The following is a 72089-nucleotide window of genomic DNA, read 5'->3' on the forward strand; positions in this document are numbered from 1 at the left end:
CTGTTCTATTTAATCAAAATAATATGAACTTTAACAATATGTTCCACTAAGTCACAACTCCCTTTTTAAAAACACCAAAAAAAAACCCAACCCACCAACTGTCATCCTGGTACATTCAATTGACCAACACTAAATGGTGCTGGCAGAATTTCACCTTAGCAAGACTGCAGTACAGTAATAGAGATCAGATGGGAACATCTATATACACAGAACACACTTCTATCTACAAAAACACCACCAACACCTCCAGGCTCAAAATGCCAGTAGACACTAGGAACCAGTTGCCTCAATGACGAACTAGGTTTCTCAATGACTATATTGCTACCACATTCATTCATTTACTTTCATATAAATATCTATGAGACTTCCCAAGTACTCCTGAAGTAAATTAACAATAGTCTTACTATATTCCATTTCCCTTTCCAGCCTAGAGAAGATGCAAGGTGATAACACGTTGTAGCTACACATGCACGTAACTCAACACATGCAGAGCAAGCAAGAGCTAAAAGATGAGGTTTTACACTGATTGCAGAGAAAGGCATGTCTTCCTCCCATAACAGCTGAAGATTCATAGCCTTCCATCTCTTCTGCCGGTAGTTCCTCTAACCTGCTGTCTCTATGCAGAAGTAGGGCAACTCAAAAAACACCCCAATTCCTGAGACTCAGTCTCTTATAATGATCCTTCAGTAACTAATGCCTATTCTTTCTCCAAGCTTCCAAAATTCAAAAATGCTCCAGTCATTCACTCCATGCAATATGAGATATTTACAACCCTGACACCTACATCTGACCTAGTAATATAGAGTCAGAGAGAAACGGGCATTTACAGAACATGATTCACTCATCTTCCGAGATTTTTGGACATCTACTTTGATACGAGCTGCGCCCTGAGAAATACCTGTTTCTCTCCGCCAATCACAAACAAGAGTCTAAACAAAGTACTTCTATGCAGGTGCCTAAAGACAATAAGTTGAACCCCCTTAAATTCAGGTTTATAGAGCACTTCTTCAGAGACAAATGGTAGTTGGAGCAAAGATACAAAATTAATAACTTCTTAGCTGATACCAGAAGTCCACCTGCAAATAGCATTAAGAAGTCCCACATTAATTTCCCAACACAATTCACTTGTCACAGTTGCACAGTCTTTGGGCTCAACTCAGAGCCCAAGACAAGGATATCCCTTTGCTGTCCCACACACATGAATTTCCTTGTATTTCCAGTGAACTCAAGTCTCCAGTCCTCATTTTCAGGTCCTCTTCTGATTGACTTTGATCTGAGGATCAAACACAGTTCAGTGCTTCAATATCTGTTCTCACAGTACAAGCTTGAAAAACCAACACCCTTTTCTTTGCCCAAGAGAGTATCTATGAACGATTCATTTATGGGCATTTTGTATAAGGTCCAGGATTCCTCCCCCTCCCCAATCACCCACTGTATTACATTAGAACAGACAAAAAGGGAACTAAGCTCCATAGTCTAAATGGCTTTCACAGTCTCAGAAGGAAGGGGGTGATGGGGAGGTGAGGGAGGGAGAAGCAGCCCCTATAGCCAAAAGATCACACGCAGACAGTCATAACCAACTAACGATGAAAATTAACATTTTGCCTTTACAAACATTTAGGAAGAACTGTACAACGCTGATGCTGCACGTTGACTTAACAGATAATTAAATTCTTTTCAAATGGCAGAAAGTAGTAAGAGCAAGCAGGATTTTTCACTTCAGTCTTCCTACCATTACCATTTGTATTGCTCAGGTTCTGGTTTGTGCTGGGAGTATTTACAATACTTCACTCAGAGTAACTACTGTTCCTTAGAAAGGATTCTCAAAGAATCATTTTGCTGCCTCATGAGTTCAAGGCTCTAAAAACATGTTACCCCGAGGAAAACAGAAGTGAAGAATGACTTGGCGTAGTAGTACCAAACACTGGAAAGGAATAGCTTTTCTTGAGTTCGATGTACTTCAGAGAACAAAACAGAACAACATATGGCATCATCCTGCAACACCAGCATGCAGTGGTCTTTGCCAGGGACTCAGGAACACCCAACACATGTTGAGTCAAATGTTTTATATGTATTAATGCCTAACAGAAGCTCTTGGCATCCTCTGAGAGAAGCAAAAGCTCCCAAGGCTCCAGAGAATCCCCAGGTACTCGTGCATTCCCACACTCCATCAGACTGCTTGGTGGCAAGAGCGGTTCTCCAACACCAGCACACTTTAGAGCCTTGTAGCTTTCTCCTTCACCTTACACGCACGGCCTCAGAAGAAAAGGTAAAACTTCTTTCAAAGCATCTAAATTACTCCTCTTTTTTTTCTTACTCTATTTCATCTGTCCATTAAGAACAGACCAGTTGTCACCTTTGTGCTTTAAGACAGGAAATAGGTCTGATCCAACAGGCTAGAGCTAGGGTTTCAAGCATAGTGAATACTTGGGTCTGCAAGTTTATTTTAGCACCAGAAGACCTACTACGACTTCTAAGGATGTGCCAATACAGAAAACCATGGAAAAGGTACAGAACTGGGAAGGAGCGGTCATCCTTATATGGATGACCATCCTTATATGGGACATATGGCACTCAGCCTGTTATGCCACTTGCCCTTTTTAAGTCTGAGCTGATTGCACAATAAACACCAACTCCACATTCCATGGCTTATTTTAGATATACAACTCCTCTGTGGGCACATAAACACAAAGAAGCTAAACAGTCCATGAAAGACGCTGCAGCCAGGCTGGAAGAGTTACTAAACCCCATTTGGTCAGAGAAACTGTCTCTGCCTTGGAACCAGACAAACAGATTTGATTCTCCAAAAGGCATTTCATCAAGAAGTTGTATGGCACACAGTAATTACCTATGTTCTCAAAAGCAGCGAGACAGATGACCAGCTGCATACCTATCCTCCTCCTGGCCTAGGTCCCAAGCACTCTGGCATTTTCCACTGTTGCCTACATGAATTAGACAGAAGACAAAGGCAAACTGCATTAAGGTTTCTGCCAGTTGGGCAGCGCTCTGGGTTTTAAGGACTACAGCCTAGGATTCAGTTACAACACTTACTGTTTACAACATGCTACAAACACCCTGTTAGGAAACATAACAGCTCTCTAACTGCAGAACTGCTCTCTACTGTGAAATATGTCAGCAGGGCTTTGCCAGGGTACAGTGATGTTAAGTATTCTGCATGTCCTTGAAATCCAAATGTTCATGCCACCAAGTCTGACTAGCCTCTCACATACACTCCCTGGATGGAAAATTGAAGGTGACTAATTTCTAACTTTTTTTTTTTTGAGGGGGAGGAGGGTATGTTTTGAGATTTCAAATCAAAATAGTGTTCACTGTTATGCATCGTTACCTTCTGTCCTTATAACACAGGACACATGAATATCCAGAGGCAAATAAGGGCAGCTTCTCCTCAGTGATATTATGGGACCAAAACTTCAGTTTTCTTTCTTGAAGTTACCTGTTACCTGTGAAGCCTCATTCAGAAACATGCTTGCCTTTTTTTGAGGGAAGAACATTTACAATAACAAGCAGCTGCTGACTCAATTGCCCCATTACAGCTGCTCACATTTTCACAAGAGACTATACTATTTCAAGTATTCCTTTGCCTAGCAGAGTCTTTACTGACATCATGCAGGTACAGTGTAATTTATTTCAGATAAAGGAGATCAAGAGAGAACAAAAGTAAAGCTCCCTGGAAAAAGCACAGCGTGATTGCGTTTCCACTCTGTGGCAAAATGCAGCAACTTTAAGAACAAAATGGCACCAGAAACCATCTTAAAAAACACAAAGGTATAGGGGGGAGAGGGAGAAAAGGAAAAAAAAAATACTAAAAGACTAGCAGTTCTACAGCTGTACTTGTTACCCAAGCAAGTAAAAAGAATAAGGGACTACCTGCAAAAGAAGAGAAGTACAACAGGGAATACAAGGTGCAAAGGAAAGACTGCGAAGTAAATTTTTCCCAGACATTTCTTCAAAGAGCATGGCAAATTCAGGAACGGATTCCATAGTGATTGCGCAATGTAACCCGAAAGAGCCAACTGTTGTCCAAGGATATTTATGATGCTTTATACAGGGAGGCTATTATCCCTTGGAATGGACTACAGAAGAATCATTTTGCTACTTCACAGGTCCAAGGCTCTAAAAATCTGTGTTACGCTTAGGAGAGTAAAAGTGAAGTATGCAGAAGTGATCAAAGGAGAACAGGCTGGTTTTATAGCCTGCAGGGGAAACAACTGATCATATATTCTTCCTATGACAAACAACTGAGAAAGTAATTGAGAGCCTAGCAGAAACCAATGTTGTTACCTCAGCATTATTGATTTTGGGCAGACATCTTAATCTAACACATGACAAAACTTTGGTCATTGCAGTAAGATATAGCTTTCAAGGAAAAATGATATTTATAAAGGTAGTTTATGGTTCAGTTAGAGATTCTTATGAAGTCAAGCCCAGGCTATAAAGGAATGGAAAGAAAGGGACTTCTTAAAAACAAAATGGATAGAAAGTTCAATTAAAAAGTGAAAATATAATTCAAGTATACTAAAGCAGAAGGATTTTCTGCTCTTCAAAACACTAAAAGGAAGCAGTAAAAAGTGTAACTTTAAAATACTATACTAAGAAAGCCTTATTCTTACCAAAGGTATGACTAACACTGTAAAATTCAAAGTTCACCTGTAGGGGGCTCTTTAAAAAAATTCTTACTAAATTTAACAGAAATGTTCCATTTTTTTTTTATATTAAAAGGAGCTAAGGTTATTTAAAATACATATACACAACAAAATGAAGCCAGAACAGGCTAAGAAGTCTATATAGCCTTTGTTAACATTTAAACACAAAGAAATACAACAGCAAAGAAATAAAAACCAATAACACTAAAAAGCAGATTTATATAAAATTGTAACAATCATCTTAAGAATATGGGTAAAGAGAAAAAAGTGAGTTCAGTTCATGGCAAATACCAAGAGTATGTCTTCAATTAGTAAAAAAATAAGTGGGAAAATAGAGGGAGCATTGCACACCATTAAAAAATTATTTGCTACCTTCCCTCTGTTTCCTCCTACAAGCAACCTGCCCTTTGCGATGCCAGACATTGCTCTCTGCATCTCTCACCCTCCTCTGCTTCCTGGGGGCATCTGAACCATCCCCCAGTCTGTGCCTTTTCAGCCTGAAGGGGGTAATGCACCACACGTGGAGTTTCAGATGATGATGCTAATTGGGCTCTCTTTCCAGCAGATGTATTTTACCTGCTAAATCCAGTACCATCTTCTTCACATCTGCATCATGTTAGCAAGCCACATTTGACTCTTCTTTATTCTTCCCAACTGACCAACACTCTACTAGGAATAGCCTGGCATGGTTTTCACATGAAATGGCAATCTGAACTAAAGCTCTCTAGGAAACAGATCTAGTGAGATGATCATTGTTATTTAACATGCTTGGGGCAGACTATCTAAGAACACCCCAATCCTGCACCTCTCCTGCTGTCACGCTGCTCCTATTGCTTTTCTGCATTGGAAACCCTAGGACAAATGCCCTTAAGGGAAGGGAAAAACCACTGGGCTTCCAAAACTAGCCTTCATTTTTGGCATCTATTCACACATCTGGTATGAAACAATTCCAGTCTGCTGGCCTTTGATGCAGATTTCTTCAGATGTCAAAAAAAAAAAAAAAGAGACAAAAGGTAACGGTGTGGGAGAGGCTGGTTAATGAGGTGTCATGGCTATTGTTGTTTTTTTTCACTGCTTCTTTCATTTTATTACATGTATCAGAGTGATAAGGAGCAAAATTTCTCACATTTTGTTTGTGCAGTATACAGTTTAAGGCTTAAGTGGAGCAGCTTCTTAAGACTTACAGTAGGCTTCGTAAGTAAAGCAGAATGCTCCACTCAAGTTGTGCCTATTTCCATCACATAGGGAGCATTTGCAGGAGCAAATTAATACCAAGCTTAATTCCTCAGTAGCAAGCACTACGGTCCATCCAGTTGTTTCAAGTGTGAGGCTGGGCCACAACCTGGAAGGAGATCATTCAGAACAGTCTGTCACCTGTTTGGAGAAATTCAACATGCCTTCAAACCACATCCTTCAATAACAAACTCTCTTTGTCAGGAAAACTGCTTCTATCATTGGATCTGTCAAGCTGAGCCACTGAATGAGCTATTTCACTGGGTCTTCCCCAGTCAAGCTCAATTTGAGTTTTACAGTCCTTGATACTTGTGGGATATTTTCATAGAAGCCATTAACTTACTTTGCACTGGGAATTATGCTGCTTGGCAGGGGCTATCTCTCCTCACGATACCTGCATGTCCAAAGTTGAACCTAGTCTTGTAATGAGATGGCAAAAAGTAGTCATATATATTCAAAATGTTGGCCTGTAAGCCAGTAAGGCCTGAAAATATTTACCAATATGTCAAAATGCTTCTAGCTGAAAACCGTTTCTAAACCATTTGCTGTTTGCAAGTTTAATGGCTTAAGGCTTATGGGCTCATGAATCACCACCTTTCTTAGCAGCAGCATTTGAAATGTTGATACCTTAGCCTTGAAATAGATGTGAAGGTACCACAGCCTTTACAAGCTGTTATCGAAAGACATACTTTAAAAGCTCCCACAGAAGACTAAATGCGATAGAAGTAGCTGAGCAGGATGAAAGTAACCGAACCAACTTAAAGTCATTGTTCATGTCTGCGTTCCATTTTAGTGATTACCCTCCAGTTGGACAATGAATCATATTAAAGGAACCGTTGATACTTACAGTTTGTCTGATAAAAAATCCAGATGATTTTAGAAGCAATGATGAGTATTTGGGAAACTATTAGTCTTATTTCAAATTACTGAATTCAACTATCAGAAGAAAATTTTGGAGAGAAATTCCATTTATCACAGATTTTAAAAAAAGATAGTCCCATTCTTACAATTCCAAGATATTCAGTTGAGAAGACATATGAACATTCACAGAAAAAAAATTGCTGCAACAGATACATGTGGAATGAGTATTTCTAAGGTCAAGGAGGTTATGCCAGTAAATGGCAAACACTCCATTACAGAACTGTAAAATGAAATGTTAAGTGTACACTATGCTAGAGAGATAACAGGGATGGAACAGAGAAATACAATAGGAAAACCAACTGGAAGAAAAAGGAAATCTCAATTGTGAATAAAAAAATAATAATTCCATATACAGTCCTCTAAAATAGGACACCATCAGTCCTTGCAAAGCCATATACACTGTGGAGTGTAAAATGATAAAATATATACACGTTTTGTCTACAATGCCTGAGATAGACAGATGAATGAACACATAAATATAGTAAATAAGTTCTGTTTCAGTTTTAACCAGATATTATTAAAACCCTTTAAAAGAAACAAACAAACAAATAAATAATACAACAGAATGCTTATGAGTTTGTTTATACTTGAGTAGCTTAAAATGTACGGGAATTCACAGCCTCCTGTTTTTTCTGGGTAACTGGCCCCATCTATACATGCATTCATCCACCACATCAACGCAGGCAACCTGCAGATCTGCCTCTTCATTCCTATCTCCGTGCAGCCGGATTAAAACCTCAATCTGTTTCGAACACGTCTCTGAGACAGCTAAAATCAGGTCAGCTTCAGCTCTCCAACCTTTCTCCTCCATCAATATAGATAAAAATGAACATTTTGCCTATCACTCAACACATAACTCTTCAACTCTAATTTCTCTCCAGGTCCTCACATTCAACCACACAAAAACAGTCAGAAAGATTTTGACTTATTTACAAGATTATTTCTGTATGTACATCTTCACAACTAAAAACTTTTGTCCAAGTTCTTATCACCTTGATTACTGTAACTACTTTCTCTAGCTCTAATCTCATTCAAGTCTCATCCATCCAGAATGTCATCTCAATCAGCATTTTCAGCAATTAGTCAGACCATGTGAATGCCTGAATGTATTCTTCTTTGGTTCCTCATTGTATTTGGGCTTTTGCTCATTCAGCACTCATATTTGAGGTAAACTCCTTGTAAACAGCTCCAAATCTCATTTTCCGTCCTCCTGAATTCTTCTTAAAACTTATCTGCTCTGATATTTCCTGAGAAGCTTGACAATTAGGCTACTGCCAAGCACACAGATCCATACAATTCTCAAGAAGAACAATGTGTGGGGTAACCAAGATTTGAAGTAAGCACCATTTAAATTATGCCTGAAGCCACACCAGCAACATTGTAGCCTGAATGAATCAGACACAACATGCAATTCTACTGAATTCTTTCCAATGTCATAGGCCAATACAGCTTCAACAAATATACAGGGGTTATTTCGAGTGAGTTGTGCTGTTCAAACATGCCTATTCACTCTTCCTTCAAGGTATCTGTAGTATACAATGATGTTCCACCACAGGGTTAACGTGATTTTCAAGAGAGTCATCTATACCCACCCTGGTCTAGTTAAACCATTCTAGCAGCCGGTGAGGTTCAGTATGCGAGTTGACAATAGGTCTAGTAAAACCAATGTCAGCAGTGATAGGACGAGGGGAAACGGGTTCAAGTTACGTCAGGGGAGGTTTAGATTAGATATTAGGAGACATTTTTTCACTGAAAGGGTTATTAAACATTGGAATAGGCTGCCCAGGGAGGTGGTGGATTCACCATCCCTGGAGGTGTTTAAAAAAAAGGTAGATGGGGCACTTAGGGACATGGTTTAGAAGTGGCTCTTGTCAGGGTAGGCTAAAGGTTGGACTCAATGATCTTAAAGGTCCCTTCCAACCTCAACAATTCTATGATTCTATGATTCTATGGTTTAGTGCATATGTTGCAGGTAGGCTTTCAATCACAGTGTGGACAACCCCTGGCTGTCCACACTGGATAGTGGCTGAGTCACCCACAGTTTTTACTTCTTTATAGTGCAGCAGTAAGACAATCAATATGGTTATATGTTGCTCTTCACCAACACCTTGGAGCAGTCCACAAGAACACCACAAATGTCCTGGAAGGCACAGCCTGCCAGAACACATGGTAGAGTACAGGTATCTGACACATGGAAGAGTGAAGAGGGGAAGAAAAACAAAACCAAAAACATCAAATAAAAAAATTTAAATATGAGAATAGTGGAACTGAACAGCTTATTAGATTCATGGCAAGTCGTTTAGCATTTTACACTGGTGCCTCAGTTACTAGGCACTACTGGGCTGCCTAAAAATAGCTGCAGATGAAAGGCAGACACCCAGAAGTGAGATGACAGCCTTATCAGTAGGCTTAAGCTTTGCCAGTCCCATTTCTACGATAAGTCCACACAGCTAGATGACACCAAGGTGGACAGTGTGCACCATTCCCACATACAAAACCACTCCTGGAAGGAAGGTTTCAGTAGAAGAACAGACTATTGCAGATATCAATTACACAGTGACTGTAAAGCTGTGGATTATCAATATGAATAAAGTGAGGATTTGCACACCCTGAGGTCAGCCACTGACTAGCCAGTATGAAACCTGTCCGTCCTACTTCTTGTTTCACAAAAACGATCATGTTCTGGCTGCAGTCTGAAGATGCCGCCAAAACCCTTCTACCCTTTCAGGAACGCAGTTCCAGGGAGAAGGCACTTTCATGCACAGCAAATATGCCTACTGACTACAACACTGGGAACAATCCTGGTGTCCTGTGAAAACCGTGCAACTGGATTGACCTTACAGACAAAGGAGCAGTGGGGTTTGTATCCAAGCCCACTTCCCACGTGGTTTTTATCTCTACATAGCCTTCACCTTACTCAGCACAAGAAGCACGCAGAAATCTACCAAAATGTTTAAATACTCAAGTAACCTCAGCATACTGCAAGCATGTATCTAATTAATCTGATTAATCAATGTTTTCTGTTCAGTAATATATCACAGAGCTATGTAAAATGAAAACTGCAATGGCTCAAAGAAAAGCAGCTGGCTCCTTTCTATTTAGTTGGAAAACTTTAACTCTTTTGCCACTCTTAAGAAAGTGTTTTATCTCGACTTAAGATATCTGTAAATCAGCTTCATTACCTAAGGAAACAATACATTGTCCAACACAGTAAAACACCTTCTGACACTGACACCACAGGTAAGCTATTCCTGCATAAGAACTTGGAGGGAGTTTCAGAGACATGTTTAAGTACGGTAGCAATTCTGTTCACAAATTCTCTTGGAGATTTCAGAAACTTGAAGTTTCCAGAGAGCTTCAAGTGAGACAGCTCGTCGAGTTGAGAGGCCAACACAACACTGTAAGATTACAAATTGAAAATGTTCATTGGAAGATGACAAATTTGGAGTGTTTTGTTAAAAAGACAGCATATCCCACAGTTACTCTCTCCCTCCTGCTGCAGTTGTAGAAAATAATCACTAGATGGAGCTGCACAGTCACAAATCTGATTTATGGCCGCTAGAAGAGTTTGTTGTCTCCTATAGTTCTGTTTGGCCTAAAACTGACACATTCCAGACTTCCTGATAACTCATCTTCTGAAAGACAGGATGAAATGCTTTAATTTACAAAAGCAAAACATATACAGAGAAAGTGATGAGATGCTGAATGGAAAAAAAAAACCACCAAGAAATCAACAACCCTCACAGCTTTCAAAATCAAATAAATTTTAAACGTGAACCAAAAGATATTTTATCTCCTGAGACAGATCTGATGTCTTGCTTTGTTCTGTAAGTCAGAAAGCAGAGCAGACTCCTTAGTGCTTGACATGATTAGCTGCTGCAAAAGAAATACAAGAGCTCTGAGCTCAAGTCTTTGTAAATAAGGTCTAGCACATGCTAAAAATGCAGTGATAGGCAAACCCATTTCCCATAAATGCCCTGGTGATATACTTAATCCTGCACTTAAGATGTACTTACAAAAGAATCTTTTTCTCCTAACTGCATTGACACTAGACAGTTTTGCTAGCATAGGAACACGGTTGAAAAGTTACCATCCTAACCTACAGGCACACGATTCATCTGGCTTTCTAGAGATTAACTATGTGTCAAAAGGGAATTTTTACCTGCTTTCATTCTACAGCTGTTGAGGCCAAGTTTCCACCCACTTCATGCCTGCTTATTCCTGGTCTGTATGCAGTGTTGCTAATTTCATCATCTGTAGAGCAACAAAATGATAGATCTTCACATATTGCTTGGCTTTTGCAAAATCCAGATATTACCAACACTTCACAGAATGAAAACCAAGCCACCAGCCCATCTCCAAAAAGCAATGCAGGGTCCTTTCAGCATATATCTACGTAATGAAACAAAAGCATGGAAAAAGTTTTTTAGCCTGATTTCTAAGAAGAGATGGCACAGTCACTGTTGGTTTATATATCAATTCCCTCAGTGACAAGCCAGGCCACAGAAGAGATCCCTAAACAACCAGGTTGCCAAACAGCAGCAAGGGCATTGCTGCACCTTGCCTAGAAGGTACTACAGAAGGGGGCTGAAACAGCAGCAGAGAAAAGCAGGCCCCATTCCCCCTCTCATGGAGGATCTTCCTTGATCCTTTTCACCTGGAGACTTACAGTTCTTTTGGGCATAGGACTGAAGTCCCACAATCTCATGTGCTTTTCGATAAGGAACATGCTCGTATCTCAGCTGCAAAACACAAGATGCTAGGGAAGGAGAAAGCTCATTTCTAGGGCTAATTGGAGGCCCAAGTCTCTCATGAAGGCTCTTAAGAGCTCCACAGTCAGAGCTCGTTACCAGTTCACACAACATCCGCGTGTGTTTTAAAACAAAGACTATAACCGAAGGCCTACCAGAACCGGCCTCTGAGGAGGTGGCAGCACGAACCCCAAGTGCTGCTTTTGTCACTTTACAGTGAAAAGTGACAGAGTGTATCCCTCGAGAGGAAGGCGCGCATCTCCTCCGCCCGCCAAGCCCAAAGCCACCAAAATCAACCACAGCGCCAGCTCCAAGAGGACACGCGGTGCTGGCAGCCGCCGACACCCGCGCACCGCTCCGCCCCTCCGGGAGGAGGAGCGGCCCGGGGCCGTCCCGAGGCTCACCGCGCCGCCACCACATGCCGGCGTCTCCGCCTCGCCGTCCCGCCCCGCGCCCGCGTGTGACCAGCCCGGGCCGCGCCGCTGTCAGCCGCCGCACCGCACCGCGCCCCTCCCGGCTCCGAAATGCCCCTTTTCAGCGTGCCCAAAGAAGTGGCCGTCGGGACGGCGATGCTGGGGGTCGCCTTTGCCACGGGGATGCTCGCAGGTAAGCGGCGCCCGCCCCCCACGCACACGCTCACGGGGGCTGGGCGCTGCACCCTCCCCTTGTCCCCCCAGGGGCTGGGACGGGGACAGCGGCGCCCGGAGAGGACCCTCCCCCTTCTGAGGGCAGACGGGAGCCCCTGGTTGCTGGCGGGGCCGGGCGGCCGTTGGGGGAGCAGCCCCCTCGCCGCTCCCCTGAGCGGGGCTGCCCCGCCGGCCGGGATTTCGCTGAGCTGCGGCGGTAAATACGCTGATGCTATTAGAGGCCAAGCCGCTCCCTGTAATCCAGCTACTGCTGCGTGTAGCCGGGGCCAAGGTCCCAGCAAAGGCGAGGGCACCCTCCCAGCCCTGGGCACCCTGTTAGCCCTGCCCCTGCCTGCATTTCTTTGGCCAGCCAGAAAACGCGGTGGTTGGCGTCCTGGTCACTGTTTTCTTTTCTGGTGACAGTTTCTCTGCTATTCCCCGGGGTCAGAGGACCTACGAGCCCACGATGAGGCAGGGGAAGGTGGGTTTGTAACGCAGCTGCTGGCTTACTTACCCTTTGACTTCAGGCAAGTTGCTGAAATACTCTACGTCTCAGTGCGATTGTCTGTAAAACAGAGCCATTAACAGAAAATAAAATAAAAACCTCAAATAAAAGTGTTCTTTAATAGCGAACAACTATCAGGAGATGTGGAACTGAATTTTTTTTTTTTTTATTTCTTTAAAATATTTGCCCGATTTGGTAAAAGAAGCACAGGGCATCAAAGCTGAGATCAGTTCTGTATTTGACAAGCAATAGTCTTTAAACTTCAGCTTTCAGCACCTATTTTTTTTGCACACTGGTTTCATGCTAAACAAGATTGAGCATTGCCAGATTTACCGTGGCTAGAGAGCAGGACACTGTCCTTAGGAGAACACAAGGCTTGAGAAGATGCATTGGCTGAGGGTTCTAAAGACCAGCAGCCTCTATCCATCTGCAAAACAAGGTCCCCAAATGATGAAAAGAGTGAGCCTCATTCATGCTTCTCTCCTTACGCTTGCCGTTTGAGTTTTGATGGGGTTACTTGCTCTGTAAAACTGTGGCAGCTTGTAACCTTCACATAGGCCACTGAACAACACAGTAGGCAAGCCTTTCCCTTTCAGCCTTTGCAGACTTGGTGTGAACATCTTAGAGGTTAAAAAGTAGGGGAAAAAATATAGTCCACTAAGCTGTCCAGCTACATTGCATTTTCCTTTTTCACTGGATTTTTCAGAGCAAAGAACTCTTTAACCTTTAGTGATACTTAAGTGCTTGCTTTATTTAAGCAGGCAATAACTGAAAAATAAAGATGATCTTATTACTTCTTATTTTTTTGTAGGTAAAAGATACCCTTCTTTAGTTTTTGGGACACCCAAATCATCCAAGAGTATTATTGGGAAAAGCGGTCCTCTCTGGCAATACATACTGGATCACTCCTTGCGGGAACATCCAATTCTAAAGAAGCTGCGACTGGTCAGTATTTTATCCCCCAGTGCAGGTTTTCTGGGGAGTGCTGTTAATGTTCTACTAGGAACAGTATCGCCCACACCTTGTCCTGAACTGCTGGACTATTTGTGATATTCCTTCCTCCATCTTATTTGCATAGACATTAGAATTTGTTTTGAACTAGTAATATCCAGACTCTTCAATGTTTAGGGCTACCAAATGAGTATTTAATAGTATTGGCACATGTTTTAGACATGTCTTTTTATCCATGGCTCCCAAGCCCATGTGTTTGGGCTGCACTTGATTTTGATCTGAACAGATGACTTCTGTTCATTTCAGTTGGCATATAAAGAAACTGTAGGTCGGAGAGGTGATGCCCTCCAGCAGGCTCCAGTGCCAGAGCTCAGAACAGACCTCTTAACTCAGGATTGAGTCATTTTAAGTGAGAAAAACTACTCCTATATAAAAGCAATTAAATGTTAAGTATTGGAGCTGGTTGGCTAGAATGAGCCCTAGAGGAAGAAAAGAAATGGGAGGACCGTCCTTTCCGTTCAACTGCCACGGCACAGCCCAGCTTCTCCTGCTGCCCCCTCCTCAATGCCAGGGACCCTCCCACCCTGGCATGGGCACAGCTCCTCCAGCTCTGCACTCTGTGGCCAGAACCACATGGTCTGACCTTTGGCAACAGACTTTAACCTAGCAGTTCATCAAACCATCCTACGTGTCTTGGAGGAATAAGGGCATAAGTACAAAGGTGATAATAAAAAAAAAAAAGTGCATCTGTTTATGTAAATTCACAGAAATAAAGGTCTTTCACAGGCATAGTTCCTCTCTGATACTTCATCAGTTATAACTGTTGCTGAATTTGACACAGCCATGGTAACTGTGGGGCGTATTACTGCTTTGAACGATTAGTCACTGCTTATGACACACCCGCCACCCTCCTTAGTTACTGTTAAATTCAAACCAACTTCTGGCTCATACATGAAGCACAAAGCCATCTAAAATGAGAAGGGTCAGGCTGTCTGTTTTTCCTGGGGGTTCTCTGTTTTTTTTCCCTTCAGGATATTATTTTGGAAGCTTTGAATTTTATTAATTTTTTTTTGTGATGTGTTATTTTTTTTAACCCTTTCTAGCTCACTGCTGATCATCCCTGGGGTAAAATGATGGTATCCTGTGACCAGGCTCAGCTTATGGCAAATTTAGTCAAACTCATTAAAGCCAAGAAAGTTATTGAAATAGGTAAGAGTGTCACTTTGTCCGCTCTGTAGAGGAATAAAGCTCCTGACTGTGCTTCTTCAAATACAGCCATGTTTACATAAGATATCTAAACAAAGTAAGGCACTGCATACCTGTCTCGGCAGACAGGTGGGGAAACTACAGTGTTAGAAGTAGTGTCTGATTTGCACTTACTTTCCACTTTGTCTATTTGTGCATTCAGTAATTCTGGCATCAGCATCAATGTCTCGTCAACTCTGAGTCAATCTGAAAAAATAAGATCAACAGATCACTTGGGTCTCCAGCAGTTGCAGAACAGGGTGTATTCTTTCCTTCCTATATCAGTTTCTCACCAGAAGGAAATGTTTTGCTGCACAGACCCTGCATCCAATCCACTTTCCTTGATGCACCTACGTTAGCAGGATGTCCCAAAGCCAGACTGATACTGAGCAGCCAGGTATGGGTTCCCACCATCTTCATTCTTGCCCTGGCTGTTACGATGCCCTGGTATTCTGCTGCGGGTCCAGTCCCTTTGGCTCAGGATTTAACTACACTTTTAAATAAGGGTGCTCCTCAGAGATGCAAGACCAGATTCTGCCCTGTGTATCCAGGAGAATTCTGGAAAAAGACAACATTAAACTTTGCTAAAAGATTGATTTTAAACAAAAACAAAAAGTAAAAATTCCTCCCAACCCACCATTAAAATGCAGGGGAAAACCTTTTGCGTCCATTAAAAAATTACCATCCTTGACTCCTCTGGGATTTTTATTCCTGAAGAAAGCCCTGTAGTTTACTATTTTTTTAATTATTTTTTTTTTCCCCACAATATGGTAAGTGTTGATGACTCTTATGATTTTCCCAGGTGTTTTCACAGGTTATAATACCTTGAATATGGCCCTTGTACTGCCAGATAATGGCAGAGTTATTGCCTGTGATATAAATGAGGACTATGTCAAAATTGGAAAGCCACTGTGGAAAGAGGTAAGCCACTGTGGAAAGAGGTAAGCAGCATCTCTTCTGTTAAATGTTTGGGACAGCTGCATTTGCATGTCAGGGGATTTTGGTATCTTAGACTCACACATTCACACAGAAGCATTCTGTGTGAGGCTGAGACGGTTCGATTTGGAAAGACAAGTGCCATCTGGAACCTAGAAATAATAGGAAAAATATCTGAACACCAGTCAGTCCCTGAGTACAACCTACTAATAGGTTATTTCTTGATCACTTTCATCGACTTTTTGGGTTTTTTTTCATTCTAGGCAGGTGTAGAGCATAAAATTGACCTGCGGATTAAGCCAGCAATTCAAACACTTGGTAAGTAACCTAGAGTACTTTTTATTTCCCTTCCCTAGAAATAGAAGATGGATATAATGCTGACAAAATCTAAGACCAAATATGCTTGTAGATGTGATCCCTTTGCTAACAGTGAGACAACTTCTCTTATTTAAAAAAAAATATATCATCAGAAAACTTCACAACTTCGTAAGTTCACAGTTTTCCTACATGCTAGCAGAGAGGAAAAAAATGCTTGTCCTGTGTGGTGGGCTGTACTGGTCACTCACCTGTCCTGTTCATCGCCTTGTTTAATCTATGAAGTACTATTGTCAGCTGCTTCTGGGAAAGCTGATTAAAAGAGATTAATTAGACAAAGCCCAATTTCTCTTATCCATTGTCCATTCTAAGCAAGTATTTCTTTGTTATATACAGGAAGAGTTTTCTGAAAGGGCTGAGGTGCAAAAAAAAATAATACAGAAGCCAATATAAAACTTAGGGTATAACAGTTGAATTGTGTCCAGAGGAGTTCAAATTTAGGAAGTGTGAAGAGTATGCAAGACCATGAGAAAGGCAATGACTTTTCTCACTCAAGAAAAGCAAAGATGTGGGGCAGAGGGAACATTAATAAATATTCTGAAAATGCAAGAAGTTTGCTAGGAATAGAGGCGGCATAAGGAGATTTCCAGCAAAGGTATTTGATGGATCCACAGATCCATCCCTCACCTTGTGTTACTTCCAAATTTATCAACGCTTTCTAAAGAGGCAAATATTAGTAGTCTGCTAGGATGCACTGTCCTTGAAGTCTGATGGACAGCTTTATCTTTGCAGTGCTTCAGCCAAAAAGATCCTCTGTTGACAGAGGATAAGGGCAAGTGAGAGGGGTGGACAAGAACCTTAGGAAGGCAGCAGTCAGCCCCTCCACAACTGGCAATTTGGAGTTCTTGGTCAAGAAGTCCATTTAGGAGAACTTAAAACTGAATTCCACTTGCCTTGGCCCAGAGAGGGAATACTTACAGCATTTTTTTTTGCTGTGATAAAGATCTGTGATGGGGTTTGTTCATGACCTGTATTGTGGCACTTGATCATCTACAAGAGATTAGCATTTAAGATTTGTTCATAAATGTGAGAAAAATGCTAATCCACTTAAGAAAACAGTTCTCCTCAGTCAGCTCAAAAAATAGCTGAAGGTGTAGAGTGTGTCCAGTTTCAAACTGCTGGACTTGTTTTTACTGTACCTTTCAGCAGTCCCAGCTGTATCCTGCAGGTTTAGAACCACTCCATGAACTTCCAAGTAGGCAGAACTCAGTAACTGAGTGGTTTATGGCATACATCATGTCTAGATTGGTTTCTGTGGGATAAGCTTTTCTAGTAATTAGCTGTAGAGGAATAGGCTGCTTGGTCAAGGCACCAAAAATATTATTTAATGAGAACTCTAACAAAAATGTACGAGTTCCTCCTACACAGCATTAACCAGGGTGTAATGACTCACTTTGTTGCTCATCTAGATGAACTGTTGGCCAGTGGAGAAGCGGAAACCTTTGACTTTGCTTTCATTGATGCGGATAAAGAAAGCTGCAATGAGTACTATGAAAAATGTTTGCGCCTCATAAAGAAAGGGGGAATAATAGCTATAGATAATGTAAGTACTGCAGTTGTAGTGTCAGTAGCACAGGGAGTTACTGCTTTTGCCTCTGGGAAAGGAAAAAAAAAAGTCACCGTTAGATTCTAGTAATGTGATTTCTGACATGCAACTCAGTTGCCAATTGCAATGTGTTTGTTCCGTATTATACAAAGGAGCCTTTTAGAATTCAACATAAATTCCTAAAGTAAGCTATATGGAACACTAATATAAGCAAAGAGTAAAACCCTATAGAAGTAAGGAGTAATGTGTTAAATTTATGTTGGTACATAAACAGCCTGTGGTAACAGAAAGTTAAATTTTTTTGTAATTCAGTACAGAGAATGCTCTGTATTATTCTGATTTGTCTTGTAGTGCATTTTCTACTATGCACAGTACTTAGTCAAGATCAAAGGTAGCACTTGTAATCAATAACTACTAATAAGTTATCAATTGATAACTTTTTTACTTTTTTAACAAAGAATGATGTTAAACTTCAGGAACCTTCAGGGCTATGGTGGTAGCTAAATAGGGGCTTTTAAAAATACCGATGTTTAATCACATGTTTTTTTATTTTGGCTTCTAATTTGCAGTAGAAGTACAATTGGACAATTCTATCGACACCTAACCCCACTTTGCTTATGACAGCTCCATGTCAGAGACCACTAGAAATCTGAAATACAATAAATAATATAAATTTCTAGAAAATATGCAGGACCTTTTCCAAAGCTTTCTTTGTGGTCCAAGGAACATATTGGAACAAAGAGGTGCATGACATTTCTTTTTTCAATAGGTCCTTTGGAGTGGAAGGGTGCTAAAACCAAGAAAGGATGACTTGGAAACACAGAGCATCCACCATCTCAATGAGAAGCTTCTCAGAGACACACGAGTCAATATCAGCATGCTCCCAATGGGGGATGGAGTCACACTAGCGTTCAAGTTGTAACTGGAGGAAGCCCAACAGATGGGAAACAACAAGCAGCATCAAATCATCAGGAAAAATGCAGGCGGAGCAGTATAAAAAAAAATGGGTATTTAACCTATATGTCCACTGGATAGCATAGCCTGGGAAAGTAGACTTTAGGAGCAGCAGGATCCTAAGGGCAGCTCAGTTGAGAAAAGAGACTTATTTTGAGATCTACTATTGTTTTTACTACTTATTTTAATTGTAATAAAGCAAATAAACTTACGTGAAGTTGTCCTTGTAAGACAGTGGTTGAAAAAAATGTCCCTCTGTAGAACGATTGAGTTCCAAGTGAGTCGATACAACAAAGTCATTTTCTGTCATAGAAGAGGTTACTGAGTAACAGAATAATCAGTCCTACCATACCATCAAAAGGAAAAGAAGTGGAGTTTACTAATGTTAAAAGCCATAATAGAAAAATGGATTTTTAATGAAACGTATATGGCATCAAGGAGATCGCTACCCTTCACAAATTAATGATATTGAAAGTCACTGGTAATCCTTGAAAGGTACTACATAAGAAGCCTCAAATATACATAGTCGGGGTGGGGGTCTGTCTTTAAAAGAGTGTCAAAGGACAAACAGGATTTCTAATACAGAGCACTCCCTAAAACCTTTGTGTGTGAGGAGTGCGTTTCTTTAACCTTAGTGACAGTACAGGTAGATTTTTTTTGAAGTCAGAATGAGGAAGAGCAAAAGGGCAAGAAGAAAACCAGAACAGTTCTTCCTCCTTCCTCTCTCCCTCCCTTTTGCCCACCAAAGAAGCAATATGCTATGTGCTTGTTTCCTAGAAAGTTGTAAGCACAGAGCATTGGTGGCAAGTCTACAGAAGGAAAACGATGATTGTATGAGGATGCAATACAGCTGTTAACTGGCTATTCAAATAATTACTGCAAGCAGAGATTCCCTTCCCTAGGCAACATGTAACAAAATTATGCTTTTTCCATGCCCTAGTAAAGTATTTTCCTACAGTATTCTTAACTATTCTTAATAGTTAAATTAACTTTCTGTTATCATCCATTATGCTTGTTTCACCCTGACGCATTCTATAAAATTTTTGATAAAGAAACAGTAGTTGAAAAAGCTCACCTTACCTGGGATCAATGAAAGAGACTTAAGGGTGTGGGAGGCATATTCTGTTCCAGCTAGAAAATAAGAATCCAACTAATGGCTTCCTTCCATGGTGAAGTACAAATAGTAATAACTAATTTTTAGGGCTTTCTATTTCAGCCTGAAATTCTTATTACAGAGAAAACCTAATTAAACAAGAAACCAAAAATAATAGTATTTTACAGACAAAAGCTCCACTGTTTTGGGGGACTGATACGCTGGAAGGATATCATACGCATATTGAGGAAAAAAGTCACTTAGATTCATTGGCTTCCTGTAGGGAAACTGTATCAGAGCTAAGAGAATCTTTCTTCATTTGCTTAAATAATGCACTTGAATGACTGAAGGCTCTGGGAGCAAGAGATTTCAAGTCTCAAATTTGTTAGAACTGGCCACTTGGCCTGTACGTTTGAAATTTCAACTGGGTGGCTTGGGTTCTGATATGGGGCAGATGTCCAGGGCACAGGTCTTTACCTGTCTCAGACACTTGTGGAAATGGGGAGTAAAGAAGAAAGGAAGCATTGCCTGATGGTTTCAGAGTGGGGCTAGGGGTGAGGAGATCTCAATTCTATTTCTGTCACTTCCACTTAAAACCCTGATTCAGCAGAGCATGTCAGGATGTGCTTAAGTACTTTGCTGAATTGAGGACTGGCTGCTGTAAAGTAAAATCCATGCCTGGGAGAAGGCCAGGACAAGGTGCATATGGCCCTTAAATGAGATTTTAAATAGGGCATAAAGCTTGCCCAATTTCTTTTTCTGGGTACAGTTCTACCCTCAGACCTTCAAACCTCTGTGTGCCTCAATTTTCTTATCTGCATAAAAGAAATAACACCTTACCTAAGTCTTAATGACTATAATAGTCCTCAGATGGAGTGGCTAAAGGAATATGCAAGATCATTATACGTTTGCATGCAAAGCTTCTGGCCACATTCTACATTACAATTTTACTTTTTAAGTAGATAACAAAAATTTGTAAGAGTTACAAACACAAAATGGGACACTTTGATAGCTGGGGCAAATATTCCTGCTTTCAGAGGTTGCAGGCTGACAATCACAAGCAAGCTACAAGGTGTTAAGAATAAGTACCCCTGGCCTAAAAGTACCATGATGGCCTTTCCCAAACACGCATTAGTCACTGGAAGATTGATCGCAGACTCTGTAACTGTTTTGCTACTAATTTCCAAGAATCCTCTCAGTAAAGCCAAGCCAAAAAAAGGGAAAGCACCATATTTTTGCAAGAAACTGTCAAATAACAGTTCAGCGACATTCAAACCAGATAGAAACAATCATAGTTCACGAATTCAAAAACTCCTGTTCCTTGAATGGTCGGAACTGGCAAAGTCCACATCATCTATGCTAGAGGAAGACCTATCAAGTGCCTGAGGCTGAAGCTGCATGCAGCGGGCTAGCATTTTGCCTCTGCTTTGGACACTGCTCCATTTTAAATATGCAGAGTATAGTGTGAGCATTTAATCAAACCTGTCTCCATCCTGATCACGTAATTACCATTAGAAAGAATAGCAATGTGTCCCTAAACTATAGATTGATGAGCCATCTGTAAGCTGAAACAAAGAGCAGAAGGAAGCTTAATTGAATCAAATATTTAGAATAAATTACACTCTATCTTGTAGTTACTCAGAAGCTGGCCTTCTCTTCAGGCTTCTGTCCTGCGCGTCTGGAATTCATCATCACTAACTGCATTTAATCCTTCAACCTTACTATAAAGTGACTGCTGATAATATATAATTATGGTTTAATTCAAGTGGTGAATCAACTTTGGGGAATTTGTGGGGACAATGGGAACTTAGGCTTTCATTAAATGGCGAGAGCAAACCACATGATAATGCAGCGCAAGTCTTTGTCTCTCTCTAATGGTGAGATCTTGTATGGGAGCTTATGGGTCTGCTCACCCCTCCCAGGTAACACATCTGCCTGATCTACTGCTCGCACTGTAGAGGCTCAGGACTTTCCGCCTGTAAAGAGGAGGTGACCTGAGGGCACAGCTGTTACACAAACTGTACCACCCAGCTGTTGCAACACTGGCATCTCTAATAGTTGCAAGGGTTGACCCCAGAGAGGTGAACACAGCTGACAAATGTACAGCTGGGACTTGCTCAAAAGCAAATGCGGCTGAAGGATAGTGCATTAAAAAAAAAAAAAAATCCCTCTAGTGCAGTAACTCCCAGAAGCCACCATGAGAATGAAAGCATGTAATCCTAGCTGCTGGCTTGGTATCACAGCCCCTGCTCCGAAGATGTGACATTTGAAACAGTGTGGTGTGACATTTGGATGCGTGATGGGGAAAGGAACAGAAGACTGTTACAGAGCAGACTTTGCATGTCTACTAGCTAATTAAATGAGCAGATGACACTCACTCAGCAGTGCTGCCATGCGCCCCCTTTGTGCTGGCCCTCTCTGATACACCCATAAAAAAGATAGCAAGAGCTTGAAGTCATGTACAACATGGAAAACTCCTAGGACTCAGACTGAGTGCTTAGAAATCTAGGAAGAGGACTGCCCCAAAAAAACCAACTCATTGTCCAAGGACAGACACAGAGGTTCCTGAATGCTCAAGACTCACTTCTGCATTTTCAATGCTGCAGCTTCTGATCCCGCTGGGACGTGCAGGGGACAAAGCGGGGAGCATCATCTGTCTCTCCTGTCGCCGCAGGCCTAAAGAAAAACCGGGCTGCTGGGTGTAGCATAACTTAGAGGCATTTGTTCAAACCTCTGGCATTGCTGTCCCACCTTCTTTTAACAAACTCATGAAGTGCTTTTAGTTTGTTTGAATTTAGCCATGTTACACATGGACAGCACTATCTGTGAATTGCTGCTGATGGGAGACATTAGCAAGCTTTTTGTGATAAAGCCCTTGGATACAGGGAAAGGAACATGAATATAAACCTCATCCCCTCTTTTGAAGCACGAACAGCTCCCCACATTCCCCAGAAACCTTGCAGCTCAGACCTGCGGCACACACTATGTCTCAGCCACTGCAATCTTGATGATATTCAGGTGGCAACAGCAGCAAGTGCCATAACTTGCAGCTGGCTTCTTTTTTATATCGTTTTGATATCGCACAGTTAGCTGCATCCCTGCTTGTGTTCTCTTTATCACTTGAAGAAATCCATCCTAAATGGCCACAATAGGCGTAAAGAAGCTAAGAGGTCAGTGCTGATTTAAAAGACTGTTCTCCCTACTAGTGGAGATGAATACAACTCGGTTTTATCCAACCCATCTACTGAAACTGCACAGGCCTCCTCCACCCCTGCCACCACCCTTGCACTACCATGAGGAACATGACAGCGCTGAGCAGCTCCATCTGTTCTTCCAAACAAGAGGTACACCAGCGCATTCAGATAACCTACGAGCTCCCCACTCACAAGAGTTGTAGACCCATGTCTGGGTGGTTTGCAGCACATTTGATTTTACTGCTTATTTCATTTTCACAGGAGTAGCAGCACTATCATGGCTTTCCCACAATGAAAATGTGGAAAGCTGTAAATGAAGCAAGACAGGTCTTTTGTGGAGGGACTTCTGATGAGATCCAAAACAAGAAGTTCCAAGCAAGTAATGACAAAGACATTTCTTCCTTCTTTGCACACCCAAGAGCTGCAAATGAGCATTTCCTGCTACAGTGAGCACTGAAGTTTCTTCAGAGAAACTTAAAGGATTTTTGTTTCCTCACATGTCAGTTGCTCTGCTCTCTGGTCTGCCAAGCCGTGCCCCAGGGCAGTGGCATTTCACTGCTGCTGCTTCTGCTTCATGTTCTGCCTGGTGACTTGCACTGGGATGAAAAGCTGTACGTGAGTATAAAGCATTACCTCTGCATAATTCTAATCACACACAAATTGGTCTCATGCATTTGCAGCTACTCGTGGTTTCTCAGTCACCTGTTTTATAATAATAATTTTAAAAGCAATGTTTTGAAAAAGGAAATGAACAAACATAAAACCTGTAAAAGAGGGAAATTAATGTGGGATTTCAGACAAGTTATTTATCTTCCTTTTTGCCTCAGTGCAATACTGTGGGGATAAACACATAACTAGCTGCTTTAATATTTATTCCTATTATAGGAAAAGTAAACATTGCTGATAAGTCACTGCTTTCCAGGATTAGATTTCATATTTTAGAGACTGCTTTAAATTAATGCAGAAGCAAACATTATCTTTTCTTCTTATTCATATATTTCCCTAATGAGTTCCAAGCAAATTGTGCCTACTTATATTTTATGATTTTAAATAATTAAAACATTTTATGGAGGCAACTAAAATTCTCCCCAGAGTTAGCAGAAAGATTATTGATTGAACAGATCTCAAGCTACAAGGAAAAAATTATTATTTAGTTTAAAGGCTCATAATTTTATTCCTGTTCACCTACTGAAAAACCAAGAGACCCTGTGCATTTTTACAGCAACCTTTTGAGTTACACTTGGGTAAGGACTTTGGTTGTGTTCGTAAGCAGAAAGTAGTAACTTTTTGACACTGTGAAATTAGATTTGCAAAAGATAAGTTAATGAGAGCGCGTTATTGCTGCTGTCACAAGTAAATGCAATGCCTAACCACTGCATACACGTACTACAATGCAGTGTTCATTACCCAGGATAAAACCTGTGTACGTTCACAACACCAAGAACTTGAATTAAATCCACAAATCCAAAACATCAGCAAAAGAAGTCCCCTCTCAGGGGAGAACAGGTTCACAGGACACCCAGCCTCTACATGTTGTGTTCCATGGCAAGGCCACAGGAGTCCATAGGGTTATGTCCCAGAAAGGGACTCCAGCTAAGAGCATGAGAACAAAACAAACAAACAACCAAAAAAACCCAAAATAAACAAAAACATTTTAAAACAGCTGCAAAAGAAACCTGTAGAAAGGAAATGGATGTTTGCAAATCTAAATAGAAGTCAAAACCAGTAACACCTGGAAATAAAACTTAAGCTTATGGGTAAGGAGCCTCATACTTGCCCATGATGTAACTTGTGTCTTTTAACCTGTGTTTTGTTAGGAAGCAAACATCAGGAATTTACATTGAAAGGTAAACAAAGCACGCATTTCCTTGTACTAGCTATGAAAAAAAAGATTTAAAAAAGGGAGAAATCACAAAACTTAGGACAATACGTATAAAGATCCAAAATGCTGAATTTTTAAAGCATTATTGTTTACCCTGCAGGTCCTACCCTTTTCCCTGTAACAGCTAATGCTATAGGGAAACGTGCAGGCTGTGTTTCATGACACTGAATGCTTGTTTCATTTCTTTGTAAGGTATATATTTTTGCATTTGCCTCCTGCAAGTCGGCATTGCTGTTGCCTGCTACAGGTCAAAACCTGGAGGGCAGAAAGAGCAATCATAGCTGCAACCAGAAGTGTAAAGTTTTGTTGGACAGTGATGGAATCCAGGCGGAGCTGTGAGAGCTATACGGGGACAGGGCAGGGGCACCGAGACCTGCATTGCTCTATGCAAGGGGACCCACATCTGCCTCCACCTCCAGTGGGGTCCAGCTCTACAGACAGACATGAGAAAGGGTCCCTCAGGTGCCTTCACCCACAGCTTCCACCCAGCTACTGATGTCTCCTTAAGCCTCCCAGGTATTAGTGTGCCATTTCCACAGTGTCACCTTCAACGTCCTCTAGCCATCTAAATGTCAACTGCTGTAAAATGGTCTCCCAAGACACTTAATCCATCTTTTCAATGTAAAGTAATTAGCGCGGTCGTTCCAAAGCAGAAAGCCACAGTTAATTGTGCAACTACTGTGCCATCATGTATTATATCAAAGAGATTAATACAACCTGAAAGAAATGGCAGGGCCTTCCTTGGTTTCCTTTGAACAGCAGAGCTAGATTATATTCCAGTGAGCCTCAAAGACCTCCCCAGTGCAGAGGAGCATTAATTCACTATCAAAGTGTAATTACAAAACGATACTCACTAGGTCAAACTCCCGACAAAACAGTTTCTGTACAAAAAGCTGCAGTTTCTTCACAGTTGTGTAAAGCCAGCTTCTACATCACCTCTGGGTCTCAGGCACAGTCATTTCCTGGGAACTATTCCCAACAACAGGCAAAGAGGTCCCTCTCCTTGGGCCAGGGGGACAAGCAAGATGGAGCTAGTAAGGTCTCCTGCTGAGAGCCTGGGCCACAGTAGCAAAGCTGAGCTTGTCAGGCCCCACCAAGGTCTGCTGCACAGGATCAGACCGATAGGTCTAACAATCTGAGACTGATCCAAGTCATCACTGAAGACAAACTTGAAAGAGGCAAAAGCACAGACACCAGAGATCAAAACCCAGAGATCTGGGACCCCAAAATTCATTCTGATGTTACAGAAAAGACCCCAGGTGCCACCAAGCCCATCTTGCTCCCCTCTCTCATGCAGCTTTCGTTACGTACATGGTCATGCAGCACTTTGACAGGTGCTACCAAGTTTTCCTTTCTTGATTTTCAACATAGTCACTCACATACCAGATATTGAGTGATGCCCTTGAGATCAAGCTTAACTTCAAGTGTATATTTAAACTTCCAGCCATGGACTATGATAAACTCTTCATGAAAACTTCAGACCTACAGCTAGGGTCTTCCTGTTGACCTTAGAAAGCATATATAGTCACCTCCACAAACTACATTAAAGGCACATGATTAAGGCTGCAAAGCTAAGCACCCAGAAGGTTGCAAAAGACTAATTAAATTTGTACAAGCAATCTTAATTTTGACCATCTGTATTGCATAAAGGCATAATAAGATAACTTTAATTTTATGATCAAGCATTTCTGTATTCTACCTCTTATGTGCTCCTTCCTGACCTTATTAGGTCTCATTTTACTTCTTTTGCCTCCAGGCTAATAAACTGAGAACCTATAAGCAGGAAAATAGCTAGCTTTAGGCAGCCTGTGCCAGTAGAGGTTTCCTAGGTCTCAGAAGGGCCAAGCAGCCTTGTGTCATGGTCACATTTCTCCAGCAGAAGAGGTGGAGGAAATTAGGGAGCCAAACTCACTAGAAGAAGTTATAACTGCCTTTTCTATGTTTAATTATCTTTTCTTTCCACATTAGGTTTAGCTTACTTCATCTCCATAAAAAGAAATAGGACCGTAACAGCTACAGCCACACCAAATCGTTTCAACTAACTCCCAGTACTTTTCCTCCAAGGGATTCAAAGGCTACCAAGGATAAGGGAAGAAAAACAGAGGAAAGGCAAGAATGGTTTTTCCCATGCAACAGGAAAGTTATTCTGTGAAGGGGGAAGGAAAACGTTAAAATTAAAGCTTTATTTTCGTGGAAAGTTTACATTTTGGGTACTTCTCCACTTCTCTTTCCTTCTCTCCCTTACTGCTAAGCAGACTGAGGTCTTTATGCCTGAAACCCTGCCCCTCAGGTACCCATTTGCTGCTGTGCAGGCAGCTCAGCTCACACGGCCAAGGCAGGAACATACCCACTTGCAATGAATGCCAACACAGCCGCACTCTGCAGTGTGGCCAGCACGCAAGGGCCAGGTGTACCCCAACCCCACCAAACTAGACACACGTCTTACAGCGACACACCATATTTTTAATTCAAGAAATCCCAAACAGAAATATGAGAGCAATCTCATTTCAGGAAGAAGAAACTGGATTAGGCTAACAAAAACATCCTTCCAAGACAGTGGGCTCATGCTCCCTGCAGAGCATCGCTCTCTGTGCCCAGTACTGAGTGGTGCTTCACCAAGCACAGGGGCAACCAAGAGCAACCACATAACTCCCTGGCACTCCTCTTGGGATGGGAGTGTGCTGTGAGTTAGGAGGAACTGTGCTTCTGGAAGAGGCTGCTACAAATGGCTGTGGTGGGACTGCATGGTACACCTCCCTGCTACAGCTTCCCACAAAAGAAAAGGAAATGGTAGGAAATGGGACTTTGAGCCAGACCGTTTACACAGCCCACGAGAGGGAGACATTTTGAAGCAGAAAGTGGGTTAGTTGGGTCGTGCTGGCTTAGCAGAGAGACCTACCAAGACTCCAACATCTATGCACGCTCATGAATTCACCTTGTGATAGGCATGATAAAGTTAAGCCAGGTGAGTTTTGGACTATATGAGTGGGCTGTAAACAATTTCAACAGCATGCTGATATACCCTAAACACAAAGAGGACCTTTGCTAAAAAGCATTAGGTCTCACCTGAAAACCTACCAGTCTTGCACCAGGACTGAATGTTGTATGAGATTTCCCAAGGAACTTCAAAAAAAGTAAACCAATAATAAAATATTTCCTCAAATACCATGGGAGGAGATCAGCTTTCTGTTACAGAGGCTGCAATACAAGCCTACAGCCACACTAAATTACAGTACCCAGAAGAGGTATTAGTTAATCGCAGTTTACTTAAAAACATTTCATAAAACATTGATTCCTGAAACACCAGAAATGCCCATTCACGCTCACCTGGTGCTGTCTCTGCCAGTGAAGACTCTGCAGCTAGCAGCATGGAAGGCCACCACCTCTGCTTACCACATCCATGGGGATGTCCAGTAGAGCTGGTCCTGCTCAGCCCAACCCATGAGCCTCCCAGTTATGACAGTGAGCAGCCCGCATCCAAACACTACTGCAGCAAACACCACTGCATCCTCCTCTGCTACGGCCATGCTTTTGTCCAGGCTAAAGGACACATGTGGAGCACCACCAACAATAGGGCAAGGCAGGAATACACCCTACCCTGCTCTCCAAAGCACATGCTGCCAATTAGAGAAGTAAAAAGTGATACCAGGTGACTCTCATGATCAATTGTAACCCACTCAATCCACTCAACAAGGTAGCAAGGAAAAAATTCACTATAACTGTAAATTTGCCCTGGGCCCAGGCCTAGCCCACAGCTGGCAGTGCACCCCCTTCTCCCACCCCCCAGTAGCTGAGGGACTCAACATACCTGGCAAAGGGGTGTTTGCATGCTCTGCTTGGGCAGGGAAACAAGGCTCAAAAAACCAATGAGGGTCCCCAAAAAGACCAGGTGAGCAGTGCTGGCTGCACGGTTCACTGCCCGGCACCATAGATGCACTAGTCTTCTGGTTTGGTCCAGGAAAGACAAGTTTTGTATGTTCATGAACAAAATAACCCACCCTCAACCGAAATATTCTGCCCATCAGCTTTTTAACAGCCCCTCTGTGTGAAAGGGATAGTGGTGGGGTTGCTCGTCACAGCAGTGCTGACCACCCTGCAACCGCTTCTAGTGGGAGGCCACCACCACACAGCGCCAGCAAAAGGATACACGCGCTTCACCTCAGTGTCCCCAAGGGACAGGCCTGAGTAGACTTGTCAGGCACTCTTCCCTGTCCCTGTGATCTAATTGCTTGATTGGGACTTAAATTAATTTTAAAGATGGGGGAAGAGTTTTTGAGCTATCTACACTGTGGCAGTGCAAGGTCCCCGGCTGCAGCAGCACAGCCATGCTGCCGGCAAGCCACGTGGCCACCACAGGGTCAGTGGTGCCACGCTGTGGCATCTTGTGCCACCAGACACGGGAAGATCACAAGTCAGGCAGCATTTTGAATCCTTCCCCTTTGCCTTCTGGCTTTCAGCAGCTGGTGTGCCCTGTCCTCCTGTCAGCAAGTGCTTCTCAGAGCCGAGGGTGGGCAGAAAGTCCCTTTGGAAATCAAGGGATCTCAAGCCATTTGGAGGTTTCTAGAAAAGTGTTGCGAGCAAAGCAGCAGTCAAGAAGATAGCCTGCTTCGTTAATTAGTTTTGTTTGGGTAGAAGAGGGGTGCACGCAGGAACCGGCAGTCCCAGGTTGGGCGCGGGACCAAACACTCCCTCAGGAGCCGACAGGTGCTGCCCACTTGTTCCAGACACGGGGCTGAAGGACACCCGAGCGCCAGCCTGAACGGGGGTTTCCCCCCCTCTAATTCTGTCCCTTTAGCTCAGGATCAGGATTAAATTTACCGCAGTTGTTATTTTCCACCCGGTTTCTCCCGGCCGGCGGGCCCGGAGAGGTGCCTCACAGACCCGCGTCCTTCCCCACAGCGGGAGGCGCGGGGGCAGCGGCGGCCGCCAGATGGCGCCCTCGGCACGCGGCCGGCAGCGCGTGCCTTTCACGGAGGCAGGGGTGGCGCGCGCCTGGCCAAGGTGCGCGTGTCTAACCGCGCCGCCGCGGATCAATAGCGTTCTCCAAGGACTCCGCGCTCCCCGCCGTGCCAGGCCGGGCTCCAGCCGGAGGCAGGCTGCCGCACCCAGCCGGCTCCAGGGAGCGCACCCAGACAGATTAGCGAGGCGTTTGTAACGCCCATTTAGTGTTCCAATAGGAGCACAGGCACCGTAAACAAAAACGGTACTGTGTTGCTAACAATGTAAAATCGTCAAATAGAGTCGTTACTTTAGCACTAGGATCTTCCCCCCTGGATCCAGGGCAAAGAACATCCCAGGAAAACACCCACAACTTGGGAGATTTCTGATGCTCACATCCCTGTGAATCGGCGGTGGTTGTACTGCAACTATTGCCATGGCATCAGTTTCAGCAGAAAATTCTCATTTAAAAAAAAAAAAAAAAAACCACACAAAAACCCAAACCACATGCTGCAGTAAAGGTCAAATATTTGGAGCTGAAACAAAGTCTGACTGGTCGCCATCGTTAAAGGTCTGTCAGCACTTTTCCCAACTCCAGTAGGTAAGTCTAGATATGAACTAAATCTCACAGTGTATAACACCCCACATGTTATCTAATAGCATTTTTATGTTTTAATTGCTTATCTTTCAGAAATCACTGTGCAAGAAAAGCCTGCCTCTTTTTACATGAGCACTAGTATCAAACTCGCAGCTAAAGCGGATGATGCTGTACATTAGGCTCACAAAAATGAATCTAGTTGTTTATTGCTTTCCATTTAACCCAGCAGCATGTGGAAAGACAAACACAACGGGCAACTAAAAGGCAGGCCCAGGAACAATCATGAGAAGGGAACCATCGGTAACATACAATGAATGCACACTACAATAATTGATATAATCTGTGGTTTTATTCCAATTCCAGACCAGATCAGGAACAAAAATATTCCACTGCAAAGGGAGGCTGACAGACACGATAAAACCGCGTGCCACAAATGTAGCCCTTTCATGTCACATAAGAACCGAACGAGCATTTTTTTGGGGCTTTCCTTTCTGCCAGTTCACAGGAAGCACTTGTACCTGCCGTTAAGACACTACTGCCACAGGTGCAACCCAGTAGTTGTCATTTATTAGTGGCTTACCTTGCACTGATTGCCTGTCTTTGCTGTCAGGAACCATAAGGAAGCAAGGACCTTTGACATAAGCAGGGCTGAATCATCCACACATGGGCTGTCTCCTGGTTGCTCCGTTCTACTTCTACTGAAGTGCAGTCACCACAGATTTAAACGTGCCTCTGTGCCTGGTAACAGACTATTGCAGTAATGAGCCGAACACCACAACAGGACATTAGAGGGCAGCAAGCACACTCTTGTTACTACCTGGCTTTATCCCAGAGATAGCCAAGGGAAAGGTAAACACCTGTGCCCCGGTGCTTGGGGGTGAAATGTTTCCATACCCGTTCCAAAAACAGCTCCAAACAAGTTTCCTCGTTTTGAAGGACTGCAGTATGCAACAGGCAGATTTAAGAATGTACCACACCAAGTTGAACCATGTGAAGAGTGCAACATTAATTGAAATAATCTGAAGAATTTCTATGGCACAGCAAGAACATAAATGCTCGAGTCACTCACAGTCACTTATAAAATCCAGGGCATCATAATCTCACATGAAAGGATTTTTATTTATGAAAGTGTGATTAAGTCTCCTTGTAATATGCAGACAGACAACCCCTACTCCAGCCACACCAGGCAGGAATGCGGTGCTACAGTTCACACAAACAAGATGCACAGCCATGCTCAGGTCATTGGTTATCTCAACTGTCTTTATTTTATTCAGAATGACACCCGAGGAAAGGCTGGCTATCACTGAAAGTTGTGATTAAGGCTTTTTACATGTTCTAACAAAATGGAGTTATTTGAACTACCAACGTTCCTTACCACAAAACTCCAATTACACCACCAGCTTCTGTAACACGCTTGAAAAGCACGATTGAAAGCCATCTTTATAAGCCTCACTTGAGAGATGTCAAGAGATAGACACTTCCTTTTTATGCTCAAAATAGTGATTTATGACAGCATATTTTAGGAAAACTCTTATTTTCACAGTCGTCTTTACTACTGCAGAACCCTTTTATCTCTCCAGTTGCCCATCAGCATTATAACAAATAAAACTACTTAAAAGTTTAAAGGCTAAGGACTAGTGAAGTGATGCACATGAAAACAGTAAAATGAATGGGTTCAAGCTTTCTATTACTAATTTGTATGAAGAGTGGAAGAGAAAGTCCACGGTATCTGCTTTTATTTCACTTACACATTTTGTAACCTCAGGAAAAATAGCTAGAGCTGAGCAGGTAGTGAAGAAGTCAGACCCCTACAGCCCTATCAAAAGCTTACAAAAAACTGAGAAACATCATTGTTGTAGCCACACTTGTTTACATATGCAAATAAGACATTGTTCATAAGCAAAAGACATTTTGAAGCAAGTCCTTTATCTGCCCAGGTACTACAGTTAGATTATTTTTACTTTTTTTCCAAGAAGAAGCCTGGACACAACTTGTGAGGCACCAAAGATGGTTTAAACTAAAAAGATAACCCATACTAAAATTCAAATATCTGGCTGCATGGTCTCTAGCTTTAAGTGGTCAAGCACATAAAACCAATTCAAATTAAAAATACAGTTTACAAGTGTTAACATGCAACAAAAAGAGTAAGAAATTGCACCTTACGTGCTTCTTCCACCATCAAGTAGTGGAAGTGCTCCTCATAAAAGGGCATCTAGAGACAACAGCAGTACAGGTATTCCAAAGCACAAGCGCTGACAAACCTTCTCTTCGTCATGGAACAAAACCAGTCAAATGCACTAACAAGCCTGCTCAGGAGCCTGAGCTAGAAGCTTAAGCTCTGCTCTATCTACTGCAAAGAAGGTGTCCCAGCTATTCCACAGCTAAAGCCTAAACACAGGCAGCTGACAACAGAGTACTTAACTCCAGAATTTGAGTATGAGGGTAACAATGCAGGATGGAACAAGACCTCAAGCAAATCACTAGGACTTTTATGGGGGTTATGTCTAATCCAGCATGAACGGAACACAGCTTGCAAACCAGAGATAAATCTTCCTGATCATAAGCTAGCCACCTGCCTTATAAAGGAAGCTGCTGTGACCTACAGGCTGCGAGACTTAAGTATCAACATACCCTTCTCAGCTATGAGAGATTGTAAGTATGTTCCAGGCACTCTCCTGAACTCCGTAAACCCCCATTCTTAACCATAAGCACTGTAACTACATGTATTTAATATATTCCACAGCAAAAGCAGTCACAGCTAGTTATGTTTGACCTCAAGGGATGTTATGTTCACACACCAAATATCTCTCATATTTCCATTATCTCTTAATTTTACCCTGGAAAAACATGAGAGTTTTTCCATTATTCCACGTTTCTGGACTTAAAATTGGTATCAGCCAAGATTTATCAGTCAAAGGGAAAGCAAAATCAGATGCATTTTCCTGTCTCCATTTAAAATTAAGCCTTTATTTCAGTCATTTTAAGCAGAAACCTCTCACAGCAGTTGGGATAAGCAGGCTGTTACACCATTATACTGTTACATTCAGTTGCAGAGATACGTCTCACTTCATACAAATATAAGCAAAAGGTGTGTTTGTGGTGGTTTTTTACCCCTTGGGCAAAAGCACCAAGGAGCAGTTCTTAAATGTCTCAGTGTGCCAAGTACATCATTCTGCACTCTTTGCATGAGGAGGCCAACTAGTAATGCAGTAAATCTTGTCTGTGGAACACAGAGAAGTAAACCGTTGTGTCATGACAAGTCTTACCTGACAGAAAAGCACATTCAACTTGCTTGAGGAATCCCAACTGTTCGGTGAAAACCATCTATACTCAATGTGGTCGTGGGCAGGGGTCCTTAATTGCACAAAAGGTACAGAGCACTACTTCTTGGATTAAGTTAAAACTAACTGAGCACTACCCTCATATCTCAAATTCTTAAAATATCTGAGGCACAAGTATATGTGTGTACTTGTTTTATTCATAATTTGTCTTGGGATACCAAATGTATTTCTACTTAAGGTGATTTAACAAAACCGTTGACCTCGTTTCAAAACATCCACTGATCCATTTTTCATTCAATGGCAATATCAAATGTTAAAAGGAACATAAAAACAAACATGCACACAATTGTACAGTTTTCATAAATGTCTATTTCATTATTTGTGGGTAGCGCATTAAACAGTTAAATACATTTAAATAATGTTTAAGTGACTGCACTAATGCAGAATTTTAACTAGATGGGTAACCAATTTAACTAGAAACCAGCTAACAAGTAACTGTCTAAATACTTCAAATACAGCTCTTGTTCTAGGTCATCCTTCTCGGGGAAAAAAAAGCCTGCTGGTCACATTGGAAATACATTTTAAGGCCAAATTCTTCTGATATCCCTTCTCTGCAGCAGTTTCTTCACCTTTTTAAGCCTCCAATTCCAGGCCAAGACCAAGTTTATGGCCACCAGCATTGATGCTCTTTCCATCTATCAGGGCAGAGAGTGTAAGCTTCACACCTGTAAGATTTTTAAAGAGCATGTTTACAACATACAATAAAGTAACTTTCATACAACCCAATCTCTGTCATTATGAGTCCCAACTACAGCCCTTTTTATATTTCATTACTTTCCTCTAAAGACTTCTACAGAAGAATCCATTTACCCATTAAATTTATTGAAAGCTAGCCATGTGAATCAAGCTAGGCACTTTTTGTAAATACTGTTTTAGAAATTGGATATATAAAGTCTCTTATTGGTAAGTACACAAGAGCTCTCCTTTTCTAAGTTAAGGTGTGCAAGGAAGAACAAAAATTCTGTATAAAAACACAAGACATTTGTACCAAGGAAGGGATGGAATGAAACTACAATTTTTACTGTTTTTCAAATAAGGAACTAACCAATGGTAATACAGCATTAACAGGCACTTTCATATTTAAAACAGTACAAGTAAAGTTCTGGAGGTTTTTTTTTTACTAAGTATGAAGAGCAGGAAGTGTGTTCTTTTGACAATTAATCATTATTTCAAGTACTGCAATCATCCAGTATGATATAACTGGAGAAAGCAATGCAAAAAAAGACTGCTTTCCACAGCCTAAAGCTAAGCTATCAAACACCATACAATCCAATCCTACACAAATCAATGAGGAATATGATGCAGAAATACCATTGGATACAATGGAATTTGTTTGGTTTAGTAAAAAGGTTTGATGTGCAACACAAGCTACTATAAAACATCTACTTTGCCTTCAAGACAAAGTTATTGTGAATAAGGGAAATAGTTGCATATAAATGCGTAGATCTCAAAGCTTTTCTTTGTGATGCATAAAAGATATGTATGTGACATGAATTCACATGATAACCCTTACCTGGCCTCAGAGTCTGGGTGTAACCCACTCCAACTAGACTAGAATTGTTCACTTTTGCCTGAAAAAAAAAAAAGACAAAAGCAATTGAAATGTTGTAACTGATTAGTTCTTTGTTATCATTCAGAAACTAGAATAACTACGGCAACATCACCATTATTAATTTAACCAAGTTTTACTTGCTCTTCCAATATCTCCGTGCTTACTGGATTCTCTCTTCCCAGCTACGCCCTTGGCCCCCAACTTACAGCTGAAATAGTAACATATTTAAGAGTAAACAGAACATAATGGCAGGGGGAACTGTTACTGGGATGTAGTTTGTCAGGCGAACCCCCACACTCCCCCCTTTTCAGAAGGCCATAGCAATTTGCCACTACAGACTCCCAAAAACAAGCCACTTCAGAACAATCCTCTGTGTTCATATGATTACAAAAGTGGTAATATCTTGCAGGTCCAGTCAGTCAAGCAGCAAACACCTCATAACATCATCACAAACACAATGTGCAAAATTATTTATCTCACTTTGGAACCATTCTATAGAGGAAGTGATGCAACAATCCAGGTTCAATTCTAACTTTATAACATTCAGAAAACTTTTCTGCATATTACCTTTAACCAGTATCGCCAGAGTTCTTACCATGAGAACACGACAGAGATCCCAAACACTGGTTATAAAAACATCTGTAAACTTACAGAACTAGACATGAAGGGTGATTTTAAATTATTTATTTTTTTTTTATAAATATGTTAAGTCCTCTAGAGCAGCACAACATTTGACAGTCAGATTCTAAAAGAGACTTTGCTGTATGCAACGTTACAGAATTTAAATACTGCTGGTTTACTTATAACCGCTTGGATTGTAAGAGTAATTCATACAAGACTTCCTGACCTATTACCTTCTTTGGCACTAATAACACACAGATTCTCAGAAATGGAAACCACACTGTGCTTAGCATAACCCTTCTGGTTAGAGTCATACTTACAGAGATAGAAGCAGTGGAATCCAACTTGTATTTAGCCGCAATGCCAAAGCGAGTGCTGTTGCTACCTGCTGTCCAAGCCAGGTTTACAGCAGTTTCAAGATTGTCACTCACTTTCTGGTAAATTGACCCACCAAATTCTGAACCATCATTGCTGCACAATTTAAGAAAAAGAAGTTAGTTTCCTATATTTAAATAATCACAACATTTTTTTTGTTTTTAACTACTTTAAATTTTTGTTCAAATGAGAATTCCAAAAGTTTGAGTTGTTCCACATTTTTTGTCAGAAGTGGAGATGAACAAAGGCTTCAGGGCAAACTTAAACTGCAGTAAGTGATGGGGAAAAAAAAATAATATTTCAGAGTGCTGTAGCTAATTCTCACACTAATGTTACACTAACTACTTGAATGCAATTCCAGATCACATCCTTACAAAACTAGAAGATAAATCTTAATACCTAGGGAATGGGCATTTGGAATTCTATGACTATTGAATACATATGATATTCCTAAAGAATTAGATGACCTTTTTAAAAATCTGTCACAGTGTTTGACGTTAGTAAACTGAAAAGGAATTCTTACAATCCAGGCTATAAAGTCTTTTGCAGCTTCCTCCCATACCCCTCAGTTTCCATAAACCCATTCTCCCCCTCCAAAAAGGACAAACTTCTACCTCAAAAATGACACACTAGAACAATGCCAATTTTTATTAACTTAAATTGAAAACACTTTTCTGCAGTAGGTTTTGATCAGCATGCTCTGAAGAACATTTAAGATCTAAAGGCAGCAATTCTGAATAAAGTTCATAAGCAGGATCTTACACTTGTTTAGTTACACTCTAAGTGCACTCTTCATCTAAGACAGTCAAGAAGATGAACCTACCCAAAAAGTCCAAAAGCAAAGCTCTAGTCTTACTCCAGAAACTACTACTGGCCTACTTAACCAGTGCTTTGCTAATTACTACCTCTAACACATCTACTACCCTTAAATTATAGTCAGATGCAATTTAATGTAATGGGAAAAAGCACTATGATCAGCTCCGTATAACTGAACTATTGCACTTCCAATTGGGATGTACTTCAGTATTTTAAGTTGTAGTATATATTATGCTGTAAGTGCTAACGAGGCACAGGTATTTACTGTTTTGAAAAAGATAGATACAAAGTAACGTTTATCATTTATCTACAGTTTCTTATTGAAAAATGCACTCCACTTAATGGCCTTGCAAGTACTTCTTGGTGTTTCAAGCATTTGTATTCAGACTAGAGAGAGGGGTAGAGAAAACCTGCTTCTGTAAATCTGGATCATTTTCAGTACTTACACATTAGTGTGCAGTTGGAAGTCTCCAGTCTTGTAACCCACAGAGAAGTTATTTCTTGTCAATTTTGATTTGGCACTATCAAAAGTCATCTGATAACCAGCAAGCCAGCCTTCATAACCAAAGACAGCTGAACCATGTATTGCGGGTCCAGCAAAATCAAAGTCAACATCACAGCCTAGATTTAGGCATTCACGTTTATAAGCTGACTTAATTTTACCGCTTTTCTTCCTGAAACAGAAAACAGTCATCTTAAGACAAGGCTTGATCTTCCACAATCAACCATTACATTCAAGCTATATGACTCTACACAATGCATCCAAATACCATGCACATGCATGCCCTAGACTCAGTCAAAGCACAGCTAGCCCATCAAGAAAGCACAGGGCATTTTGTGATGCATGTAGAGGCATTTCCGTGCCTTCTGCAATTTTCCAAGTAATTCTATCCCAGAAAATATGCCAAGTGGGCTGTTGTGAAATGTCCAATGCTAACCCCGTAGAATAAGATGTAACGCTAAAAAGCGGAAGCCTTCAGCACTGGGATTTGCTAATTTGGATCAATAGCAAACCATACAAACATCTCTGTCAGTACAACAGACCAGGTGAACATTTACTGACCATGGGCATTGTTACTACCCTAAATATGGTAAAAAGGTTAACAATTCTTACCCTGTATTTGGTGAGAAAGTTGTATCAAATGTCAACTTCAAGCCTTTGGCAATCTAATTGAAGGGGGAGAAGATAAGATAAAGCTATAAATTCAGTTCTGCTAGTTAGGTAAAACAAATAAATACTCTTCTTATCTGAGAGCATTTACATCTTAATTTATTACCTGATCTTCAATTGCAATTTCTGTTCCCAGAGTGTTATCTGTGTTCCATTTTTCTGTGAAAGTCAGCCCATACTCAGCCCACTTGTATTTGGTCTCCAAGCTCCCATTCACTTTTCCAGTGTCTGTGTTCGATGAACCAGATGTTGTGAATTCCTAAAAAGGACAGTGTCCATGTTATACTGAAGATACACGTGATCCTGAAAGCATTACACAGTGCTAAAAGAGAAAAGACTTCTCTTCAGCAAACACTAAGATCTTGTTATTCTATGCATCAAGTTTAACAACATTAGACAATTTGTAGGGAGAGAAGAAGAAACAACACACTCCAGAACTGGACAATTCGTGACCACATGGAAGCATCCCCCAAGCCCCATCTCAACTGCAGTGTTTCTGCCACTATTACAAAATCTACAGGTTCGCAACACAAGTCAGAAGCAAGACAGTAGTTACCATAAGTATTCTTCTTAAAAGCAGAAACAAGTTCTTGAAAAATCTGATACTCCTAATGAGCAAATTAAAAATTAAACAAAGAGCCAAGGCCACTATAAGGAACATAATGCAACTCCAGTAGAATTCCTTACAGATCACATGTATTTTCATTATTCCAGTCAACCACCTCCAAAAATAAATTATGTACAGCTGTAAAGTGTCATAGAATGTCATCATTTTTCATATTGGGGGGTGGGGTGGGTGGTGGTTTGTTTTTTTGTTTTGGGTTTTTTGTTGTTTAAGAGAGTTCTTGGTCTAACTTGTGTGCCTATGGCTTGAGTGAAAGGCCAGCGCATTTTTTTTACTGACATCTATAAAATTCCTATTCCCCGACACTTTGGTTTAATAATACACAGGAATAACATTCATGTTTGAATTGTGAGCTAAGGCAACAGCCTGATTTTATGCTTCTGGTAGAGTCTTACCTGGAATGCTTGAAAATATTTACAAGTTAGCAATATCACTCATATCTCCTTATTAAATTAAGTAGTCCCTGATGTCTCTTACTATTTGGATTCTCACAAAGAACAGAATAATTTCTGTGTACCACTATTCAGAAACTAAAGGCAATACCTAGTAGAAGTCTGGTTTGCAAATAAATGTTAAGGAGCTTTTTCCACTGAAACACTATAGCCCTTATGGTTTAAAAATCAAATTTTAAAAACATATAAATCAAAGTTTTGATCTCTGACTTCCTCCACCCACAGTATCATTTTCACATCAACTCCTCACACTCACTTCCCCCAGAAGGAAACATGGATTTGAAATCACAAGTCCTTAAGCATTTGTATTCTCACAGCCCAAGACCTACTGCACATCGCAAGAGCGCAAAAGGCTGTTCTTTAATGGTGGCTGATCAAATTTAACTATGGCCAAGACATTTACTTGAATGATGTTAGCAAACCACTAAACCATCCACACAGTTGTGCAATTCTAGTAAGGTCTATTTCTTGGCAAGTGACAGGGACTACACAACTTCAAGTTCAAATACTGTCATCTTTAACTTCATGCTTTGTGCTATTTCTGCTGCATGGTGTATATGTGGCAGCAACCATTGTGGTAACAGCTTCATGAGCAGCAAATTATTGCATTATCTCTTATCTCTGCTTTAAAACATCTGCAGTACATACATGCCAGCACTTTCTCCTCCTGGGAGGGTTGGCTTTATAACTGATACGGGATTCACGTGACAGCTTGGATTGTTCAGAGAGTTTTACCAGTATTACTGTTAGTCCTCAAAAGAAATAAGCTAAAATAAGAACAACTACATCTGTAATAGGGCTCCTGCAAACTGTGCTTCATTGGGATACAAACTTCTAGAAAAAAAACACAGCCCATAGAGTTATTATAAGGTTAGTTACCCATGTACTTTGTTTCTAACAGCCAGTTACACTGTTAAAGCTCCCAGTTATGAAAAAAAAGTCTATCTTTATCTAGCAAAGTCTTCTCTAGAAATAGATAAAAGTTCCAGGAGGCACTGCTTGTGTGACCAAGACATCTTGCATGGAACATTATTGCAATACTTTAATACCTTTAAAGAGGTGCCAAAGATTCAACATGCTAGTTCACTGCCAACTACTTCACACAAGCATTAAGATGCCAGAAATTTCCACCAAATAAAAACAGTATCACAAAGGACTTTAGAAATAAATGCTGTGTACTATGGTTGATACATTAAAATACTTCAAAAGCACATCAGCTATTTGTTCACCTTCAGACATAAGACTAGGCACAACTAAAAAGCCTCTTCATTTTACAGAGGCTACTAAACAGTGCGATATCCCTTTTACAGTCAGAATAAAGTCAGATCTTCTGAAATTATTTTACACCAGAAGTTTATCACTCATATAACCTATAAACTACTTAACAGCATCTGGAAGGTGTCCTTTCTAAGTAAATATCACAACATATGCACAAAAAATATAATGAATAAAATATATTTAGACTCACCACTCCACTTGCAGATTTTGTTTTCACATCCAGTTTCACCAACCCAAAACCTTAACAAACAGAAGTCAAAGTTACACCAGTAGGCTTTAACTAAGACCACACACATTTTCCAAGAAGCTGGTTTTCCAGTCAGCCTCAGCCGTGTGCCACATATATACATATATAAAAACAACCATTGACTGACTTCAGTAACACTCAAATTTTAGATGCCACAGCAGGTAGAGGGAGGCCACTCTAGAACAAGCCAGGAGTTCTGTTCTATCATCACCATATAGAAAGCGGGGAGTAACCTCTCAGTTGTACACTGTACATTTAACTACCAAACAATGACTTCCAAGAGTAAACTTAGCGACAGACAAAAAACATTCTTTTCTGCTCCCAGGGTGGCATCGGCTTTGTAGTCAATGCCATTTGAAGAGCTACCCCAATGCATGAAATTCATCTCTCATCACCAAGAAGAAATATATCAAAGTAAAAAACTGTAAAAGTGGGAAATACATAGCCATTGGAACTGTAATATAAGTAGATTTTATGGAAGTGTCAATTTACATTGTTACCCTGACAGCTGAGCGACAGTCTTGGTGAAAAAGCCCCCACATGCATTCCCAAAGATCAGAAAGAAACAGCACTGTAACAAAGCAGAATTTAACTATGCAACTGTCTGGTATTTAGGCATTATAAAGGGTTGAAGAATTCCTTATCCCACTAGCTATTCCTCTTTCTATTACAAAATAATGTTACAGTGGTATATATCCCTTTCTGTACCAACAAATATCGTGGCGCTGACAGACTGGCAAACAAAATGTACTCCTAAGTTAAATTACACTTGATGCTTACATCCTTGAATACTTGCACACCTCTGACATTTATGTGGCTAAAGCAGTAAGATTTAACAGACTTCACATCAAAACAGCCCACAGAAAGCCTCCAGTGATCTGTTAGTTGATGGTAATGATATAAACACAACACACCTTCCCCCTCCCCAGAAACACAGGCCATTTGAGCATTTAATTTTACATAGAGGCTTAAAAAGGCAATTCATTGCTGCACCCAAACACCATGATTTATAAAAGGTACTATTCTTACCATATCCTTTATTGAAGATATCTCTGGCAGATTTGCCAAGGTCTACATATGATGGAGGAATCGCCATTGGAGCTGAAAAGCAACAGGCTAATTAATAGTGAGCCTTTTATCACTGCACACACACAAAAAACTGTTAACACAACTCTAAAGATACTCTTTAAGGCAGATGCATATATGAAGGCAGTTAACAGACAGATGGCTCAAACAATTACAGTATTGCGTGAAACACCTACAGATTTTCAGTAATGGTCATGGTGAACACAATGCTTACTTGGCTTAGTTAATCTGCTTGTCAAGAAGAGACATCACAAGACCACCCAGTTCTTAATTTTTCAAGTATATTTCTCCATAGATCTTTAATTACCAGAAATCAACTAACAGCTCGCATTTCCAGAGTTGACAGTTACCACCAAAAACCAGGAAAACTGGAAACTGGAAAAACTATAATGCAGAGTTATTTCCTGAAGTTCCACAAAGTAAAATTTGACAGATGCTTAAGAAAATTACCTGAGAGGACTTACAAGGTTTTATTTTCAAAATGTAAAGAGAGTGCATATCTGTCTTGCAACATCATTTGTCCCACATTTTAAATAGTAGACATACAATTTAAAAAGGAACGTCTAATGCCATTAACTAGCAATCAATCTGATGAAGTTCCCCCCACCTCCCCAACTTACAAGAGTTTAAATTTGTGGGGGTGCCTTGTTAATCTAAAACAAACAAGTAGCAGGATTGCTGGGTCACTGAGAAAAGCTCTCTTTAAAAGTCCCTTTCTCAGATGGGGAGCCTCTGGCAATCTCATCGTTAAAGAACCTGTCATTCAAGACTAGGTATGACCCAGCCTCCCTGGCCCGATAGACAGATATCAGCCTACAGTCTCACACAAGCCTGAATGGTTCTCCTCCCTCTGAAGATAACTCTATCTGTAACTGCCTTCAGTGACTGTTTTCCCATGATTTCAATAGCAAAAGGCCACTGTTACAGAGGTGCCATATTTTAAAGTTTTAAAATACAGAAAACAGAGCATATTTCAAAGAGTTAATAACACCCCCATGCTGTGAAAGGGGGGAAAAAAAGGCGGGGGGGGGGGGGGGGGGGGAGGGGTGCGGGGCACAAAGACACAATGAAATTAACTAGTTAAATTGCCATAAAAAGGCTAAAAACAAGCAAACAAAAATCTTCTATGTTTTCAAATTGATTGGTGACATGTTTTCCACAGAAAGTCACAGATGTCAGACTAACATGACTGTTTACCTTGCTCCTGTGTGGGGCTTTTTTTGTTGTTTTGGTTTTTGGTGTTTGGGGTTTTTTTGATTTGGTTTTTTTTGTGGGTTTTTTTTTTTTTTTAAAGTAAATGTACAAACATCTTCAGAACCTCAAAAATAACAAGGGCAGTAATCTCACATGTTAACTTTCAACTGAAAGCAGAAAAGTTTACTTTCATTTTTATATAGTACGTTTAACCAATATTTAGATTTTCATCACCTGGCTATAGAACTGCTTATCTTCTGCAGATCTCTGCAAGATCATGAGTGTATTCAATAATACAGAATCAAGGCAATTCTCTCCCCCCCCCCTTAAAAAAGTTTCTTTCTACCTTTTCATGGCCTTATCTACATAAAGGGAAAACTTTCCTGAACACTTGATTCAGGATAATTTCCTTTAGGGCACCATTGCGCTAAACAGACCGTTATTTCAGAATACCATCCACATTGAAAAAAAAAAAAAAACAAACACAAACAACAAAAACTGATTACACCTGCCATATACAGCCTAACTTTATGAACTGCTACTCTTAAAAAAAAAAAACCAACCTATTTTAGCAAACAATGGTAAGGCACAAGACTGTTTCTTATCTTTCTACAATTTCTAATGCAGTTTTCCAGAGTACCTTACCCCTCCTCCCTAAGCCATAAGAGGATAACTTCTACCTCCTCTGAGCAAAAACATTTACATTCACAGTTTAAATAAAAATAACAGAAAAACCCACACCCTTATTTAGTAAGGGGTTCTAAACTCTACAACCAGGTTACTATAGCAAGACATCCATCAATTTCTCAAGAATATAAAATAATTCTTGTTTTCCATAGAGTTAAAGTAACTGTCTCTTAACAAAACACAAACAAAAAGTCATGAAAATTATGTACAGCATTTGAAGCTTAAAAAAGCTTAGTGCAAGTTCAAGTCCATAATAAATAAGTCTTGAGAAAGGAAATTTCTATAGCAGAACCGATACTAATCCTGGTGACAAGATATTAAATGATTCCTAGTATTTATTCAATGAAGAGAAGCAGGTGCCGGACCAAATTACAAGAAAGTCTCAGAACACTGTCCTAAATTTCTGCTGTACAGCAATGGCACAATTCATTAGCAGCTTAAAATAATTTAGAAAAGGTTTAGCTATGTATTTTTTTTTTCTAATTAATAGGTCTCAGTTCTAACTAGCGTCTTCAGAAGAATAATTATTTCTAGTTTTAAAGTTTTACACTAGTCTTTAGCACAGACATGCCTTTACAGTGTAAATAAACAGGCTTTTAGCTTTTGTTTTAAATGCTTCCAATCTGACTAGACAACGATTACAGGCAAGAGATTTATGCTAAGCGTTAATGTTCCAAGAAGTTAACAAACTAGTATCTGTGTCTAAATTTAAAGAATTACTACAGTAAAAGGATGTTGTTGTTTTATCTGCCCTAGTTAAGCTTCCTAGTTCATCATTGCAAGGAAACCAACCAGCATTTGTCAGACATTCCAGCCTACAGATGCAAGTTTTGTGATAAAAAGTTAGAACGGAGTACACTGTCACACTGCTGTTCTAATCCTACACTAACAGGGATGGATGAGGACAAAAGGGGAAACCAAGAGTTAACTCTGGGTATACGGAACACCTGATAAGCCAGTGCTATCATCACAATGCTTATTAAATGAAAACAGGGCCAAAAAAAAATAAAAATCATTCCTGTGTCCTCCAGTGTTGGCAAGTCATCTTGATTTGCAAATTCTTCTAATCAGAAGTAATTTCCTTCAACTTTATTTTGAAGTGTCTTTCACTTAAAAACTACTAATTAGAAGTGCCTAAAATTTAAGTACCATTTAGCAATGTGAGGCTTGTTGTGAAAGCAACTACCAGATCATCTTATTCCTCATTTAAAAAACACAGAATCTACTTGAATCAACTGGGAGCTCTACCCTGATCTTTGTTTCATGTCACCCTAAAAAAAAAAAAAAAAGCTTAATTAACCTGTTACTCAGGAGCCACAAACAGGCTTTCTTCTTCTGTAAAAAGAAGAAAAAAAAATTCCCAAGAACAGAAAAAAGTGTTAATGTTATCAGAATTATTACATCACAGATTTTTCTTCGAGGTAATATTTCAAAACTCTCTCACACCCTATAATTAAAGGAATGCCAAGGACTTCTATAAAGATTTCTAACAATTTTAAGATCTCAGGATGTTGAAGATGAGGCTGGAGGATAGATATAATTAAAAAATTATATTTTGTAATACAATGGAGGCTATAACAAAAAATAGTTACTCTCTCAATTTAAAAAAAAAAGGCAATTACTACATTGAAACTGTATTCCACTAGTGTAAATAGCAACAAAGAAATTGACATTATTCAAAAAATATTTGTTAAAATACCTCGGACACACCGCTGACCTTTAGACTTACACTAAAAGCTTAAATAAATAAGTAAATAAATAAACCACCTCATTACCCTTGCTTCAGCTCTCTCCCTACTTACATCTCGGGGGCGGACACTCTACTCTAGTAGCCATAGCTAGGCCAACTTAGAGACTCTACAGAGAAGGGAAGGAAAATTAAACATCTGAAAACGAACTGCGCGTTCAGAAACCGAAAGCGGGGGGTCAAGGGGAGCCTGTCCTGAAGGGAAGGACACCGAAAGGGATGCGAAGAGCCGGGCCGGGCGGGGAGGCGGCGGCAGCAGCACACCCTTCCCGAGGCAGGGCAGGCCCAGCCGCTCCCGCCCGGCCCGGCCCGCCGCCAGGGCGAGCGGCGCCCGCTGCCGCCGCAAGGTGAACTCCTCCGCGCGGCCATCTTGGGCATCCCGGCCTGACCCTCCCGCCGCCCTTTATGTAACCGCCGCCCGGCCCAGCCCGCCCCGGCTCCGCACGCCGACGAGGGCGCGGCCCCTGCGGAGGCCACGGGGGGAGGCCTGGGGGGGAAAAGGGGGAACGCGTGCGGAGAACCCCGGACCGGCCCGGCCGCCCCCGCCCCACCGTTAACCGGGGCCGCTCGGGAAGGCGCCCTCTGGCCCCGCCGCCCTCGACCCCACGCGGCCGCCAGCCCCGCTCGCCACCCCGCCGCCCGCTCGCCCAGGGGCCGAGTCCCGCCCGCCTCCCCCTGCTCCCGCGAGGCCGGTGGAGGCCCGGGTCGGCACCTGGCTAGCGCGGGAGGGCGGCAGGGCCGGGCGGAGCGGGGCCGGGGGTGCGGGCGGGTCTCGCCGTGAGGAGGCCGCGCTGCTGCAGCCGCTGGCACTGGAGGGCGAAGTGAAGGAGACACCGATCCGCCCGCCCGCCGCCGCCGCGCAGGACCCCAACGAGTCGGGGCCGCCCCGTCCGAAGCCTCCCGCGCCCGCCCCACCGCGCCGCCACCCGGCCGGCGGGAGACGCCGCCGCCCAGGAGCCACGAGCCGCAGGGAGGCAAGAGACGCCGCGCTCCAGGGCGAGGAGCCGGTGGGGGGGCGCGGCGGGCCGGCAGGCGCTCCGCTGGGCAGCCCCGGCGGCGGAGAGGGGGCCTACGGGTGGGCGGGGCCAGCGGCGGCGGGCGGCGCCGGGCGGTAACGGCGGTGGCGGGCGGCTGCTAAAACGCCGAGCGGTCGGTCGGGCTGTGGCGTCTGGCGGGTTTCGTCCCGTCGGGACAGCGGAGCCGGGGAGCGACAGAAAGTGCCGGGGAGCCCAGCGCCCCCCGGCTCCGCAGCGGCCACACCCAAGAAGCGTTTCTGCTTAGTTGGGGTTAAGTGAATAGACGCTGTCCCCCACATGGGGATGGGAGGCCGAAGCGCGGCTGTCGGCAGGGCTCACAGGAGGATCCGTGCCCAGGGACACTGCCCTCCCCCAAAACAACTGGTCACTTTTTCAGGGCCCACCCACCCCCAGCCTTGGGGCACCGACTGGCAAATCCTTCACCAAGGGACAGCCACGGAGACCAGCTCCACAGCCAGACGAGGTGGCTTCAGTGCTGTTTGCCCCAAGAGCGTGTGTCAGAGGCTGTCCTTGCTCCTCACAGCCCCCCAGGCCCATTCCCCACAATGGCCAGCCCTTGCAGGGCACTGGGGCGGTGGCACTCTGCCCGGCCTCCCTCCACAGGGGTGCTTGCCTTCACTCTCGGACTTCCCACAAGTCTTTGAAAACATTACACCTGACACAGACGCTCCCATTGCTACCCCAAAACCCACAGACACAGCAACATCCAGTAACGTGGCTGTCCTGCAGCTGATCTGACAGCTCGTACTCTATCTAACAAGGTTTGACCCCTCTTTCAGACAAGCACCAGCCTCTCCCATTGCCTAAGCTCCAGCCACCACCCACCAGAAGACCCCACACACCCCACAACAGAAGGCAGCGTATTTCACATCAAAAGAAGCAATAACCCTCAGAAAGCTTTCTTAGATAGTGCTGTCCTGATCATGAATAAGACCTCTTGGAGAAAACAGCCAGACGACTGTTCTGCAGCAGTGGCTGCACCGCTCTGCAGCGGGAATCACTGACTCACCAGTGCAGACCAGCGCTAGGCCAAGCAACTGCAGCACAGGCATTTCTGGAATTCACAGTTCTCCCCTGCTTACCTCAGGGAATTTTGATTGTGTCACAATCAAGAAAGTAAAGTGATTTACAAATAAAAATTATATTTGCATAGGATGAAAAAATATATATATTATCGTCCAACAGTACCAATTTACCAGAACATGTGGTCCAATAGTAATTTTCCAGGTTATTAGAAAGAGAGCAAGAGAGATTAGCAGCAAGGCCCAACATAATGCCAGTCAGCACCTGCTAGTTATATCAAAAGATAAGCAACTGATTATTTTGTTTTTTGATATAAGTCCAATACTTTCACATCAGAAGACCCAACAGGTTAGTACATTTCATTTTTATATTTTTAAATAAGACATCTTGGCATTCCACAGAGGGATATGTATTGATGAATCAAGGAGGAAAAACCACATGCTGAGAGAATAAATAGCAGTAGGAAAAAAAAAAAAAAACACCTAGCATATCTTCTTGTGCATGGGAACATACATTAGGAATAAATAGAGGTCTGATTAAGTAAAAATAGGTTGTGGCATAAGCTGTTCATTATTTAAAGACATGCATTTATTATTCATACCTATAGCATAAATCCGTTCTGAATGAGAGTTCAGTTACTTACATGAGAGACCAGCTTTTTTTTTTTTAAAAAAGATTAATATTTTAGTCATGGTTCGGCTTTATTTTTAGCAATCCAGGAAAGTAATCACTGCCCCACCCTGAGCAAGGAAAGCAATGAATCACTTGCTTTGTGAGACAAAGCAGAAGCATAATCAGAGACAGACAGCAGCGCACAAACTCCTCTGCATTAACGTTCCAGGCTTCTGTAGCAACAGCGTCCGCCTGCAGTGTTTTTTGCTCTCGCTCTCCCCATTCCTCACTCATATGACCATGCCTTATGTCTCACAGCATATCTGCTAAAGCTCTGTGCGCCGGGAAAGGCACGCCTTCAGGCCTGCAGCAGCAAGCCAGCTAAATTATTCTGGACCTTTCTTCATAGCGCTCTCCTCATACCATTCAGAGCACACACCTCCCGTGCAGGTGCGCTCACTCTAAAGGGGCTGGTTTTCCATTGAAACTAAGCAGCTCTCAGGTTTTGTGCCACTTGTAGTTTAACTATTACCCATTCTTATGAACACAGCCGTGCACATGCATAACTAGCATCACTGAGTCATATGTTTTACTCGTGCCACTTGGAAAAAAAAAACCCCTACACATCACTACATAAGTTTACTACAAGAACATGCCATTTGAACACAAGGTCTGTTTATCTCTTCGTATATTATAATCACAATTGCTTAAGTAATGTATGTGGCCAACAAAAAGAGAGCAAGTGGCTACAATGCATATCAGCGTCCATCAAACATCTTAGATGAGTTTACGGTCACTTCTAACATGAGCCTGAAGTCATTGTTTGCTCCCTCCTCTATATGCAGGCCTTCAAGTTAAGATTCAGTGGAGGGAAAAAAAACCTTAGTGGAAGTCTAGCAATAAACAACTAAGTAAATTAGGACTCCTCATTCTGAAACAAGTTGACCTAAGGGATAGGGCAGAGACTATGAAAGTATAACTGTCAGGGAAAGGCTGGAAAATAGTTGAAGCCAGCAGGAAACAAGTTCAGAACAAGCAAAGCAATAGGGTTTTTTTCCACCAAAGGAGTGCCATTCAGTGGAATTGCCTGTCGCAAGGAGCTAAATGTTTATATGGGCTCCAGGGGAAACTAGACAGGTTTGCGGAAGAGAAATCCAGTGAGGATTACTAATTACTAATCCATTCAACCATTACACATGGCTGTATGGCCTCTTTGGAGTCAGAAAATCCCTGAGCTGCAAATGGAGGTATCCTGTTCTTACACTCTTTTTTTAGGCACATGTTGCCTAAATCATTGCTTAATTTATCATCTCAGAGGCAGGAATATCAGGCTAGCTACACCTTTTGTTCAGTACCATACAACTGCACTTATGCAAGCCAGGCACCTGGAAGCCCTAAGAGAGCAACCAGAAGAGGCCCATACTGCTGGGATCCTTCAGACTGACAGACTTAATGCCTTTTAAATTTTTTTTCCTCAAGTAGTTTTAAGTAGCCTTCTCTCAATTTAGCTTAAACAATCAGGAGGAAGTTTAACTTAAAACAGACTCTAAGATACACTTAAAACAGGTCCACACAGAAACCAACACATTTAAATCATCTGATATAGATACATATGCAGATAATCCTTAAGCTCAGAGGAGCACCAAAGAATATTAGCCTACAATTTTAGATCCGAGAAGGTAAACAGAAAGCAAATTTGAGAAAGCCAACAAGGGAACCAACTTGTCTGCAGGCCCTACTAAGCTAATGGAGACACAGAGCCCCTTACAGCTACATAGATAATGAAGCTGATTGTCCATAGCTCTACAGCCAAAGCAAACTAAGAATCCAATCCTTGTTATGGCCTGTGGAGACCCTGCGCACTCTTCTGGTACACATTCAATGCTAAAGCACCCTATTCCCAAATAAACAGTAAGAGGGATGTGGAAAAGATTCTGCTAAAGAGCAAGGAGAAACTGAAATGAAAACCAACCTATGCAGAATAGCCTGTACTTACTCCTTCTTTTGGATTTATCTTTGGTCAATTGTAAATTCTTTTTCTTCATTTTTCTTTCTGTTGCAGTTTCTACTGTCTCAGGAATGGGGTGGGTTTTTTGTCCTCAGTAGCTCACAGAATAAGTAACTTCTTCACAAAGCTAACTACTACCTGATAGATATAGTGATCTCCATCAGTTTTCCTGACACCCTGAAATAAGCAAATTAATAGGCTTCATTCCTTGAGGAGATACCTCCTGGGAGGGGAGGGGCAATCAAGTAATCAAATGCTGATTTGCAAGCAAAACACAACCGTTCATGCAAAACTCATTAAGAAACTCAACAAGATATGCCCAGTTAATCACTTACATGGAGTAATAGGTTTGAGTGATTGGTACAACAATTCTCACCTGAAGTAACTATGAGAAGGGCTACTCATTTCTGTTGCATTGTTGACATTTCTGTTCATGGTGCATGCTGTAGCAGTTACTGTGTCAGATGGATGCATGGCACTTAGTTTTAGAGGTTATAAATTTTTAAATTATATCAAGCTTTTCACAAGAAAAAGCAAGAAGTTGAATGAGGATTACATACCTCAGAAAACTCAGTGCATTTTACACTAAAGAAATTACACTGCAGAGCAGCAGACCTCCAAGACTTTATTCACCTAGCTGAAAAAAATTTGGTATCCTCCATGAAACTGATTGATTGCTTCTTTTGTTGTAAAGCTTGATCTGGTGAGGGACACGGGTGCACAAGGTGCTAAACAATGTTTTTATGGCCTTGTCTCTCACTGAAGCCACTGCAGAGTTAAGCCTAAATTCTGTAAATAACACCACGGAGGGGTGGGGGAATAAAGCAAAGCTGAGCCTTGGCAGAGGAAAGGAGGAACACCCGGGGTGCTGTGCCCAAGCCATTGCAAGTTATGTACTGTGTTCAAAAGTCCTAACAGGGGGCTTGGGGAGGGGGAATGGACAACAGTTTGCCCCCAGACAAGTCCCTCCCTGAGAAAAAAGTGTGCTTCCCTGGCATCACAACCTTTTACATTATTTACAGGATGTCCTTACTATGCTCAGAATATTCTGGTAGTGGTCATTACTGTAAACTGCTCTGGACACGCAGCTCCAAACCTGAAAGCATCTCTCCAATAACAGCACATGTTGTTGGCCATTTGATTTTTGAGGGGCTAAGTTTTCTTCTTCAACAAATAAACAATGTAAAAATATTAATATTATTTGCTGTCATTCCAACCTGCATTTCAATCAATTTCTCCTTGAAGGAAAGTTTTCCTTAAGGTCACCTCTCTTTCTAGGGTGCCTGTTTGTAGCAGGCTTTCCAAACATAGCGAGCGATGGGAGGCCATTTGTAGTAGTCAAGCTGCAAGGGTTTGAGGCTGCTGAAACCCGAGCTCCTGCCCCAAATGGCCTCGGACTTCGAGGAAGCTGCAGCCGGGGACAGGCTGGCTGAGGTCTGACATGGGTGCACGCCTTGGCTCATGGAGGCCAAATGCCACCAGTCCCTCTGGGTAGGTGGCACGTCAACTCAGTGCAGCGCCATGCTGTGGGATATGGGTCTTTAAACAAGTGGAAAACAGCAGATTTCTGGAAGCAGACATGTCAGGGGTAGGTGGGTGGTGCTGAGCGACGGGAGAAGGCTGAGCTGGTCAGCAGGGCCCCGCACCGTGCTGCAGTGGTCGCTTCTTGGTTCTGGGTACATGGTTCGGCTGCAGTGGGTGGATGCGATGCTGGTGACCCCAGAGCGAGCTCAGGACCAGCCGTCGCCCATCCTTAAAGAGCGTGGGGTGGCCTCCATTTTGTCCTATAGGCACGTAGGAATAAAGTGGCGGCTGTACACGTCCGCTCTGTTCTTCAGCCCCAGCAGTCAAGACACTGCTGAGCAATGAATTCCCTGGCTGCTGCCTTTCAGGAGCACAGGCAGTGGAGGGCAGGCTTTCCCGGCTGGCTGAGCATGGACAAGTTGTGCTCTAGGACACAAACTGAGCTACAGATGCTGAGATAGAGCCCAGAGTCTCACAAAAGGAGATGGGAGGAAAAAATACGATGGAGGGGGTTTTCTGCTAAAGCAAACTGACATCCTGTGTTACACCGAGTGCTCATCGGTAGCTCCTGCATCACCCAGCAGCACATCCCATGGGGAAACAGGCAGCATAGACAGAGTTGACCTAAAACCGGCTGATGTGTGAACAGCTAGAGTTTCACCAGAGCAACCTGGCACAGCTGGTTATCTGGGAGGAGGGGCTTATCTTGATAAGACAAACATGTTATAAAACCTGCGAGAAGTGATTCATCTAGAGATCTATTTTGTCAGCTCTTGTGGTAACAAATATAAAAGTAGTGAATGAGTTACCTTTTCCACCTGCGTGATTTCCTTGGAAAACTGTATAGAGCACACCCTCACGTGGCATGGGCATGTGCAAAGTGAACATACGTGAATTCTCCAGTCCTGCAAGGGTTGGCATTTTCATCTGAATATAAGATATTAGAACACAAAAAAAGACCTGTGGTGTAATGTACTCTCTCTCCATGGCAGATTTTTCCTCTTTCACAGAAATTTGACTACGTATATGTACAATCATGTTCTAGTTAGTTGCCACGTGCTCAGTGCAAGTCTCAGTGCAGCAGAGCTGAGGGTAGTGATTATTATAATTGGGTTTGTCTAATGACTCCCAGTAAAATGTCATATTTTACTAATACATGGTTTCACTGACTCCTTTTTATTTACTCAGAGTGGAGGTTCTAGTCCAGAAATTTGTGTCAGCCTGAATGTTTTTTCAAAATTTTTGCTTCATGTATTCAGTGCTTTATAAGGGAAAAATGCTGTTCACCTAATTGAAATAGTTCTTATAATGGTTTAATTGAGAGGGCTCTGTGCTTTTCATGTTGAAACAGGTGTTTTGGACTTCACATGGAATGACTGCCCTTTTGCTGTCCAGTAAAACTCACCCGTTTGATCTATAAACTTCAGAAGAATCTCCCTTGGTACGATTTGGCAATTGATTTCTCCAAAGGGCATATTGATGGAGCGTGCTTAATCTCTGCACTTAATGTAATTGGTCTAAGCCATCTCCCAGGAGCAACTGTGCATACTTCATCCCACAGCTGAAGAAGCAGGATGAGATTTCTTATACCATTGTAACACTATTGTAAACCTGGCTGTGATTCTGAGCAGAATGGAAAGTCCCTACGGGTACATAGGACCGGAGCGTGAGAACCCCAAATGCCTCCTATGCAGAGGAACAAAGAATAGAAAAGGGTATAGAAACAAGACAGACAGAGCAAGACAGAAACACAAGTAAATACTAATGCAAGGGGATAATAAAAATCTGACAGGAACAAGGGCAAAGGTGTCCGTTGACAAGAATGAAGAAATTGGGGGTTTATTGCAGATTTACCTGCAGCAGTTAATTTCATTTTTATTTAAGACTCTTTGCCCTTCTGCAAAAAGGGAGTAATGGTATCGACCTCTTTTGTAAAGCCCAGCACAAAATGAATGTTGAAAAAAGAAAAATTGTCCTGCTTTCCAACCGTTGCATAACTACAACTTTCTTTTTGATGTCACATTGAAATACTCACACACCCGGGTGTAAAACTAGCAGAGCACATAATAGAAAGGTAGGTAAGATACTGCTTAAAAGCCTACACAAACAAAAATCCTCCACATTTAAAGCTGAGAAGATAGGTACTATAAATGTGGCCTGTCACAATCTAAAGAGGCAATATTATTTGTATACAACCAACCACCAGGAAAAATGTGGTATTCTAAATGAACTAAGGAATTTCTTAGCTGTTCCCTTTTCTTTCTATTTGGAAGGAAGATGTGTCGAGGCATACCTATTTCACATCCTGAGAACACATTCACCACATTCTTAGAAATCAGGCATTGATAAAAATTCTGCTACACTGTGGTTTGGAGAGACATTTGTCTGGCACTGCAGCATGTTTGTTTTAAAATGTATCCCCATTACAACACAAATGCTGTGTGATTTCTAGAAAAACAAGGTGTTAAGATAAATTTTAGGTCATCATCCAAGGCTTCAAGCATCGCAGAGGATGGACATACGCACACGGTGCTTTATGAGAGCCCCAGAGCTCCATCACTCTGAGCTGGGAGTAGAGAGAAACCGTGGTGTTCCTGTGGTGGTAAGCTGACATGGATAATTTGGACACTCATAGGCACATGCCACATGAGGACTGATCCTTGGATCCTCTCACTGTCCTCCCTCATATTCACTGCAGATTCCATTATAGTAAAACAATAAATAAAGCAAGAGTAACATCTTAAAAAGTTTTTACCAAAATAGAGGATCCCATCTTTTACGCTTCATGCTTTGGTTTAAGTACGCACGTGACTACTTTGGGTTAAATATTCACAAGCGTAAAGTGAAAACTGAAATTTATGCAGTGGAGGCTCCATGTAGGCTTTGCCCAAGCACACAGAAAAAGCAATTTTATCAAATAAGTGGCTATGATCAGAGCATAAAGCTTAGTACATTATACAATTTAAAAAGCGCCAATTTTGCAAATTTGTATTTTCATGGAGGAACAGGAAGAAATACTTTTTACATGGGTGTCTGTATATAAATGTGTTTTCAAAACTAGCCTAGACAGTACACATTGACCTAGGAAAAAATATCAAAAACTATGGTAATAACCACAACGTTATTGCCTAAGTGGCCTGGAAGGCTAAATGGGCATTAACTTTGTTTCAAAAAGTTATCTTGCATTAGCCAGATCACATGGGACATAAAACTACATAGGAGAAGTCAAGTCACTGCTAAATATAACTGGCTTTCAGATACATTGTAATGCGGAGGCTTGAAAAGCCCTTGCTGGGGAAAATGGGTGGCATGTGTTTGCAGGTGGGCTCGCAGGTGCAGCTGGTGGGAAAACTCGATGTCACTCGCTCCATCGGCGTCTGTTACAACCAGTACCAAAGATAAGTCTTTAGAACAAAGACTTGCAAGTAATGACCCATAAAAATACTTATTTCTTAAAAATAACATCACTGGGGACTGGCGACTAAACAGGCCGCTGTCACTTGGTGGGTATTCACAGCAGGACACAGGCCAGCAGATCAATTAACCCAGCAACAGGTTAAGGAAGACATAAACATTAAGAGGCTAGCCTGGACATCTATAGAGAAATACCATGTGGTTCATCGATCATAAGGAGTGATCACAAGGACTGAGTCCTTTCAGAGAGAGAAGTGAGCCTTTGCTCCATTTTTGTCACGTAGAGATGGGTTTTCTAGAAGGACTTTTTCCAACACAGGAGGAAAATCTCCAGGTTTCCACATAACTCACATGATTCAAGCAGAAAATATAACCTTAAGAAACAAAATATAACACAGAACTGCAATTCAATTCAATATATTTTAATACACATTTAAACTCCACATTTCCAGCTGCATTTTGATTAAAACTTAGGTACGCTCCACATATTTTAAGTCAATTAATGTAGTAAAAAAAATTGTCGTTAAACAAGTTGAATATTTTTACTGACATAGCTTCCCCCGTTTTAGAAAATTATTGGAACATGTTTTAAACTATACTGGTTTATAATGGTTGTCTACAAATGCATTATAAAGGTGAATGTCAACAGCTTCATAATGCCTCCTAAGCAGCACTGAGGTTGGAGCATCACAGTCCTGCACTACGGCCGGGGTTCTCCTTCACAGAGGACTAAAAGGAATCCACACACCTTTGTCTGACAGGACTCATGAAATTGAGAAGTAGAAATGTTTTTGATGCTTCAGTTACTAGATATCTGACTTCGTGCATTTCAGAAGTTTACAAAACCAGAAACTTTCTTTTCTCTTGTGTATTTGCACTAAATCTGGCTTCTCGCATGTCTTTTGTTTTCAGTCACATGTGCCAAATTGCTTTAAATTCCCTCACCCCAGGTATCCCTGTGGAAAAGATTAAAGAAATTTGTCTTCTTTTATTTCAACACTTCCATTCTTCTTGAAGGCAGCCTTGGAGATTCAACCAAGCCAGAATAATTATAGTTCTAAGCCAGGCTTGAACTGTGGTGCTTTCTTTATCAGCACAGTCTCTCTCTATTTCCCCCAGTAATAGGGTTAAAATTTAAAGCTTTTTATGAATGAAATAGAAAGTCACTAATTAGAATATCCCAGATACATGCCTACAGATGGGATATAATCATTCCTTCAGAGATTAAAAAAAAAAAAAAAAAAAAAAGAAGATTATGGTGTACCAAGGCTGCAAATAATAGCAGTAATAGAGACTTAGCTATGCAGGAAGTCTCATGGCTGGTGTTTGCAATCCTATGTTTCCAGAGATGTTTCCAGAGTTATTAGATCAGTAGGTACCTAAAAGTCATCCTTCAATATGTTAGGTTCATCCACCAAGATTAGATATTCTTAGGAGAAAGCTGTAATGAGATCAGAAGATAATCATGTAAGATTTATTATACACCGCACTAAAAAAGAAGTTACAGAATGACAAAGATTGCAAGATGTTTGTACACAGAGAGATCTCTTCTGTTTGGCCGGAGGAAATCGGTCCATCAAGCAGCAGCCTGACATGCCTCAGCTTGATGACATCATCATCCAGGGTTATGCCATCACTGAAAATTCACCCAGCAGCAGTAAATGGGAACATCTACACTTCAAAAATGTGAACTCCATCCCACAAGAAGTTCATGGTTTTTTTCAAATTCTTTTAAGCCAGGAAGGGCAGAATAATCTACCCTTTGAAAATCAAACCCTGTGAAATCCAAGCTTTTTGATAGTATCGCAGGTTGGGAAAAAGCAGTTACAAAACCCAAGCCAAAAATCCTAAAATAAAGATGACTCTTGTATTAAAAAGACTGCAATTTCAGGCTGTCTACCCACCAACACAGTCCAGGATGACTGATTCTGTGATACGATGGACTTCTGAACTTTATGCCATTATATGGCTGTTAACATTTTTTCAGTACTACAGCATAAGATTAACTGCACTAAGTGCCAAATACAGCAGGGTCAGATTGTGTACAACTTCATCCTAACCTGGGGGATCTCGGCCAAGCTGTGGTCCTTCCCATGAGGGATATGTTCTATCTATCTCCAGGCTTTCATGCTTCCAGCACCATTTTCAATATAGTTAGCAGCTTTCTTCTGACACAGGCTGCAGTTAATGTGGAGCACCCTCCTGGATGCTTTCTGATGCATCTGCCTCCCTGCCTTTTCTCCACGGTATACAACATACCAATCAGTACACAGCCTTGCCTTCTCCATGCTTCTGCCACTGGCAAGGTTTTTGTGAGCTGGTTTATGTAGACTGCTAGATGCGCGGGATCAAGAATGGTTTTGTACACATTGTTTTTCTCTTTCTTTTTCTTGTAGTTTTGCTCAGCTGTTCATTGCAGGCACGAACAGGCAGTTTTACTAGCAGCGTGTTTATTTTCTTTGACTGCAGTCCTGATTTCTTACTGCTCAGGGAATTTATATACAGGAGACTATGATTCGAAGATACTCTTGCTGTTTTAAATAAGCTATCTGAGAAGCCAGATGCAGTATAATAGGTTTGTCTGATTAAGCCCATTGCAATCTTTGGCATGGCTGGGACTACTTCTGTGCTTTCGTTTTCCAGGAGGATGAATTTCAAATGTGTTTGGATATCCTCAGAGCAGGATACAGATGTTCAAGTGACAAAAGCCAGCGTTCAGTAATCTTAATGCACACACATACTTCTTTTGGCAGGATCCTGGCACTCCAGCTGTTATTCCGATCTGCTGGACTGCTGCTTTTCATTAATCACTTCTGGCAGAAGAAAAGGCCTTCCAAAAATCTTTCACCTTTGACCTGTACTCAAGCAGCAAAAAGGATGTTGCAGGTTATAAGGCTTGCACAAGAAGCAATCTTCAGCCTAAGCATGATCTGGAGTTTTTTGCCATGAGACTCTCCACAGGTCCATCCTGGGAAACTCAAGCAGTCTGTCAGCCTCACCACATCTTTCGTTTCCATATCTAGAAAAGGTGTTAGTCCTTGGTTACCCTGCCAGTGTTTGTAGCTGGCTGACAAGTTAGTTCATGCCTACCAGAGATCTGGCAAGACGGTATCAGAAGGATGATGATTAGAAGACAGATAATGCAGCACAAGCTTATTAAGCCTTCTGTGACTGAGGGGGAAAAAAGGAGGAAAAAGAGTCAAGAAAATATGGATGTGAATCCAAGGCAACTTCAGCCCTTTCTTCCCTGCGTTTGGCAACATTAATGTACAGAAATCCTTAGACAAAACTAAATTCCTCTTACTGACGTAAAAAGCAGAAAACTTTTCAAGAACACTAAATTTCACTCGACATTAAGATTAAATGTTTAAGAAAGTCAGCGCACTCAATTAAGGAACCCAAACTGCCTTTATTCTGCTTCTGATAAACGCCCTGAGAACACTGGTGAGATTATTGGTCTGTCAGTGCACCCTCATTAAGCTCCCTCATTTCTTACCGCAGGAGGTAAGGAAGCCTCCTTCCTAAACCAGCACCTTTCTTACCTGTCTCAGGATGAACTCTCACAGCTCTTCCACTGTTAGATTGGAGTCTGGGACACCAGGGATCCACATCCCAACCACCTACTCCCTCAGGATCCAATTGGGTTTAAATTCCCCATCTTACACATCTGGAGACTGGGGACAATTGCTCCCTCTTAAGAGCTGAAACAAAGGATATTGAAAAATATATATGCATTTACTCTTAAGTGGGGGATTTCTTAAGATCGAGTCAAAAAGCTGAGCCAGGTTCCTTAGTCTTTGTGCAACTCTAGGTGTAAACTCCTCCTGCGTCTGGTGTGGTAGCATCTATTAGTATTGTATTAGTTGGCACTGGACTTCGAACACCTAGATGGGATGTGAATACGTACACCTGGTAGTCAAAGGTAAGCTCAGGCTACTGCCTTCTCATAGGTAACGTGCTCACCACAGTGTGTGCTGGCAGGAAGGATCCTGACTTTATGCCTTCATGCTGCCATGGACTGGGCTGTCCTATCATTTCTGACCACCTCCCCCATGCTGTAGGAAAACTGGAGGGGGAATTTGTGCCTATAAATAATATGTGGAAAATCAAGGGCAAATCAGCAGCCATCAGATGATATAGTTTACATCTTCACTGAAAAGCCAAAGTGAAAACGACACAAGTTGTGAACCATCCATCAACCACACCAGCTTGTGCAGGTTTGACTTTATGTCTGATGCATTTGGACATAGTAGAGAGAATGCCTGAGTAGGAGCCCGACTACGGATTCAGCTGCTGGTGTAACTCTGCCTTGTGGGCAGCTATTCCTGGAATAAAATCCTCTCCCGATCGGTGTGCACAGCACATGGGTGGGAGCAGCATGGCCATCACACCGGCCCGTCCCTGCTTTGGCAATCCCAGTCCGGAGCAGCACTGGGACAAGGATGGCACCCCAGTGGTCTTCCCTGTTGCCAGCTGGCCAGAAGCAGACACCAGCCTTCTGCCAAAGCTCTGGTTTTCAATTACTGCAACGCACAGCTTGGGGGAAAGTTCTGGTTTCAGAGGAAACCAGAACAACTAAACAGAAGGCCACCTTTGTGGAAGAGCCCCGTTGTGAAGGAGTCCTCTCAGGAGCAGCCAGGGGCCTTCAGCAAGGCCCACAGCCAGCAGAGCCCATGGCAGACCACTATCCCTCCTCCTCCGCTGCCTACTCTTGCTCATTTAGTGTCCCCTGCAGTAGAGCAAACGCTCCTCTAGGTATTTCCAGTCTCATGATTGATGGCTTGCGACTGTCACATGAGGGGCTGTTGCAGCCCTCGGCATTAGCCAGGGGGACTATTTTTAGTAGGCAGGAGAGAAACAGAGGCAGAGCCTTCAGCTGAGTGCACCACAACCCTCTGTTCCTGACGGGTTGAGTCACTTTTTGGCACCCTCATTAAAGCATTTGGCTAACAAACTGTTTGTTTTCCTCTTCAGAAACACCGGTATCCTCAGCCAGTGGCTCGCCCCGCAGTACACGGGAGGGGAGCAGGGCAGCTCGCCTTGACAAGTCGCCATGGGGCACTGTCAACCGGGGCGACATCCCCCAGAGCCGAGGCAGGGCGTCACAAGAGGAGGCAGAGGTTGTGAGATGCACTGAAAACTACCGAGAAGCAGCACAATGGCTGCAAGGATCTAGGCCTAATTTTGGCACTGACTACAATTTAGTTTGGCCTGAGACAGATCCGGTAAGTTTGTGGTTTTACAGAAGCCGGAGCTGGTGCTTTATGTTTTTATTGCCTTGTCTCCCCATAACTTTGGCTCTTGTTTCTAGGTCAAATTGCCACTTTGTGCAAACAATTCAAGTGTGCCTCTGGAGGCCTCCTGGAGCACAGTGTTGCCATAACCCTCCTCCTCCTCCTCCTCCTCCCTGCTTCCCCCCGCCGCGCTCCCCTTGGAGCACAGGAGGATGGGGAGAACATCACTCACCTTATTTCTGGCAGAAAATAGTTTTTGTGATGTGTAACAGTTTTTATGCATGTGTAAACAATAGCCATATCAGATTATTGTTCTGTACATATTCACTATTATGAGCCTAATTCCAACATTAAAAAAAAACACAACTAACCCAGGAATCTTTTAAAAAGTGCCATTAGGATACAGAAGTCTTAACTGCTTAGCTTTTCCAAAAAAAATCCAAAAAACCAAACAAATAAACAAACAACAAAAAAACCCACTAAAACCTAACATCACGAAATACTTTGAATCCAAAATCTTAAGATTTGGAGGGGGCTTTTGTGATGGGACTTGTAACAAAGTTACAAAAGCCAGCAAAATTGCAGGTTAGTTTTATCAGCCCCTTTCAGTGCTTCCATTCCCACTCCAAAGAGATTCCTTAGTGGACATAGTCACCTGTAGGACATTTTTTGGTAATCCCCCCGACGTTCATTCCCCACTCTCCTTCACAGTATTTGTGAAATTAATTGCTTTTCCCTACATTTGCTAGAGACCCTGCTTCAGTGCAACAGTAGGAATAGCAAACTTTTTGCCTGATGCTGTCTCTCTGCCCCTTTCTTTTTAGGGCTATTGCCTCCAATTATAGTATTTGAGAATCTACCAGTGATCAAGCGACACTGATTCAGTTTTGAGCAATTCATCTAGCAGAGTGAAGGGAAAAAAAATAATTGCTTTTCACATTTAAAATGAATGATGCCTCTTTGAAAATAAGCATTCCCTATCTCCTTTCAAGTTGATATTTCTTGCTGTGCTATGCTAGAAATTAGAGCTTGAAAAGATCCTTTTGAGAAACCAAGGACACCATTGGAAAAAAAAAAACCCACCTGTTACCGAATTGGCTGTCAATACTTTGCACAAGTCAAATGACTACCATGAACAGTCCAGTGGGTACCTATCCTAGTATCAAACTTCAGTACGGTTTCGACAGCAAGAGTATTTGTATTTCAGTATTTAGCAGCTGTTTAGCAATCCAGAGAGAACCAGTAATTTCACCAGAATGTGTCTTAAGTCAGTGCCAAAATAAAAAGCAAACCAGTCACAGATAGCAGACCTAAGACTGTAGCTGTAACCTTTAATTACTACATCACCCAGAACAGTTCTTTTTCCAGAAATAGTCTGACGTACATGCACATATTTATAACAGATTCATGTAGTATGTGCCAACTATACTTAGTCAGCATTACTGATTTCCATACTGGAGGAAGAGCTCATTAACACCAATCTTATTCTCAGACCTATGCTTTAAGAAATCAGTTTCAGTTAGTCTGAAGTTAGTTGTGAAAATATGCCCAGCCTTTGTGAACTACTTTAACAGGTCTGTGAAAGGCCAAGATTAACAATCTAATATATATTTTGAATTATGAATAGTAAATGAGACTGGCACCTGCACATTTAATAGGTAAGAATAAACTACTTCCTTGCAGTCAGCAACTGCACTGAAGAAAGAGAGAGCATGCAATGATATAATTACACAGTTTGCTGATACTAAAGGTATTTTAATCAGGAGAGTAGTTTCTGTTCTGTACCTCATTTCCTTATGAGAGTTTTGAAAATAAATCAATAAATAAAAAACAATCAATAAATAAAACCAAAATGGTCCAAGGACAATCTGAAGTTGATTCTCCTCAAAGTCTATCAAATAAGAGCGTTGGCTAGTGAGGGCTGCTTCATCTGCATTTTAACACCAAACTAAAGCCCATCTGCATAGATTCTGTTATACTTCTCATGAAAGACAGCAGCAACTATTTCCCTTTCTAGCTCTGGCTGTAGGAATAACATGGAGAAGAGCAAGTTATTGTGGACGAGAAAGATTTTTTTTTTTTTTATTCAAAGTTCACATCTCTAAGCAGTATTGTAACATATTCTGGGAAGCAAGCAGTTATTTTCCCTGGAAGTTTTCCCAATCTGTATGTACAAACACACAAAGCACATACTTGTGTTGAGTTGCTTAGAACACAACTTACTGCGTCCCGGAATATTAGACCAAAGGCCACAGTAAGTACCCTGCAACTGGTACACTGAATCTCTTTGCTTTTGCTTCCCCTTCTTCCTTGTAATTTTTTTTTTTTTTGAGAAAGGTGTATTGCCACATCCATTTTCCTTTTTGAATTTGTTCTTCAGCAACCAATTTAAAAAAAAAAAAAAATCACGCTGAGGAAAGGCTTCGTATTCAGGATTCTTCCTCTAAATTAGATTGATCAAGATTCTATAATTTAGAGAGAGTTAAATGAAAAACTTTCTAACAGTTCAGTACATTAAGTTTACCTGGCTCGTACTAATCAGAGGATGTTTGAGGTCACAATGCTAACAGAGATAATGAGCCATCATTTTACATACAAAGTAAATCAAGCATTTGTCGTCTTTCAAATATTTTATTTTAGTACTTTTAAATATGTTTTAATACAACAAAGATATAAAACAATATATTAATTCAATCTGAGTTTAGAATCAAAACAATATTTACTTATTTACAGTACTCACTTTAAACTTCACTGGCATACCTTCTAACCATTAGGTAATACTATTTTCTCTGTTGGAACAAAATTGAAGTAACTGTTCAGTGTGAAAAGTCATGTTTCTACATCCCTATTATGTTAAGTACCATGTACAATGCAGTTTGTGGTTTCTCACATTTGACAAATTTCTCTTATTTGACAAAACTGAATCAAAAGAGCAAAACTAAGTAACAGTTAGTCTTTCTAGCTATGCAGTCACTGGGCTAACAACAGGTCAGGTTATCGTGCTCCACATTTATCATCTTAAGTAATTACACACCCATTACAAACTGGCTTTAAAAATCTGCACGTCACTGAATTACGTACATAATACTCACTGTAAACTTCTTTACAAGTGGCAGGTATGCAGGAAACTGCGATATAGGAAATTCAGTGTTCACAATACTATAGTGTTTGAAGGGTTGTGAGAGGGTGGTTTTCTTCATGTAATGAAGACAACATCCGCAGGTTCACGCTAAAGGACTTTTTTTTTTTTCCCCCAGAAATACTGTTTCAATTAGAATAGTGACAATGTCAAAGATACATCAGAAATAGTGATCTGTATGAATCATCAGTGGCCCTACCAATTAACCCTGGACTGATAAAGTCTACATGCGCAAAATAATCCAGAGGGTAAGCTGGCTCACTGCTAGGATGTCTGCCAAATATACGTCCATCTTGACAAGACTATGATAGCTTTTGTAGTTACAGGTCGAGTTTTTATAAAAGTATCGTAGATTGTTCACAAAACCCAGAAAAAGCAATATTGTCTGTAGATTACTCAAATTCTCCACGACTCTTCAGTAGAAACAACATGGACAGGATGAAAAACTATCAAAGTTGTTATAGGTTACTTTTCTTTTGTTATACTCCAGGTCCACAATACCTACTACCTTTTTTTTTTCCCTAAGACATCTGCTATTTCTTCAAATGCGTATTTTAATCATTAAGACTCAGCTCCACAATAGTTTTGGTGCTTGAAAACCTCGTGGACTCCTGCACATCAAAAAACTAGCTGAACAGTACTGAGTAAGTGTAGCTCTAAAGCATGCAAGCACTGCTTAAAAAAACCCCCAAGGAGATTGCAAAAGACTTGTACTGATGTCTGACTTCAACACTTCCCCTTCCCTTCAATACTCTTTTTGGCACTACATGCGACACAGGCATACAGAAAAGAAGATTATAGGAACCTATGCTTTTGTCCTCATTGAAGGGTTTCAATACTTCCAAATAACCTTATTTAACCTGCTTGCACCAAAAAATAACTTTGTTTTTTTCAAATCATTTAACTGATTCTTGCTTCTTACAGCAGCCAACTATCAAGGTTTTATTTTGATGTATTTTTTTGCTCTCAGAATCCAGTTAATTTCTTTGAAATTCTACTGGAATGTTTTCTTCTATAGTAGACGTGGGGGGAATCAGGGAAAATCAGGGAAAATAGAATTACCTATTCCCATTATGGTAGCAGCATATCACACAGCATGCGCTTGGCCTTATCCAAGAAAACACTCAAACTAAAACAGGAACCCTCACTGAAGTCAGAGTATTTAGTGATTTGCTAAAGTTAAGCATATCATTTGTTTCACCACAAGCAGAATACTTACAGGATCCAATTCTTGCTGATCTTGGACATTTAAATACTTTAGGCCTATCTACATTTCTGCACCAACAGTTTGTGTAAGTGTTACCTTGTTTGCCAGAGGACACGAAGATAATTAACATATATGGAAGTTTTCTATATCATTATTCAAGAACAGTTGGAGGAACCTTGCTTAAAGATCCTTCCATAAGCTTTTGTCGGTGAGATCAGAATTTGCTAAAACACACATCTATGAAAGCCTAATTTCTGTATGCAGGTATAACGTCAAAAAAACCACATTAGCTTAAGGGATCTTCCAGGAAGGAAAAGGAAAAACTAAAGGCAAAAAGTCTAGGAAAGCTATTCTAGGAAGCTGTCATAATGTACAAAGGAAACAAAAAAGGGGGGGGGGGGGAGGAGGGGAGATTACCCGTGTTTATTGCTTTCAGATATGTGCATTCATATCCACAAACTGATAATAAGGAAGAGCTGAAGACTATTGTCAGGTCTCAAATATTACTAGATTTTTTAAGCTACCAAAAAAATGTGACCCTCCCCTTCTTTTGTATACGCAGAGTTATTTTGTTAAGACTTTTCTACTTGATTAGCTTGTGCACTCTGTGCACTAATCTTGTTAGACACTTGCTGACATAATACAACAATTCATTCACTTCTCTGAATTCAGATTGTGTGCACTCCCACAGACCGCAGAAGATGACTTTGCACAAAACAGACACAGCAAGTTAAAGGACAGCAAAAAGACTGGTGCGTGAATGTAAGGGAGGACGACAACCCTGAACATACTTAGCATTAAATCCAAAGCCCAACGATGCTCTTCTGCCTTTAATTAAAAAGGCTTGTTAGCAGCAGAGATGCTGCAAAATGCCTTTGAAACATTGTCTTTTTAAAAAGGAGGTACATAATTTTAAGCCAGCCAGTTACTTGCAACTTGTTTCCATCTATTTAACAATAAACTTTACATTACCAACTTTACAGAATGACTTGTGCTTTTTTGCACATCAAATCAGATTTTTTTGTCTTCTATCATTTCAAGCCTTCCTCTTGCACGTTTATAGAAAGACAAAATTAACTTCCAAAATAGCAGAGGACAATTATCCTAACAATTTTCTAACCCACTTCAATGCTCACAAAAATCAGCCTCTGTACATTATTTATCTCAGACTCACATATTTAGTATCAAGAGGAACAGCACAAAAGAACAAGTTTCCTTTAAATAACACTGATAGGCAATGCTGATTTAAAACATGGATTTACTTAACAGAATTTGAAAAATTAAATTAGAACAAAGAGAGAAGCCTTATGTTTCAAAGTACATGAACTTAATTTAAAAAAAAAAAGTATTGAAATGATAGCTTTGCTTTATGTAAACATTATTACACTGGGCTGTACTTGAAAATTCTCCTGCATGTCTAAGTTGCAAAATAATTTTTTAGGTTAGATACAGCTATGCCACTTAGCACTGACGTGGTCCTTTTCAGAACCAACAGCTTTGCAAGTTTAATCACATACCTCTCCACGTGTTATAACTCAGAATACAATCCTGCACATCCTGAGAACAGATGCCTTCCTAGAGTTCATAGCTGTGTGTGCATTGCGAAGGCAAATATAAATCAACAAATAGAGCTCTTTTGATTATAAAGCCTCAAGAGGAATGTTCAAATTGCCTTTCTGAAATCAGAAAGGTAAGAACAAATGAGAAATCTTTAAATCTTCCAGAAAATTTTGTCCTTTTTTCCTTAAGTGTAAGCATACTCCCCCAATTTGGCTGGGAAGAGCCATTAGGCTATGGCAGACTGAACTTGCAATTTTGCTTAAAAATTGGAATGTTACAAATATAAAAGTCTGCAGAATAGTACAACGTATGTGTGCTCTATACAGTTGTCAGAGATAGTCTAAGATGCACAATTCCTCTGTGGAACAGGAGCTAAATTAAGTTACAAAAGTAATATCCTATGACGAGCGGAAGATAGTCAAGTTAGTACAATCCAGGTTTATAAAGGAACACAGTACAGCAAGGAGTAGCCCACAGTAGGTTACAAACCTCCAAATACAAAACTGTCTTGCAAAATTACAAAGGGATTCTTTTCCATGTAAATGTCAGTACATTGTGGCTATTAAGTCAGCTTGTACCAAGCTGGAAATGCTTGAAGTAACTTTCCAAGGCTGACTTCCACTACCTTTTGCATATACCACCTACTCTGAAATTGCAGTAACCAAATTAAAAGGTCTATACCATTTTTACGATTTTCACCTTTTACTTATTAGTTTTCAGCTAGCATAAATCTAATTTCAAGTCTCTACAGCCAATGTTAGAACTGTCCCCTTACAAACCACTGCACAAGAGATCACCAACAGCGTGACCCTTGCTTACGCATTATGGACTCAGAGTGTTGGTTTGGGGGTTTTGGGAGTGTTTTTGTTGTAATTCTTTTTTCATTTTTTTAAACAACCAAAACTCAACTGCTAATGGTACTTCTTCAGTGTAGTAAATGAGCAACTTAATTTAAGAACTAGTCTCTTTTCATATCTGTTAGAACATATACTGTGTGGTTTTATATATAAACAAATATACTGTGTATATATATATCCAGAGATATTCACCATATTGTTGACACCAGAGTGCTAAAACATACATCAATATGAGCACTATTTCCAATACTCACTATTATTACTTTTCCTGAAAGAGTTACTACATGCATTTTCCACGTCCATTTATGGGACAGTAAGATATACGAAGATAACTGTTCTGTTTTTCCAATGTTAAAGAGCTGCTCCTAAAAAGCATGCACAGGTTTGGGTATAAAGCAATTAAAACCACACCAAGAAGTTATTTTGTGGCTTTAAACTCACTAAAGCTAAATTAACTTTACTTTCATTGGATGTAGCATTTACTTTAACTCATTTATTTAAACACAAAAGGGAAAACTTTCAAGTGCTAGAACAACCATATAGACAACTGATAGACTAGACTAAATAAGCTCTCATTAAAAAAACATCATCACTGCACAGCCACAAGGCAGACCTTCATTTTTGGCAACCTGTACGCAGACCATTTATACTGTCAATTATACTTTAAGACTTGTTATTTAACAGTTAAGAGACTCTTTTAGCAAGGAACTATACTGCTTTCCTCATTATGACACAGTACTGCTCAATCTTTAAGCATACACAGAGTTTGTTTGAAAAAAATCGTATTTATGACCATTTTAAAATAAAATCTTCATAAAGTTCTAAATTTTTCAGTCAGTATATGTAAAGGCTGGCATGTCAGGTAACGGAGGTTATTTGGACCTGTAAAGGGTATCCTATATTTAGTACAAGCACGTATTTGAGGTTACAGTTACTTAAACATTCACGCAGAACCTTACTAAGGGTAGCAGTATTCTGGTTCATATTCACGGTTCACTCATAGCCTTTACCGGTCCCTGCATTGTTTTCTATTAAAGCAACAAGAAAACAAAACACATCCCTGTGAAGTACGGGAACCCCATTTTATGGCTAAGAATCTAAGGAACAAGACAAGGAGGAGGAGATCACGGAGTGAAAAAATGTCACTTTACATTCCCCCCCCTCAACTAGCCTTGTAGGATCTCAGTCACAACACTTCATAAAAATCTGAATTGACCCACACACTCTTCAGCCAATCAATCTTTTCAGTATAGTAGGCTTTGAAAAGGGCCAGCAATACTCATTGGGAACAGTACCATTAACATTGCATTCAAAAAAAGAAAACATTGGAAACCAGATCCTTGCTCTCCTGCTCTGTTGATATGCTCTAGTATTAGCCAAGGTATGGTAATACAGAAAGAGTCTTGTAGTGATGTAAAAGGCAATGAAGACATCTATAGAATAATGTTCATGTGCAGCCAAAATGAAGAAGATTCCAAAGAGATTCAGGACCCAGGATAAGGTATGCAAGAAGTTCCAGCTCCTTGGTGTATCTAGGAGAAGACAGAAAGTGACAAGCCTTGAATGTCTCAAAAATCTGGGTCAGGCCTAGGCATTGCGAGTTTTTACACAAATTTGTTCATACAAGAATATGATGAAGTTACTGTCTTCACTTGGAATTTTTGTTTACATCTACAGGTCCAATAAATCCAATTAAAACAACCACATAAGTTACAGATGCCTATCACTTCATGATTTCATTTACAAATACAGCTATTACACTTTTCTGAATTAACAGAGCATCCTAAAATGGTTTACGACTGTGCAAAGCAGAATTCTTTGTTCAACCAACATCTTTTAATGAAAAGCATGCCTTTTCCACGTAATAAGGGGAAATATGTCATAAAGCATAAATTATTCTGTTACTGCAATTATTTCATCATAGGTGAACTCTAATTAGCTTCCTACATAATGTATCAAATCGCACTTCAATTTACAGAGAAGCACTATTGTTTCATATACTCTCATTCATTATGAGCATATTTACAGAGAAGCACTATTGTTTTGTATCCTCTCACTCATTATGAGGTTCGGTATTTTGGCTTTATGGATGATACTACACGTACAGCCACCTAGCCTGGTATTTTGCCTGACAGGGGTCAGTGGCAGATAGCTAGGGAAGTACACAGGAGCAGACAACCATAAATATCTTCCCTAGTATTCTCCCAGCAGCAAGCTAGAAGCCTTTCTAATTTTCTTGGCTCACATTCTTTCCAATGTGCCTTGTTCATCCTTCCGTTAATCTAAGTTGGTGCCTTTCCTTTCCTGTCTGCAAGTGAACTGTCGCAAACCCGAGAAAGAGCACAGAAATCTGAATTTTTGTTTGCTTTAATGTTACACTCTGAATTTTTTGAGGAGGTCAAGCAGCAGAGGTTCTTGATACTTAAGGACATTTAAGTATTTACACTCTCGCACCCTTGGCTGACAGCAAGCAGTACATATTCTTAACACTTAAGGACATTTAAGTATTGACACTCTGTACTTACATTCTGTGACAAAGAAGTTGAGCATGGTCAGGACGACAGTGTGGCCGCTGAACATATAATCTCCACACGTATGTACTCCAGTCAGAGTCATTCCAAAGCCACTCCATATTGCAAATGCCCGCTGGAGTTTTGCCCAAACATTGCCATACAACTACAGGACAGCGACATGAACCTTTAGTAAGTTCCAACCCCACTGCCCAAACAGTATGTTCTTAAAGTTAGCTGTATAGCAGTATGTATGTTTAATACCATTTATCATGTTGGGTCTTTCATTAAAATGCAGGTTAGTACATCTTTGGGTTTTATTGTGTCAGTGAATCACATTAGTAACTACAATTACTAATTGTATTCATCATACCTCTAATGAATACTGGAATTTAGAGCAAGTATTTTATTGCAAGTGATTTACATACAGAGTCTACCACCTTTTTTTGAATGTATTCAACCTCCCAATGTGTCATTGTCAAGCTGCCAATACATTCAGCTCAACCTCTTTAACTAAAAGTTAGGATAAAACCACAAAATCACATGTTCTATGGAACATCTCTTATCAGAAGGGGTGAAATAAGAAGTGTTTTGGGGTTGGTTTTTTTTTTTCTTCAAAACCATGCATCCAATAAGACAAAGAAGCAATTACTCCACTTTCCGCCTTTCTTGATTAAGTCAGTATCTTAGGCATACTCTTCTCTGATGTATTCTCTCCAGTTTACATTGTGAAATATTCTGTATATCCTTCCCCAAGTAATTATCTCCTCTCCAAAGTGTGAAGTGCTTCTAAGACCTCTAAGGATGCTCGTCTGCATAATGGCAATTAATGAAGGGGCGTGGAGGGTAATAGGAGAGAAACAACACTGTTCTTACAAACACACATCTAACATTATGGTCACAACAATCTTAATCATATCTTAAATAAAATAAAAGAATAATTTAAAAAAGGAAACAGAAAAAAATAATTTAAAGCATTTTAAGTTTTTACCTTTCCAGTACACTGCAAGTGTTGGCCTGGCACAGAGAGTGAGGTAACAAACATTGTAATGCAGCGTAGTAAGAATACTGTCCCCATGAGGCTGCACAGTCTTCGCAGAAGTATAGATCTGGGAGAAGTACATAGGAACTGATTGCAATACTCCTAATATATTGTATTTTTAAATCAGGAAAGTTATGATAAAAACATTTTCTCGCTCCCGAACTTAATCCCATGAAGTCCCTTCATCATTGCTGCATGCATATATATACATATATATTATTTTTTTTAAAGTAGTACCGTGAAGGTATGGTTCCATGTGACAGGGCAAGAGACTGTAGCAAGCTTACTGTCACCAAAAGGTACGGCTCCACTCCTCTGCAGCTACACTTGTACTAACTTTGGCACACGTAACTTCTGTTGTCAAACTGATAAAAATCAACAAACTGGTAAAAAATTAACTCAAAATACGCACGCACACAAAAGGGTTTTCTACCTTTCAGTGACAGCAAGCTGCTAGGCTGGCTCAGTCATCCCATGGGATTTCATCCTTGTAGGACTGTCTTATATGCAAAACTTTTACAGTATGAGAGTATATACTGACAAATCTCTGAAATACGTATGTTCTGAAGTAAATTACATATAAATCTGCTGAAACAGTAAATTCAGATAACTCCTTTGTAAGATTCACAAGTCACCATTCTTGGTTAATTCCTCCCTAATCCGTTTTAGCAGGGACATACTAGAAGCTTACAAGATCCTTATTGAATGGAAAGTCTTAAACAATCATCACAAATTCTTGTTACAGACCTTTTGTTGAATCAAAAGTACTAGTTGATTTGAATTTTATGTACTGTACCTGTGTTTGTGAAGCAGAAGAACCAACAGCCAAATGTAGCAAAGAATTACGCCACATACTTCAGTCATAGCAAAAGCCCATGGTATCCTAGGAACACTAAAAAAAAAAAAAGGATGACACAAGAAAGTTAACTTACAATACAAAGGCTTAATTTTTCTTTCCAGTCTCAGTATTGAGAATAAAGGCATATAAAGTTCTAACTACAAAACTAACTGGCATTAATCATGTTTGAACTACAACCAAAAATTGTTTTGTTAGACTGAATGAAAGAGAATTTGAATTAATTTTTTAATTACATTATCTCCTTTCTAATCACATACTTTCAGAAGACATTTACACACAATTCACTAAGTCAAAGAAAATCTCTAGTATGCTCTCTTAATTTACACGTGTGATTTACTAACAGGATGTGTTCCTCTACCAGTGTTTCCCAACAACCTTTTTCATTCTGACACAAACTTGCATCATGTCAATTATGCTGCTTATGCTTATAAGAATGCCGTGTCAACACAATTAATGAAA

General features: G+C 41.1%; 3 protein-coding genes across 9 annotated transcripts in view; 1 reads left to right on the forward strand and 2 right to left on the reverse strand.

The window, feature by feature from the left end:
• The first annotated feature begins 11943 nt into the window (after nucleotides 1-11943).
• COMTD1 (catechol-O-methyltransferase domain containing 1) lies at nucleotides 11944-18918 on the forward strand. Its single transcript, XM_074590983.1, has 7 exons — nucleotides 11944-12175; nucleotides 13512-13645; nucleotides 14755-14860; nucleotides 15699-15817; nucleotides 16096-16150; nucleotides 17617-17750; nucleotides 18523-18918. The coding sequence occupies exons 1-7, from the start codon at nucleotides 12094-12096 to the stop codon at nucleotides 18673-18675; spliced, it is 783 nt and encodes a 260-aa protein (XP_074447084.1). The 5' UTR covers nucleotides 11944-12093; the 3' UTR covers nucleotides 18676-18918.
• A 14441-nt stretch (nucleotides 18919-33359) lies between these two features.
• VDAC2 (voltage dependent anion channel 2) lies at nucleotides 33360-46650 on the reverse strand. Its single transcript, XM_074591625.1, has 9 exons — nucleotides 46317-46650; nucleotides 41920-41991; nucleotides 40834-40883; nucleotides 38395-38547; nucleotides 38232-38284; nucleotides 37564-37791; nucleotides 36247-36397; nucleotides 35267-35324; nucleotides 33360-34418 (listed from the first exon to the last, which is right to left on the reverse strand). Exons 2-9 carry the CDS (start codon nucleotides 41984-41986, stop codon nucleotides 34327-34329), a joined length of 852 nt encoding a protein of 283 aa, XP_074447726.1. The 5' UTR covers nucleotides 41987-41991; nucleotides 46317-46650; the 3' UTR covers nucleotides 33360-34326.
• A 19393-nt stretch (nucleotides 46651-66043) lies between these two features.
• The window catches only part of SAMD8 (sterile alpha motif domain containing 8), a 15313-nt gene continuing 9267 nt past the window's right edge, over nucleotides 66044-72089 (reverse strand). For 5 of the 7 annotated variants that reach the window (XM_074591627.1, XM_074591628.1, XM_074591631.1 and 2 more), the window contains 4 exons: nucleotides 71568-71663; nucleotides 70721-70838; nucleotides 69745-69895; nucleotides 66545-68751 (listed from right to left, as the gene is read on the reverse strand). In XM_074591627.1, coding sequence (XP_074447728.1) covers nucleotides 68447-68751; nucleotides 69745-69895; nucleotides 70721-70838; nucleotides 71568-71663 — 670 coding nt within the window. In that variant the 3' untranslated portion in view covers nucleotides 66545-68446. Of the gene's footprint in view, nucleotides 68752-69744; nucleotides 69896-70720; nucleotides 70839-71567; nucleotides 71664-72089 lie in introns of all 7 variants that reach the window. The other 2 variants (XM_074591626.1, XM_074591629.1) reach the window with 1 other exon arrangement.

Source organism: Larus michahellis, chromosome 6, assembly GCF_964199755.1.
Source record: "Larus michahellis chromosome 6, bLarMic1.1, whole genome shotgun sequence".
Lineage (NCBI taxonomy): Eukaryota > Metazoa > Chordata > Aves > Charadriiformes > Laridae > Larus > Larus michahellis.

What these genes read in the sequence shown, in the direction of transcription:
- COMTD1 (XM_074590983.1), top strand. Translation starts at nt 12,094, where the DNA reads ATGCCCCTTTTCAGCGTGCCCAAAGAAGTGGCCGTCGGGACGGCGATG. An exon ending in CAAGAAAGTTATTGAAATAG is followed by an intron (nt 14,861 to 15,698) that starts GTAAGAGTGTCA and finishes TGATTTTCCCAG; the next exon opens with GTGTTTTCACAGGTTATAAT. An exon ending in GAATAATAGCTATAGATAAT is followed by an intron (nt 17,751 to 18,522) that starts GTAAGTACTGCA and finishes TTTTTTCAATAG; the next exon opens with GTCCTTTGGAGTGGAAGGGT.
- VDAC2 (XM_074591625.1), bottom strand. Translation starts at nt 41,986, where the DNA reads ATGGCGATTCCTCCATCATATGTAGACCTTGGCAAATCTGCCAGAGAT. An exon ending in TTCCAACTGCACACTAATGT is followed by an intron (nt 36,398 to 37,563) that starts GTAAGTACTGAA and finishes TAAATTGTGCAG; the next exon opens with CAATGATGGTTCAGAATTTG. An exon ending in ATTCCACTGCTTCTATCTCT is followed by an intron (nt 35,325 to 36,246) that starts GTAAGTATGACT and finishes TTTTTTTTTCAG; the next exon opens with GCAAAAGTGAACAATTCTAG.